Raw genomic sequence first — 72,089 nt, 5'->3', positions numbered from 1 at the left:
CCACCCTCATTTACGGAAGCTGGCCCTGGACACTAAAACACATTCTGTCCCTCACTTGAGCCCCGACTTCCAGTCAGCCACCCACATAGCTGGCGCCAGAGTCAGCACATCAGAGTGGCCATTCCCCAGGCACAAATCGTAACAATACGTTGGGTTTTCAGACATCAATACCCAGTCCGCTTCTCTCAAATCCCTCCACATGGGAGACCCCTGAGTCCCAAAATGGAATTCCTCTTGTCCCCCAGAAGCTTTCTGGAGATATGTATATCCCCAGAGTTGGGTGAAATCTGCATTGCCCTTGAGGACACACCCATTAATCCTGGCCGCCTGGGACACAAACACCCATTTGACCCCTAGCCTGAGCCCCATTTTCAACACAACCCCATGGGTAGCTCGGCCCAGAGCCAGAACCTAAGGCCTATGATGCCACTAGGACCTAATCCTAAGCCTAGTTTTGGTTTTCAGGCATCCATACCCAGAGCCCTACTCTCGAATCCCTCCATATGGGGCACCCCTGAGCCATAAAACAGGACAGTACCTATTCCCCAGAATAGACCAAGCTATTTTTTAACTATGCAAAATTTCCAGAGCCGGAGAAACCTGCATGTCCCCGTGATGCCACTCCCAGATTCGACGGATCTCAGGGACACAAACTCCAACCTGAGCGACCTCTTCACACTTGTCTTAACCTCAGATCTTGGGGAGCTTGCTCAGCGACTGCAGATTTGCCCTGTCATGCCCTAGCCCCTAACCATACCCCTATATTGGGTTTACAGACTTCCATCCTCACATCCTCACATCCACTCTGCCTGCCCTCGAGATGGAAAACATGTCTGATGGAGCTCCACGCCAACCCCAGATTAGGAGAAAGCTGCACGATACCACTAAACCACCCACAGTTGCAGAAGCCAACCCTTGACACTAATACACATTCAGTCCCTCAAGCTGAGCACCAGCCTCCAGTCAGCCACCCAAGTAGCTGGTGCCAGAGTCAGCCGATCAGGCTTCCCATGCCCCATGCCCCATGCCCTAAGCCGAACCCTAGGTTCAGTTTTCAGGCATCCATAACCAGAGCGCTGTTCTGGGATCCCTCCATTTGGAGGACCCTAGAGCCATACAACAGGACTCCATCTGTCCTCCAGACTGAAACCATAGTATTTGGAACTGTGCAAAGCCACCCCGAGCAGGAGAAACCTCCATGACCCAGCAGGACACCCACAACTTCAGCAGCCCTAGGACACCAATTCTAGTGTGAGTGAATGCCTGACACTCTCCTTAATTCAGAATCTGGTGACCTTGCCTCAGCATCTCCAGATCAGAATTCCATAGCCTAGACCATACACATAAACCTAGCTTGGGTTTTCAGATATTGGTCCCCAGATTCCTGGACACAAGTACTCCAGACTGGGGACACATGAGCCACACCCCTGGATGATCCCTGCACTCCAGATTGAAATATGCCCTATGGAGCTGCACAAAGCCCCTAGATTAGGACAAACATGCAGGGCCCCCGATACCAACGCTTTTTTGTATACCACCCTGGATCCTAATGCACAGGTGGTCAAAACCTGAGTCCCGACCACCGATCAGCCATCAAGGCACCTTGACCCAGAGGCAGCTGATCGGACCTTCCATGCCCCTAGGCTGAAATCCTAACCCTAGTTTGGGTTTTCAGGCATTCACACACAGAGCCCTTCTCTGGAATCCCTCCATATGGGGGGCCACTGATACATAAAAGAAATCTCCTGACCCCCAGAGGGAAACCTTGCTTTTCGGAGCTATACAAAATCCTCAGATGGAAGAAATGTGTTTTGTCCCTGAGGCCACATCCACATTTACACGCCGCCATGGACACAATCCCCCATTGTGACCCTTATCCTGATCCCCATTTTGAACATAGCCCCAAGGGTACCACGGTCCAGAGCCAGGGTATAAGGCCTGCGGTGACACTAGGACCTAATTGTAACCCTCAGTTGTGTTTTCAGGCATCAATACCCAGATTGCTGCTCTCAATTCCCTCGATATGGGGGACCTCTGAGCCATAAAACAAGACACCACCAACAGCCAGGAATAAACCAAACTATTTGGAACTGGGAAATCCCCAGAGTAGGAGGAAACTCCATGCCACCATGAGGCCACCTATGAGTTTGGCGGGACTCATGGACACAAACTGAGCCTGTGTGACATCCTAACACTCACCTTCACCTCAGAACCCGGGGAGTTTGCCTCAGTATCTATAGATTGGGCCTGCCATGCCCAAGGTCCTAACCCTAGGCCTAGTTTGGGTTCTCAGATTTCCATCCTCAAAGTCCTGCTCCACAAGCCCTCCAGAGAGGGAAAGATGAGCCACACCACTGGACTGTGCATGCCCTCCAGAAGGAAAATATGCCTTATTGAGCAGCATGCAACCCCCTTACTAATACTACGAGAGAGCTGCACGAATCCCCGAAGCTATCACATTGACAGCAGCTTGCCTTGAACAATAATACACATTCTACCCTCAACTGGAGCACTGACCTCCAGTCAGCCACCTAGTAGCTGGCGCCAGAGGGAATAATTCAGACTTTTCATGCACCCAGGCCCTACCACAAACCCCAGGTTCAGTTTTCAGATATACATACCAGGGACCTACTGTCCAATCGATCCATATGGAGGACCCTAGAGCCATACACAGCACTCCAACTACCCCCCAAAATGAAAACATATTATTTGGAGCTTCACTAAATCCACAGAGCAGGAGAAAACTCCATGACTGAAGGAGGCCAAGCACATATAGGAAGGTCCTAGTGGACCCAAATGCTAGTCTGAGTGAATCCCAAACACTCGACCTAACTTCAAATCCAGGACCTTGCCTCAGCATCTGCAGATCGGTGATCCATGCCCTAGACCTAACCATACACCTAGCTTGGGTCAGACTTCTGTCCCCAGAGTCCTGGAACACAAGCCCTCCAGACTGGGAATGTTGGAGTCACAATGTAGCATTCTGCCTGCACGAAAGAAGAAAAAAGTGCCCTATGGGGCTGCCCAGAAAATCCAAATGAGGATCAACCGGCACAGCCCTCGACCACACCCCAATTTCCTAGGTCGCTGTGTGCACTAATGCACTGTCTGACACAGTCTGAGCCCAGACCTCCCGTCAGACACCCAGACAACTGTTTGCATATGCAACACATCAGATCCGCCACGGCCTTTGGCCGTCATCTCTTCCCAACCTGGGTTTTCAGGCATCTGTCCCTAGAACTTATCTCAAATTCCTGCACCTCGTGGAACTGATGCACAAAACAGAACTCCTCCTTCCTCCTGGCAAGAAACCTTCTATTGGGATGGGTGTCAAAGTCAGACGTTCAGAGTAGGATTAATCTTCATGGCCCATGAGGAAATGCCCATGCTTGAGGGCCACCTTGGGCACCAACATGCATTGTGACCCTCAGCGTGAGCCCCATTTTCATATAAAGCCTCTCAGAAGCTGGACCAAGAGCCCACAAATCCAGCTTGCCATGCACCTAGACACAATCCTAAACAAAGTTTGGGGTTTTCCAGTCGTCCATACCCAGGGCTCTGCTCTGGAATCCCTCTTTGGGAGGGACACCTGAGGCAGAAAACAGGACTCCTACCTTCCCACAGAATGACCACAAACTTTTGGGAGCCGGGAAATATCCCCAGAGTGGGAGAATCGTCCATGACCAATGAGGCCACCCCTACATTCCATGGCCATCCTTGACACAAAATCCAGAGACAAAAGTCTGAGCAACCGCCTCACACTCGCCCTTATTTCATATCCAGAGGGGTTCCCCTCACGATCCGTATATCGGGCTTGCCATACCCTTGACCCGAAACATAACCCATGTTTGTGTTTTCAGACTTCTGTCCCCACAGCTCTGGCCCACACTACCTCCAGGCTGGGGCCTCTAGAGTCACACTGCAGGACTGTGTTTGCATTCTCTAAAGAAACTTTGCCCAGGAGGGAGACAAGATGGCGGGGAAGTAGGAGGAGGCGCCTTTTCAACCTGCACCCTAAAGTGAGCTGATTACCTACCAAAGAACTCCGATCACCCATGAAATCAGCCTGAGACCAGAATTATACACGTCTGGATCTCTACGGGGGCCAGAAGACGCCAGTGGTCAGGTAAAGTGGAGTGGGAACATCGGACCAATATCGGAAGATAAACAAAAGGGGGAGGGAGCCACCAGAGGCGACCGACTGGAAAATAATACCCCAATACGAGAGTGCCCGGCATCTGGGGACCAGCATTAACTTGGAGTCTTGTTGAAAGCACTCAAAAGAGCAAAGACTCGAGCGGGGAAATTGTGGGAATCGGGGCGGATAGGGATAGGGGCTTAAGTCCCCAGACCCAGGGCAGCCTCCCCTGGCGCTGAGCCAGAGAGTGCGGCGGAGAAACCTGGTCTTTGTCCCGGAGCCGCCAGTGCGCCCGAGAACAGGTGGAGTCCGGCTCCCGTGAGGGGCTGGGAGCCACACCAGACGGCAGAACGCACACCTTACTGGAGATGCGCGCGTGCCTCAACCTCCCCTGAGAGAGGTGCACGAACGCCCAGCCTGGTGTTCTCGGACCCACGCGGCGATAGACCCACGCGGCGATAGAGCCGATAGAGCTGGAAGCGCCGCGCCCCAAACCCTCCCCTGGGAGAGGTGCGCGCAAGCCCTGAGCTCTTAGCCCCAGCCAGCGGGAAAATCTCAGTGTGCGATCCCTGCTTGGAACCTCTCTGGCGGTCTGGAGCTGCCCAGACAGCCACAGCTGCCTTGGTTTTGCGTACAAGCAGGAGATCCTGCGTCCCCAGGGACCGTGACTCAGAACCTGCTCTGCCAGCGGCCCAGCGGCTGCAGCACCTGCAGGGGACCAGACTGAGGCTTCTCTCTGAGAGGGAGGTTGGGGTGCAGTTTTCTTTCCTCTAAACCTCCAAAAACCATCAAAAGCTGTCAAAGTGAGAGAAAAGAAGTGAACAAACATAAAAACCTCCAGAGTACAAAAACCTGAAAAAACCGTTTTTCTCAGAGCCCACCCCCTTGAGGGGGTCGGGAGGACTTAACTCAGGGAACATCATTGACTGAAAACCCACGTGGCAGCCCCCTCCCCCAGAAAACAAATCAGGAAAAAAAAAAAGACTACAAGAGAACAACCACCACTACTTCATAGATACAACTTTTATTTTTAATTCTTTCAAACTATTCTGGTTCATTTTTTTTCTTTTTTTATATAGAAAAATTTTTAACCTATTTACCATCACAGTGAGATGTCCAGTAAATCAAATTCCATGATAAACTTCTAACCTGAATTTTTTGATACATACACATGTGTTTTTCTTTTGCTTTTCTATTTTCTTAATTTTTTAAAAAAATTTTTAATTTAGTTTAGTCCAGTTTATTCCTTTTTTATTTTTATTTTCTAATATTCATATAGAGTTAAACTTCAAGGTAACCCCCTTTCTCCAAGCAATGCTACCCCTATAGGTGAACCAATTTTTAATCCCCCTTTTTCTTAGGAAAGTTGAGTCCTTTAACAAAGATATCAAGATACATCCAGGAAGAATCAAAATAACCTTCCTCGACCACACCGAGAATCTATAACCATGCTCCCATCTTTTTCTTCTGCCAGTGTCTCTGTGTATTTATGTTTGTCCGGATAGTATATAAATCTTATACTTGGGGTTCTTCTTGACGAGGCTCCTCCTTTTTTTTTTTTGCTTATATATATATATATTTTCTCTCGTCATATACTTTTATCAGTCTTTTTGTTTGTCTGTTTTTGTTTGTATACGTCATAAACCTTACCCTGGGGCCCATTTGGGCTGAACCTTCACTTTTATCTTCCCTTTTTTACCTGTCTCTCTCTCTCCCTCTTTTTTCTTTTTCTTTTCTTTTTTCTCTCATTTGGGTGGGGAATCCTGAGTGCTCAGAAGCGTTCCAGGGTGCACCTTGACTGCACCACGGTCAATACATCCAGCTACATCTGTCCAGTCATCTCTCACCAAAATGACTAGGAGGAGGAATCCCCAACAGAAGAAAAATACAGAGGATGGGCCTTCTGCAACAGAGCTAACGGCTATCAACATAGACAATATGTCAGAAAGAGAATTCAGGCTAACAATTATCCAGGCAATAGCTAGGTTGGAGAAAGCCATGGATGACCAAACAGAATTGATTAGGGCAGAATTGAAAGCGAGCAGAGAGGAGGTTCATAATGTTAGGGCAGAGCTGAAGGCCACCAGGGATGAGGTTCACAACGCTCTCAATGAGTTCCAATCTAATCTAAATTCTCTAAAAGCTAGGGTAACTGAGACAGAAGATAGAATTAGTGATCTGGAGGACAAACAGATAGAGAGAAAGGATCAGGAGGAAGCCTGGAACAAACAGCTTAGAAGCCACAAAAACAGAATCAGGGAAATAAATGATGCCATGAAACGTTCCAACGTCAGAATTATTGGAATCCCTGAAGGGAGGAGAAAGAAAGAAGTCTAGAAGATATAATGGAACAAGTTTTTCATGAAAATTTTCCCAATCTTGCGAATGGAACAAGTGTTCTTGTACTAGAAGTAGAAAGGTCCCCCCCCCCAAGATTATAAATTCAAAAAAAACATCCAGGCACCTCATAGTAAAATTGAGGAATCATAATTGTAGATACAATCTCTTGAAAGCCGCTAGGACAAAGAAGCTCCTTACATACAGAGGAAAGCCCATCAGAATAACGTCAGACCTGTCCACAGAGACCTGGCAAGCCAGAAAGGGCTGGCAAGATATATTCAGGGCACTAAATGAGAAGAACATGCAGCCAAGAATACTTTATCCAGCAAGACGGACATTCAAAATGGATGGAGAGATAAAGAGTTTCCAAGACCGGCAAGGCTTGAAAGACTATGCAACCACCAAGCCGACACTGCAGGAAATATTAAGGGGTGTTCTATAAAAGAGGAAAAATCCTAAGAAGAGCATTGAACAGAAATATAGAGACAATTGACAGAAAGAAAGACTTCAAAGATAACACAATGTCAATAAAAACGTATCTCTCAATAATCACTCTCAATGTGAATGGCCTAAATGCACCCATAAAACGACACAGGGTTGCAGATTGGATAAAACGACAGGACCCATCCATATGTTGTCTACAAGAGACCCATTTTGAACCTAAAGATACACCCAGACTGAAAGTGAAGGGATGGAGAAGCATCTTTCACGCCAATGGGCCTCAAAAGAAGGCCGGGGTAGCGATTCTCATATCAGATAAATTAGATTTTAAACTAAAGACGGTAGTCAGGGATACAGAAGGACACTACATCATTCTTAAAGGGACTATCCACCAAGATGATCTACCAATTGTAAATATCTATGCCCCCAATATGGGAGCAGCCAATTACATAAGAAAACTATTAATCAAGATAAAGAGTCATATTGATATGAATACATTAATAGTAGGAGATCTTAACACGACTCTCTCAGAAATAGACAGATCATCGAAGCAGAAAATCAATAAAGAAATAAGAGCATTGAATGACACATTGGACCAGATGGACCTCATAGATATATACAGAATATTCCACCCTAAAACAACAGAATACTCATTCTTCTCAAGTGCACATGGAACCTTCTCCAGAATAGACCACATACTGGGTAACAAATCAGGGCTCAACCGATACCAAAAGACTGAGATGATTCCCTGCATATTCTCAGATCACAATGCTTTGAAACTGGAGCTCAATCACAAGGAAAAGTTCAGAAGGAACTCAAATACCTGGAAGCTAAAGACCACCTTGCTTAAGAATGCTTGGATCAACCAGGAGATCAAAGAAGAACTTAAACAATTTATGGAAACCAATGAGAACGAAGACACTTCATTCCAAAACCTATGGGATACAGCAAAGGCGGTCCTAAGGGGGAAATTCATAGCCATCCAAGCCTCCCTCAAAAAAATTGAAAAATCCAGAATACACCAGCTGTCTCTACACCTTAAAGAACTGGAGAATCAACAACAAATCAAACCAACTCCACACGTAAGAAGGGAAATAATCAAGATTAGAGCAGAGATCAACGAGGTAGAAACCAGAGATACAGTAGAACGTATCAACGAAACTAGAAGCTGGTTTTTTGAAAGAATCAATAAGATCGATAAACCATTGGCCACACTAATCCAAAAGAAAAGAGAGAAAGCCCAAATTAATAAAATTATGAATGAAAAGGGAGAGATCACAACTAACCCCAAGGAAGTAGAAACAATCATCAGAAGCTATTATCAACAGTTATATGCCAATAAGCTAAGCAACCTAGATGAAATGGATGCATTCCTGGAAAACTAGAAACTCCCAAAATTGAACCAGGAAGAAATTGACAACCTGAATAGACCGATATCTAGTAACGAGATTGAAGCAGTGATCAAAAACCTCCCAAAAAACAAGAGCCCAGGACCTGACGGATTCCCTGGGGAATTCTATCAAACTTTCAAAGAAGAAATAACACCTATTCTCCTGAAGCTGTTTCAAAAAATTGAAGCAGAAGGAAAACTTCCAGACTCTTTTTATGAAGCCAGCATTACCCTGATCCCCAAACCAGGCAAAGACCCTACCAAAAAGGAGAATTTCAGACCGAGATCACTGATGAATATGGATGCTAAGATTCTCAACAAGATACTAGCAAACAGGATCCAACAGCACATTAAAAAGATTATCCACCATGACCAGGTAGGATTCATCCCTGGGTTACAAGGATGGTTCAACATTCGCAAATCAATCAATGTGATAGAACAAATCAATAAGAGAAGAGAAAAGAACCACATGATCCTCTCCATTGATGCAGAAAAAGCTTTTGACAAAATCCAGCATCCGTTCCTGATTAAAACGCTTCAAAGTATAGGGATAGAGGGAACATTCCTGAACTTCATCAAATCTATCTATGAAAAACCCACAGCAAATATCATCCTCAATGGGAAAAAGCTTGCAGCCTTCCCATTGAGATCAGGAACACGACAAGGATGCCCACTCTCACCACTCTTGTTCAACATAGTATTAGAAGTCCTAGCAACAGCAATCAGACAACAAAGAGAAATAAAAGGTATCCAAATTGGCAAGGAAGAAGTCAAACTCTCTCTCTTCGCAGATGACATGATTCTTCATATGGAAAACCCGAAAGACTCCACCTCCAAACTACTAGAACTCATACAGCAATTCAGTAATGTAGCAGGATACAAAGTCAATGTCCAGAAATCAGTGGCTTTCTTATACACTAACAATGAAAATACAGAAAGGCAAATTAGAGAATCGATTCCATTTACTATAGCACCAAAAACCATAAGATACCTCGGAATAAACCTAACCAAAGAGGTTAAAGATCTGTACTCGAGGAACTACAGAACACTCCTAAAAGAAATTGAAGAAGACACAAAAAGATGGAAGACCATTCCATGCTCTTGGATGGGAAGAATAAACATCGTTAAAATGTCTATACTGCCCAGAGCAATCTATACTTTTAATGCCATTCCAATCAAAATTCCACCAGTATTTTTCAAAGAGCTGGAGCAAATAATACTAAAATTTGTATGGAATCAGAAGAGACCCCGAATTGCTAAGGAAATGTTGAAAAACAAAAATAAAACTGGTGGCATCACGTTACCTGATTTCAAGCTTTACTCCAAAGCTGTGATCACCAAGACAGCATGGTACTGGCATAAAAACAGACACATGGACCAGTGGAACAGAGTAGAGAGCCCAGATATGGACCCTCAACTCTATGGTCAAATAATCTTGGACAAAACAGGAAAAAATATCCAGTGGAAAAAAGACAGTCTCTTCAATAAATGGTGCTGGGAAAACTGGACAGCTATATGTAGAAGAATGAAACTTGACCATTCTCTTACACCGTACACAAAGATAAACTCGAAATGGATAAAAGACCTCAACGTGAGACAGGAATCCATCAGAATCCTCGAGGAGAACATAGGCAGTAACCTCTTTGATATCAGCCACAGCAACTTCTTTCAAGATATGTCTCCAAAGGCGAAGGAAACAAAGGCAAAGATGAACTTCTGGGACTTCATCAAGATAAAAAGCTTCTGCACAGCAAAAGAAACAGTCATCAAAACAAAGAGGCAACCCACGGAATGGGAGAAGATATTTGCAAATGACAGTACAGATAAAAGGTTGATATCCAGGTTCTATAAAGAACTCCTCAAACTCAACACACACAAAACAGATAATCATATTAAAAAATGGGCAGAAGATATGAACAGACACTTCTCCAATGAAGACATACAAATGGCTACCAGACACATGAAAAAATGTTCATCATCACTAGCCATCAGGGAGATTCAAATCAAAACCACATTGAGATACCACCTTACACCAGTTAGAATGGCCAAAATTAGCAAGACAGGAAACAACGTGTGTTGGAGAGGATGTGGAGAAAGGGGAACCCTCTTACACTCTTGGTGGGAATGCAAACCGGTGCAGCCACTTTGGAGAACAGTGTGGAGATTCCTCAGGAAATTAAAAATAGATCTTCCCTATGACCCTGCAATTGCACTGCTGGGTATTTACCCCAAAGATACAGATGTAGTGAAAAGAAGGGCCATCTGTACCCCAATGTTTATAGCAGCCATGGCCACGGTCGCCAAACTGTGGAAAGAACCAAGATGCCCTTCAACGGATGAATGGATAAGGAAGATGTGGTCCATATACACTATGGAGTATTATGCCTCCATCAGAAAGGACGAATACCCAACTTTTGTAGCAACATGGACGGGACTGGAAGAGATTATGCTGAGTGAAATAAGTCAAACAGAGAAAGTCAAGTATCATATGGTTTCACTTATTGGTGGAGCATAACAAATAATATAGAGGACAAGGGTAGATGGAGAGGAGAAGGGAGTTGAGGGAAATTGGAAGGGGAGGTGAACCATGAGAGACTATGGACTCTGAAAAACAACCTGAGGGTTTTGAAGGGGCGGGGTGGGAGAGTGGGGGAACCAGGTGGTGGGTATTAGGGAGGGCACAGATTGCATGGAGCACTGGGTGTGGTGAAAAAACAATGAATACTGTTATGCTGAAAATAAATAAAAAATTTAATTAAAAAAAAAAAAAGAAAGAAACTTTGCCCATTCCACTGGCTGTGAAGGCCTGTATGAAGGCCTGGTTACCCAGAGGAACTTACTTGCAAACCCCGGATATAGGGGCTGGCCAGGCCGGATGGAGACATCCAATCAGTGGGGCATGCATATATTTACTGTGGTGAGTTGAAATCTCGTTGGCCACCTTTGTGTGGGCCGGGTTCAACCACCTCTATAAAGGTTAGTCTGTGAGGCTGTGGGGGGAGTAGTAGGAGGAGTTAGAATAGCCATTGGAATAGCCATTAGAATAGCCATTGGGAGAGCCATTAGGGTAGTCGTCGGAGTGATAGTCGTCGGGAGCCATTAGGGTAGTCGTCGGAGTATTAGTCGTTGGGGGATCATCCAGGATCAAATGATGAGAACTGAGCCAGCATCAGAATTTTTGGGAAAAGCCTCTGGAGGTATTGGGATCTTGGGTATTGGGATCATCTCTGTCTGTCTGGTTGGAGGTCCAGGATATGGCCCACCAGGGAGAAGCTGGATGCAGCCATGCTCCCCAGGACTGGAGTGGATGTGTGGACTCCCCATCCATCTGCTGGTAGATCGATGGGGGGTTCGAGTCCCCCTGGGTGGTCGGGTGGGGTTTGAGTCCCCCTAGATGGTAAGGGGGTTCAGGTCCCCCTGGGCTGTCTCTGGGGTTTTGAGTCCCCCTAGGCGGTCAGGGGATCACCAGTGGCTTTAAGTCCCCCTGGGCAGTCAGGGGCCTGCTAGGGGGTTTGAGGCCACCACGTCCCGTCAAGTGAGGGAGTTTCTTTGGATGGTGGGCTACTGTAGGCTGTGGATACTGCAGTATGCAGAGATTGCCCAAACTCTTTATGAACTGGCATAACGGTGGTCACTATGATAGATTGGACAGCTGTGGCCAAAGGAGCATTTCGGGAATTACAAACAGCCTTACTGAGTGCCTCAGCTTTGGCCATCCCAGATGTTACCAAGCCCTTCCACTTGTATGTGGATGAAAAAGCAGGGGTGGCCAAAGGAGTTTTGACTCAGACTCTGGGGCCTTGGCAAAGGCTAGTAGCCTATCTTAGCAAGAAACTAGATCCAGTAGCAGCTGAGTTACCCCCTTGCCTCTGCATAATTGCTGCCACGACCCTCCTGGTCAAGGATGCAAGTAAATTGACTTTGGGCCAAAATCTCATCTTGACCACCCCCACGCTATTGAGGGCCTTCTCCGGTCTCCACCCGACCGATGGATGATGAATGCCCGAGTGACAGGGTATCAGGCCCTCCTCCTCAACGAAGCAAGAGTGACCTTCTGGCCACCAGCGGTGCTAAATCCAGCCACACTGCTGCCAGAGACGCTGGCTGACCATCCACACGACTGCAGGGAGTTCCTAACCCAAGTCGCAGGAGTAAGGCCGGACCGCAGAGTCATTCCCCTCCCAGATGCGGAGATGACTCTGTTCACAGATGGGAGTAGGTATATGGTCAATGGAAAGAGGTATGCGGGGGCTGCAGTGGTTTCTCCTGAGCAGGAACTCTGGACAGCAGCCCTGCCACACAGAACTTCGGCACAAAAAGCGGAACTGATTGCACTCACTAAGGCACTGCATATGGCCAAAGGTAAAACCACCAACATCTATACGGACAGCAGGTATGCCTTTGCTACTCTCCATGTACATGGGGCTATTTATAAAGAAAGGGGCCTATTAACAGTAGAAGGAAAAGGAATTAAAAACAGAGGAGAAATATTGGCTCTCCTCCAGACTATTTGGGAACCAAAAGAGGTGGATGTTATGCATTGCCCGGGACTGCAAAAGGGGACTGATCTGATTTCAAAAGGAAACCAATTAGCAGATCAAGCCTCGAAGGAAGCAGCCCGAGAAACAGTACAAGAACTGGTTACACTCCCTGCTCCAGCGCTACCAGAAAAACCGATCTATTCAGAAGAATATTTAAAGTATTTACAGAAATACGTTAAACTGGACTATGAAGGGGACCGGGCTAAGACTAAAGCAGGAAAAATAATTCTTCATCCAAGACTAGGTAAGAAGTTAGTAGACCAGATACATCCATACTCATTTGGCGATATGCAAACTCAAGGAGCTTATAGGCACGCAGTTCCAGGTTTCTAAATTAGGGCATATGTTTCAGGATATGGTTGATAGATGTGCTCAATGCCAGGCAATTAATGTGGGAAGAACTAAAATGGGAAGAGGGAAAAGAGAAAGAGGTAAGGAACCAGGAATTTATTGGGAAATAGATTTTACAGAAATGAAACCCAGAAAATATGGGCACAAGTATATGTTAGTTTTTGTAGATACCTTTTCAGGCTGGGTAGAGGCTTTTTCCACCAAACATGAGACGGCAGGAGTGGTAGCCAAAAAGCTACTAGAAGAAATAGTTCCTAGGTTTGGGCTGCCTCTCGCGATTGGGTCAGAAAATGGCGCTGCATTTGTGAGTTCAGTCTCACAGGCATTGGCCAAGGCCGTGGGCACTAATTGGAAACTACATTGTGCCTACCCAGAGTTCCTGGCAAGTAGAGAGAATGAACCAGACTCTTAAAGTGACCTTGACAAAACTAATTCTGGAGACTGGCGGTGGAAGGGTGGATCTCCTTCCTTTGGCCCTCCTCAGGGCACGATGTATACCCTATTTAAACAAGGTGACCCCATTTGAAATAATGTTTGGTGGGAGACCACCTCCCACTCTGTCCTCAGCTACAAGAGGTTGGCCTATCAGAAATGACTGATCAGTCTGTACTCCAGTCACTGCAGGCATTACAGTCTGTCTTAAAAGTAGCCCACGCAGGGATCCGGACTGCCCACACTGGGACGGAGATGGAGGTGGAACCACATCCTTAACAACCCGGGGACCTGATTTGGATACGTCGCTGTCAAGTGGGAAACTTGGAGCCCTGCTTGAAGGGACCGTTTACTGTTATCCTGACCGCCCCCACCGCAGTAAAAGTAGAAGGCATTAGGGCCTAGATTCACGCGGGTCACGTCAAATGAGCCGAGGACAAGGACGCCTCCCAGAGATGGAAGCTGCAGCCGATGGACACCACTGACCGTGGAGTAATGCTAAGACTAAAAAAAACTGTGAGTTTATTGTTACTTCTATTGTTACCTGTTTATGTAAAGTATAGGGGGGAAATTAGATAAACGGAATTAGGAAAAATGGAAAAGGTTATACAAAGCTTTGAATGGCTAACTCATCAGCCGACTCTGCACTACTGTTATTTTTTGGCCCCTGCATTATAAACACCCTAATGTCATTTGTACCAAAGAAAATCAGAGGGATAAAAATGTTATTCTTACATGCTCAATATAACCCCTTACAACGGGAGAACATAGAACTGTCTGAAAAGTCAAGGATTTGACTAATTTCCAAAGAAAAGGAGGGAAGGTGAGGGCCTGTATGAGGGCCTGGTTAGCCAGAGGAACTTACTTGCAAACCCTGGATATAGGGGTAATAGTAATAGTAATAGTAATAGTCGTCAGGAGCAGCGCCACCATGAGTGGCCTCACTACCCCGAGACAGGGCACCATCGGGGTGCGGCCTTGGGGCAGCAAGCAGCCTCCCTAGAGCGGCATCATCTGGGGAGTGGCCTTGTCCGGGGAGTGGCCTCATCCTGGGAGCTGCCTCCTTGGGAGAAGCATCATGGGGAGCAGTCAGAGTTGTTGGGGTTGTCGTCCTCGTCATCATCACCTCTTCGTCGTTGGGAGCAGCCTCATCAGGGGAGCAGCCTCATCCGGGGAGCAGCCTCGTGGGGGTCGTCATCATGGCCTCTTTGTAAGAGACGGCCCCTACCAGTAGGTTTGATTTTTGATGCTTGGTGTGAAATAAAGCTTTGCTTGACTATCGCTTTGCATCAGTCTCATTCCTTTGATCACAGGCCCTAACACTGGCCACAACCCGACAGATTAGGAAAAACCTACAAGGCCCCCAATTCCATCCCAATAGCATAGACCGCCTTGGACTAAAATGCGCCTTCTGACACAACCTGATCATCTACCTCCACTCAGACACGCAGACAGATGTCCCCAGAGACAGAAGATTGAACTGGACATGCCCTTGGTTCTAATCTGAACCCTAACTTAGGTTTCCAGACATCTATCCTCTGAAGCCTGATTTCAAATACCAGCATATGGGGGCTTCCTGAAACACAACACAGAAGACCTCTCGTCTCCGCATGGGAAGCTTGCTATTTGGAGCTGTGTCAAAGCTTCCGCATTGGAGAATCCAGGGAGGAGAATCCTGCAGGGCCCATGAAACACCGCCACATTGCAAGGTCTCCATGGACACAAACCCACATTATGACCCATCGTCATGAGAGTCCATTCCAACTCAGCCCCCTGGGGAGCTCACCCCAGAGCCAGCAGATTGAACCTCCCTTTTCCCTAGGAACCAAAGGGAATGGGAGATGGCCTTTGCAGGCATCCATTCTTAGAGCCCTTCTCCCAAATGGGTCATCCTTGAGCCATCCAACAGGACTCACCTGTCCCACGAAGGAAACATCACCATTTGGAACAGCTCACAACCCCGAGAGAGGGAATAACTCCATGGCCTCATGAGGCCCCCCCTTCATTGAGGGGCCATGATGGACACAAACGGCAGCCTGAGCCAATGTCTGATACTCGCCCTTATGTCAGAAGCAGGAAATCTCAATTCATCCACTGCAGAATGGGCCTGCTGTGCCCTCGGCCCGAAACTTATCCCTAGCTTGTGTTCTCAGACTTCTGTCCTCACAGTCCTGGCCCACAAGCCCTCCAGTTTGGGAATTCGGGAGCCACAATGCACTACTCTGACTGTGCAGCAGAGAAAAAAATTACCCTATGGTGCTGGCGAGAAAACCCAAAGGAGGATCAACCTGCACTCCACTCGACTGCACCCCAATTATATAGGCTGCCCTGGGCACTTATGCTTTGTCTGACACAGCCTGATCCCACACCTCCAAACTGACAACCAAACAGCTGGATGCACACCCAGAACATCGGACCCACCATGACCTTAGCCTGTCATCTCTTCCCAAACTGGGTTTTCAGGCTTCAGATCCTAGACCTGATCTCCAATCACTGCACAGTGGTGAACCTGATGCAGAAACCAGAACTCCTCCAGCCTCATGGCAAGAAACCTTGCTGTTGCCATGGTGTCCAACCTTCAGGGTAGGAGAAACCAGCATGGCCCATGAGGCCACGCCTATGCCTGAGGGCCGCCTTGGACACAAACACGCATTGGGACCTTCAGCGTGAGCCCCATACTCAAGTGAGGCCTCTCAGTGGCTGGAAGAAGAGCCCGCCTATGGGGCTGGCCATGCCCCTAGGCCCCCAATCCTAACCAGACCTCGGGATATCCAGTCGCCCGAACCCAGGGCTCTGCTCTGGAACCCCTCTTTAGGAGGGACACCGGAGGCAGTAAACAGGACTCCTCCCTTCCCACAGAATGACCACATACTCTTGGGAGCCAGGCCAAATCCCCAGAGATGGCGATTTGGCCATCACCTATGAAGCCATTCCTCCATTACACAGTCCTCCTTGACACAAAATCAAGAGAAAAAAGCCTGATCAACCGCCTCACACTCGCCCTTCATTCATATCCTGAGGAGCTCCCCGCACAGTCTTTAGATCAGGCTTGCCATACCCTTGGACCCAAACCTAAGCCGAGTTTGTGTTTTCAGACTTCTGTCCCCATAGCCTTGGCCCACACACTCTCCAGGCTGGGGCCCCTGGAGCCACACCACAGGACTGTGCCTGCCCTCTCCAAGGAAACTCTACCCATTCCATTGGCCACAACCCTACAGATTAGGAGAAACCTCCAAGGTCCCTGAGGCCATCCCAATAGTGTAGGCCATCCTGGACAAACAGGAGTGATCGGACACAAGCTGAGCAAAGACCTCCACTCAGACAAACAGAAGGATGCACCCAGAGAAAGAAGATTGAACCAGACAGCCCCCCTAGGCCCTAATCTGAACCCTTGCTTTGGTTTCCAGGCATCTCTCCTCAGAGGCCTGGTTTCCAATACCAGCCTATGGGGGTTTCCTGATTCACCAATCAGAACACCTCTCATCTCCACATGGGAAACTTGCTCTTTGGAGCTGTGTCCAACCCTCTGGTTGGAGAATCCTTCCAGTTCACCGAGCCACCGCCACATTCCAAGGTCTCCATGGACAAGAACCCACATTATGACCCATCCTCAGGAGAGTCCATTTCAACTCAGCCCCCTGGGTAGCACGCCCCAGAGCCAGCAGATCGAACCTGCCTTGTCACAAGCAGCCAATGGGGATGCGAAGTGGGGTGCCCAGGCATCCATCCTTAGAACTATGCTCTCGATTCTTGCTGTATGGGACATCCTGGAGCCATCCAACAGGACTCGACTGTCCCACAGAAGGTATGCTTGCGGTTTGGAGCATCTCACAACTGCAAGCATGGGAAAACGTCCATGACCTCATGAGCACTACCCCCTTCCTGAAGGGGCCATCAAGGACAAAAACTCCAACCTGATCCTATATCAGATACTCGCCCTGACTTCAGATGCAGGAGATCTCGGATTCAGACTCTGCAGAGTGGGCCTGATGTGCCCACGCCCCATAACCTAAGCCTAGCTTGTGTTCTCAGACTTCAGACCTTACACTCCTGGCCCACAAGCCATCCAGATTGGGAATTCCAGAGCCACAGTGCAGCACTCTGCCTGCCCACCAGAAGAAAAACGTTGCCCTATGGGGCTGCCCAGAAACCCAAAATGAGACTCAACCTGCACGCCACTCGACTGCACCCCAATTATAGAGGCTGCCCTGGGCACTAATGCTCTGTCTGACACAGCCTGAGCCCAGACCTCCCAACCGACACCCAGACAGCTAGCCGCACACCTGGCACATTGGATCTGCCATTGCCTTAGGCTGTCCTCTCGTCCCAAACTGGGTTTTCAGGCTTCAGAACCTAGATTTTATCTCCAATCACTGCACGGGGGGAACCTGATACAGTAATCAGAACTCGTCCATCCCCATGGCAAGAAACCTTGCTGTTTGCATGGTGTCCAACCTTCAGGGTAGGAGAAACCAGCATGGCCTTTGAGGACACACCCATTCTTGAGGGCCAACTTTGGCACAAACACGCATTGTGACCCTCAGAGTGAGCCACGTGCTCAAGTAAGGTCTCTCAGTGGCTGGACCAAGAGGCCGCTTATGGGGCTGGCATTGCCCGTAGGCCCCCAATCCTAACCAGAGCTCGGGTTTTCCAGTAGCCCGTACCCAGGGCTCTGCTCTGGAATCCCTCTTTTGGAGGGACACTGGAGGGAGTAAACAGGACTCCTCCCTTCCCAGAGAATGACACCAAACTCTTTGCATCCGGGCCAAATCCCCAGAGAGGGAGACTCGTCCATTGCCAATGAGGCCTCCCCGACATTCCACGGCCATCCTTGACACAACATCCAGAGACAAAATCCTGAGCAATTGCCTCACACTCTCCCTTCGTTCATATCCCAAGGAGCTCCTCTCATGGTCTTTAGATCGGGCCTATCATACCCTCGGCCCCAAACCTAAGTTGATTTTGGGTTTCAGACTTCTATCCCCACAGGCCTGGCCCACACACCCTCCAGGCTGGGACCCCTGGAGCCACACTGCAGGACTGTGCCTGCCCTCTCCAAAGAAACCCTGCCCATTCCATTGGCCACAAACCTACAGAAAAGGAGAAACCTCCAAGGTCCCTGAGGCCATCCCAATAGTGTAGGCTGCCCTGGACAAACAGGGGTGATCGGACACAAGCTGAGCAACTACCTCCACTCAGACAAGCATGCGGATGTCCACAGAGACAGAAGATTGACCTGGACAGGCGCCTAGGCCCTCATCTGAATCCTTGCTTTGGATTCCAGGAGTCTCTCCTCAGAGGCCTGGTTTCCAATACCAGCCTATGGGGGTTTCCAGAGGCACCAATCAGAACACCTCTCGTCTCCACATGGGAAACTTGCTCTTTGGAGCTGTGTCCAACCCCTGGGTTAGGAGAATCCTTCTGGACTGCCGGTCCACTGCCACATTCCAAGGTCTCCATGGACGAGAACCCACATTATGACGCATCCTCAGGAGAGTCCATTTCAACTCAGCCCCCTGGGTAGCTCCGCCAGAGCCATCAGATAGATCCTGCCTTGTCACTAGGAGACAATGGGAATGCGAATTGGGGTGCCCAGACATCGATCCTTAGAACCCTGCTCTCCAGGCTTTCTGTATGGGGCATCCTGGAGCCATCCATGAGGACTCGACTCTCCCGCAGAAGGAATCCTAGCGGTTTGGAGAATCTCAAAACTCCCAGTGTGGGAAAACCTCCATGGCCTCATGAGCCCCCCACCACTTCCTGAAGGGGCCATCATGGACACGAGCTCCAACCTGAGCCAAGGTCTGATCCTCGTCCTGATTTCAGATGCAGGAGATCTCGATTCAGCCAATGCAGAGTGGGCCTGCTGTGCCCTCACCCTGAAACCTAACCCTAGCTTGTGTTCACAACTACAGTCTTCACACTTCTGGCCCACAAGCCCTCCAGATTGGAAATTCCGGAGCCACAACACAACACTCTGCCTGCCCACTAGAATAAAAACGTTGCCCTAAGGGGCTGCCCACAAACTCCAAATGAGGATCAACTTGCATGGTTGTGTTTTCAGACTTCTGTCACTACAGCCTAAACCTAGCCCTCATCCTAACCCTAGCCCTAGCCCTAGTCCTAGCCCTAAACCTAACCCTAACCATAAACCTAGTCCTCACCCTAACCCTAACCCTAAGCCTCTGGAGGCTTTTCCGAGAAATTCTGATGCTGGCTCAGTTCTCATCATTTCATCCCAGATGAACCCCCAGTATTAAGGTCCGTGGATAAAGGAGCGAGACTGATACAAAGTGAAGGTCAAGCAAAGCTTTATTTCGCGCCAAGCATCGAGAAACAAACTCTCCGGTCAGGGCCATCTCTTGTAAAAGGGCGACCCCTCCCAGTCTCACAGACTAAGTTTTAGAGAGCCAGTTTAGCCGGGAAATACACAGGTGGCCAATGAGATTGCAAAACACAGAGAAAACTGCACAGTCATGTTAGGTCACACACCGACGTCCAATTGAATCCCAATTCACCCTAGTAGATATATGTGTGCCCCACTATTTGGATGTCTCTACGTGGAGTGACCCGCCCTTATATCTGGGCTTTTCAAGTAAGTTCCTGGGCGGTTGGGGCTGGCTGGGTGGGGACGATCTAAGTTTATTGCATAGGGTCAATCTAAGATTACTGCATGCAGTCAATCTAAGTTTACTTCATCAACAACAAAATGACTCCCTATGATTAAGTAGGCCCTTACATTGACACAAAATCCAGCCTGAGCCCAGGTCTGATACTTGCCCTGACTTCAGATGCCGGAGATCTCAATTCTGCCTCTACAGAGTGGGCCTGCCTGGTCCTTGCCCTGAAACCTAACCCTAGCTTGTGTTCTCCAACATCCGTCCTCACACTCCTGGCTCACAAGCCCTCCAGATTGGGAATTCCGGAGCCACAACGCAGCACTCTGCCTGCCCACCAGAAGAAAATCATTGCCCTATGGGGCTGCCTAGAAACCCCCAATGAGGATCAACCTGCATGGCCCTCGACTGCACCACAATTTCATAGTTTGCCCTGGGCACTCATGCTCTGACTGACACAGCCTGAGCCCAGGCCTCCCAACAGACACCCAGACAGATGGCCGCACACCCAGCAAACAGGACCTGCCATGGCCTTAGACTGTCATATCTTCCCAACCTGGGTTCTCAGGCATCTGAACCTAGACCTCATCTCCAATCCCTGCACAGGGGGGAACCTGAGGCACAAATAAGAACTCCTTCCCCATAGCAGGAAACCTTGCTGTTGGCATGGTGTCAAACCTTCAGGGTAGGAGAACCCTGCATGGCTCATGTAGCAACGCACATGGTTGAGGGCTGCCTTGGGCTCAAACATGCATTGTGACCCTCAGCGTGAGCACCATGTTCAAGGAAGGCTTCTCAGGGGCTGGAACAAGAGGCCTCATATGGGGCTTGCCATGCCCTTAGGCCCCCAATCCTAACAAGAGTTCTGGTTTTCCACTCGCCCAGTCCCAGGGTTTTCCTCTGGAATCCTGCTTTGGAGGGACACCAGAAAGAAAAAACAGGAACCCTCCCTTCCCACGGAATGACGCCAAACTCTTGGGAGCCCGGCCCAATCCCCAGAGAGGGAGACTCGTCCATGGCCCATGAGGGACCCCTACATTCCACGTCCATCCTTGACACAAAATCCAGAGACAAAAGACTGAGCAACCGCCTCTCACATACCCTTCTATCATACCCTGAAGTGCTCCCCTGATGGTCTGTAGATCGGGCCTGCCATACCCTTGGCCCCAAACCGAAGAGGAATTTGAGTTTTCAGTCTTCTGTCCCTACAGCCCTGGACCACACACCCTCCAGGCTGGGAACCCTGGAGCCATACTGCAGGACTGTGCCTGCCCTCTCAGAGGAAACTGTGCCCATGCCATTGGCCACAACCCTACAGATTAGGAGAAACCTCCAAGGCCCCCGAGCCATCCCAATCGTGTAGGCCGCCCTGGACAAACAGGGGGAATCTGACACAAGCTGAGCAACTACCTCCACTCAGACACACAGACAGATGTCCCCAGAGACAGAAGATTAAACCGGACAGGCCCCAAGGCCCGAATCTGAACCCTAGGTTTAGTTCCAGTAGTCTCTCCTCAGACGCCTAGTTTCGAATAACAGCATATGGGGGTTTCTGAGGGACCAAGCAGAATACCTCTCATCTCCACATGGGAAGCTTGCTCTTTGGAGCTGTGCCCAACCCTTTGGGTAGGAGACAGCTGCAGGGCTACAGAGGCACGGCCACATTCCAAGGTCTCCATGGACACAAACCCACATGATGACCCATCCTCAGGAGAGTCCATTTCCACTTAACCCCCTGGGTAGCTCGCCCCAGAGCCAGCAGATTGAACCTGCTTTGTCGCTTGAAGCAAATGGGAAGGCGAGGTGTGGTGTCCAGTCATCCACCCTAGAGCCCTGTTCTCGAGTCTTTCCTTATGGGGCATCCTGGGGCAATTCCGAGGATTCGACTGTGTCGCAGAAGGAAACGTCCTGTATTGGAGCAGCTCACAACCCCCAGTGTGGGAAAACCTCCATGGCCTCAGGAGGCCCCCCTTCATGAAGGGGCCATCATGGACACAACCTCCAGCCTGAGATGTCATCTGATACTCGCCCTGATTCAGATATCAGGAGATCTCGATTCAGTCTCTGCAGCATACCTGTCGTGCCCATGGCCTGAAACCTAATCCTAGCATCAGTTTTCAGACTTCCATCCTCACACTTCCTACCCACAAGCCCTCCAGATTGGCAATTCTGGAGCCACAATGCAGCACTCTACCTGCACAGATGTGTTTTCAGACTTTTGTCCCCACAGACTAAACCTAGCCCTAGGCCTTACCCTAGCCCTAGCCCTAACCCTAAACCTAACCCTAACCCTAAACCTAGCCCTAGCCCAAATCCTAACCCTAACCCAAACCCTCCGGAGGCTTTTCCCAGAAATTCTGATGCTGGCTCAGTTCTCATCATTTCATCCCAGACGAGCACCCAATATTAGGGTCCATGATCAAAGGAGCGAGACTCATGCAAAGCAAAGGTCCAGCAAAACTTTATTTCATGCCAAGCATCGAGAATCAAACTCTTCATTCAGGGTCGACTCTTGTAAAGGGGCGACCCCTCCCAGACTCACAGACTAACTTTGAGAAAAATAGTTTAGCCGGGCTATACACACGTGGCCAATGAGATTACAAAACACAGAGAAAACTGCACAGTCATGTTAGGTCACACACGGGAGGTGAATTGAATCACAATTCACCCTAGTCAATATCTGTGTGCACCACTGATTGGATGTCTCTATGTGACCTGACCCGCCTTTGTATCTGGGCTTTTCAAGGAAGTTCCTCTGGGGGGGGGGCGGGGTCAATCTAAGTTTACTGCATATGGACAATCTAAGTTTACTGCATAAAAAAAAATGGCTGCCTCTGAATAAGTAGGCCCTTACATTGACACAAAATCCAGCCTGAGCCCACGTCTGATACTTGCCCTGACTTCAGATGCAAGAGATCTGGACTCAGCCTCTGCAGAGTGGGCCAGCCATGCACTCGCCCCGAAATTTCACCCTAGCTTGTGTTCTCAGATTTCCGTCCTCACAGTCCTGTCCCACAAGCCCTCCAGACTGGAAATTCTGGAGCCACAATGCAGCAGTCTGCCTGCCCACCAGAAGAAAAACATTGCCCTATGGAGCTGCCCAGAAACACCAAATGAGGATCAACCTGCACGCCACTCGACTGCACCCCAATTATAGAGGCTGCCCTGGGCACTAATGCTCTGAATGACACAGCCTGAGCCCGGAACTCCCAAACAACACCCAGACAGCTGGCTGCACACCCAGCACATCAGACCCGCCATGACCTTAGGCTGTCATCTCTTCCCAACCTGGGTTTTCAGGCATCTGAGCCTAGACTTTATCTCCAATCACTGCACAGGGCTGAACCTGATGCAGAAATCAGAACTCCTCCCTCCCGATGGCAAGAAACCTTGCGGTTGGAATGGTGTCCAACATTCAGGGTAGGAGAAACCAGCATGGCCCATGAGGACACGCACGTGCTTGAGGGCCACCTTGGGCACAAACACGCATTGTGACCCTCAGAGTGAGCCTCGTGCTCAAGTAAGGCCTCTCAGTGGCTGGACCAAGAGACAGCATATGGGGCTGGCCATGCCCGTAGGCCCCCAATCCTAACCAGAGCTCGGGTTTTCCAGTCTCCCGTACCCAGGGCTCTGCTCTGGATTCGCTCTTTTGGAGGGACACCGGAGGCTGAAAACAGGACTCCTACCTTCCCTCAGAATGACATCAAACTCTTGGGAGCTGGGCCAAATCCCCAGAGAGGGAGCCTGGTCCATGGCCGCTGAGGCCACCCCGACATTCCACGTCCATCCTTGACACAACATCCAGAGACAAAAGCCTGAGCAACTGCCTCTCACTTACCCTTCTATCATACCCCGAAGTGCTCCCCTGACGGTCTGTAGATCGGGCCTGCCATACCCTTGGCCCCAAACTGAAGAGGAATTTGTGTTTTCAGTCTTCTGTCCCTACAGCCCTGGCCCACACACCCTCCAGGCTGGGAACCCTGGAGCCATACTGCAGGACTGTGCCTGCCCTCTCAGAGGAAACTGCCCATGCCATTGGCCACAACCCTACAGATTAGGAGAAACCTCCAAGGTCCCCGAGGCCATCCCAATAGTGTAGGTCGCCCTGGACAAACAGGGGCGATCTGACACAAGCTGAGCAGTTACCTCCACTCAGACAAGCAGACGGATGTCCCCAGAGACAGAAGATTGATCCGGACAGGCACCAGTTCCTAATCTGATACGTTGCTTTTGTTTCTGGGTGCCTCTCCTCCGAGGCCTGGTTTCTTAAAGCATAAGAGACTTTTTTTAAGATATTATTTATTTATTTGACAGAGAGAAAGAGATCACAAGTAGACAGAGAGGCAGACAGAGGGAGAGAGGAAGCAGGCTCCCCGCCGAGCAGACAGCCCGATGCGGGGCTCGATCCCAGGACCCTGAGATCATGACCTGAACCGAAGGCAGAGGCTTAACCCACTGAGCCACCCAGATGCCCCAAGGCCTGGTTTCTAAAAGCAGCATATGGGGGTTTCCTGAGGCACCAAAAGGAACACCTCTCTTCTCAACATGGGATGCTTCCTCTTTGGAGCTGTGGCAAACCCTCCATGTAGGATAATCCTGCAGGTCCCATGAGCCACCCCCACATTCCAAGGTCTCCATGGACACAAACCCCCATGATGACCCATCCTCAAGAGAGTCAATTTCAACTCAGCCCCCTGGGTAGCTCGCCCCAGAGCCAGCAGATCGAATCTGCCTTGTCACTAGGAGGTGACAAGGTGGGGTGTCCAGGCATCCATCCTTAGAAGCCTACTCTCGGTTCTTTCAGAAAATGCGTCCTTGAGCCATCCACCAGAACTCGACTGTCCCGCAGAAGGAAACCTTGCAGTTTGGAGCAGCTAACAACCCCCAGCGTGGGAAAGACTCCATGGCCTCATGAGGCCCCCCCATCATGAAGGGGACATTATGGACCCATCCTCCAGCCTGAGCCAATGTCTGACACTCCCCTGACTTCAGATGCAGGAGATCCCAATTTAGTGTCTGCAGAGTAGGCCAGCCGTGCCCTCAGCCCCAAAACTAACACTAGCTTGGGTTTTCAGACTTCCGTCCTCACACTTCTGGCCCACAAGCCCTCAAGATTGGGAATTCTGGAGCCACAACACAGCACGCTGCCTGCCCACCAGAAGGAAAACATTGCCCTATAGGGCTGCCCAGAAACCCCAAACGAGGTTCAATATGCATGGCCCTAGAATGCACCCCAATTTCCTAGGCTGCCCTGGGCACTAATGCTCTGTCTGACACAGCCTGAGCCCAGACCTCCTGACAGACACCCAGATATCTGGCCCCAAAGCCAGCACATCAGACCCTCCATGGCCTTAGGCTGTCATCTCTTCCCAAGCTGGGTGTTCAGGCATCTGAATCTAGACCTTATCTCCAATCCCTGCACAGGGAGAACCTGGTCCACACATCAGAACTCCTCCTTCCCCATGGCAGGAAACCTTGCTGTTGGCATGGTGTCAAGCCTTCAGGGAAGGAGAAACCTGCATGGCCCATGAGAACACGCCCATGCTTGAGGGCCACCATGGGCACAAACACGGATTGTGACCCTCAGCATGAGCCAAGGGTTCAAGTACGGCCTCTCTGTGGCTGGACCAGGAGCCCACTCATGGGGATTGCCATGGCCCTAGGCCCCCAATCCTAACCAGAGGTCGAGTTTTCCAGTCGCCCGTACCCAGGACTCTGCTCTGGAATCCTCTTTTGGAGGGAAACCTGAGGCAGAAAACACGACTTCACCCTTCCCACAGAATGATCCCAAAATCTTGGGAACTGGGCCAAATCCGCAGATAGGGAGACTCGACCAAGGCCCTTGTGGCCACCCCGACATTCCATAGCCATCCTTGACACAAAATCCAGAGACAAAAGTCTGAGCTACTGCCTCACACTTGCCCTTCTTTCATATACTGAGGAGGTCCCCTCACAGTCTGTAGATCGGGCCTGCCATACCCTCAGCCCCAATCCTAAATAGAGCTTGTGTTTTCAAACTTCTGACCCCACAGCCCTGGCCCACACACCCTCCAGGTTGGGGCCTCTGGAGCCACACTGGAGGACTGTGCCTGCCCTCTCCAAGGAAACTCTGCCCATTCCATTGGCCACGACCCTACAGATTAGGAGAAATCTCCAAGGTCCCCGAGGCCATCCCTATAGTGTAGGCGGCCCTGGACACACAGGGGCGATCTGACACAACCTGAGCATCTACCTGCACTCACACACAGAGACAGATGTCCCCAGAGACAGAAGATTGAAATGGACAGGCCCCTAGGCCCTAATCAGAACCCTGCTTTCGTTTCCAGGCGTCTCTCCTCAGAAGCCTTGTTTCAAGTACCAACTAATGGAGGTTTCCAGAGGCACCAATCAGAACACCTCTCGTCTCCAGATGGGAAACTTGCTGTTTCAAACCCTCAGGTTAGGAGAATCCTTCCGGGCCCCCGAGCCACCGCCACATTCCAAGGTCTCCATGGACACAAACCCACATTATGACCCATCCTCAGGAGAGTCCATTTCAACTCAGCCCCCTAGTTAGCTCTGCCAGAGCCATCAGACCGGAACCGGCCTTGTCGCTAGGAGACAATGGGAATGAGAGGTGGGGTGCTCAGGCATCCATCCTTTGAATCCTGCTCTCGAGTCTTTCGGAATGGGGCATCCTGGATCCATCCAACAGGACTCAACTCTCCCGCAGAAGGAATTCTTGCAGTTTGGATCATCTCACACTCCAAGCCTGGGAAAACCTCCATGGTCTCATGAGGTCCCCCGTTTCCTGAAGGGGCCATCAAGAACCCAAACTCCAACCTGAGCCAAAGTCGGATCCTCGCCTTGACATCGAGATCACCCTGGTCTCGATTCAGCCTCTGCAGAGTGGGCCTGCCGTGCCCTCACCCCGAGACGTAACCCTAACTTGTGTTCTCAGACTTCTGTCTTCACACTCCTGGCCCACAAGACCTCCAGAATGGGAATTCTGGAGCCACAACGCAGCACTCTGCCTGCCCACCAGAAGAAAAACTTTGCCCTAAAGGGCTGCGCAGAAACCCCAAATGAGACTCAACCTGCACGACACTCGACCGCACCCCAATTATAGAGGCTGCGCTGGGCACTTATGCTCTGTCTGACACAGCCTGAGCCTTGACATTCCGACCGACACCCAGACACCAGGCAGCACACCCAGCATATCAGACCCACCATGACCTTATGCTGTCATCTCTTCCCAAGCTGGGTGTTCAGGATTCAGAACCTAGACCTTATCTCCAATCACCAAACAGTAGTGAACCTGATGCAGAAATCAGAACTCCTCCATTCCCATCCAAGAAACCTTGCTGTTGGCATGGTGTCCACCCTTCAGGGTAGGAGAAACCTGCATGGCCCATGAGGCCACGCCCAAGCTTGAGGGCCGCCTTCGGCAGAAACATGCATTGTGAACCTCATCATGAGCCCCGTGCTCAAGTAAGGCCTCTCTGTGGCTGGACCAAGAACCCGCATATGGGGCTTTCCATGCACCTAGGCCCTCAATCCTAACCCGAGTTTGGGTTTTCCAGTCCCCGGTACCCAGCGCTCTGCTCTGGAATCCCTCTTTTGGAGGGACACCTGAGGCAGAATACAGGACTCCTCCATTCCTGCAGAATGACCTGAAACTCTTGGAAGCCAGGCCAAATCCCCAGAGAGGGAGGCTCATCCAGGGCCCATGAGACCACCCCTCCATTCCACAGCCCTCCTTGACACAAAATCCAGAGACAGAAGCCTGAGAAAATGACTCACACTCGCCCTTCATTCAAATCCTGAGTAGCTCCCATCACGGTCGTTGATCAGGCCTGCCATACCCTCGGCCCAAAACCTAAGCCGAGTTTGTGTTTTCAGACTTCAGGCCCCACAGCCCTGTCCCACACACTCTCAACTCTGGGGCCCCTGGAGCCACACCGCAGGACTGTGCCTGCCCTCTCCAAGGAAACTCTGCCCATTCCACTGCCCACAAACCTACAGATTAGGAGAATGCTCCAAGATCCCTGAGGCCATCCCAATAGTGTAGGCTGCCCTGGACAAACAGGGGTGATCTGACACAAGCTGAGCAACTACCTCAACTCAGACAAGCAGGCGGATGTCCCCAGAGACAGAAGATTGAACCGGACAGTCCGTTAGGCCTTAATCTGAACCCTTTGGTTGGTTTCCAGGTGTCTCTCCTCAGAGGCCTGGATTCCAATACCAGCAAATGGGGGTTTCCTGAGGCACCAATCAGAACACCTCTCATCTCCACAAAGGAAACTTACTCTTTGGAGCTGTGTCCAATCCTCCAGTTCGCAGAATCCTTGTGGGCCCCCAAGCCACTGCCACATTCCTAGGTCTCCATAGACACAAACCCACTTGATGACCCATCCTCAGGAGAGTCCATTTCAACTCAGCCCCCTGGGTAGCTCCCCCAGAGCCAGTAATCAAACCTGCCTTGTCGCTAGGAGACAATGGGAATGTGAGGTGTGATGCCCAGGCATCCATCCTTAGAACCCTGCCCTCGAGTCTTTCTGTATGGGGCGTCCTGGAGCCATCTCACAGGACTCGACTGTCCAGCAGTAGGAATCCTTGCGGTTTGGAGCATCTCACAACTCCCAGCATGGGAAAACCTCCATGGCTTCGCGAAGGCCCCCGCTTCCTGATGGGGCCATAATGGACACAATCTCCAACCTGAGCCAATGTCGGATCCTCGCCCTGACTCCAGATGCAGGAGATCTCAATTCAGCCTCTGCAGAGTGGGCCTGCCGTGCCCTCACCCAAAATCTCACCCTAGCTTGTGTTCTCAGACTTCCGTCCTCACACTCCTGGCCCCCAAGCCCTCCAGATTGGGAATTCTGGAGCCACAATGCAGCAGTCTGCCTTCCGGCCAGATGAAAAACGTTGCCCTATGCGGCTACCCAGAAACACCAAATGAGGATCAACCTGCACGCCACTTGACTGCACCCGAATTATATCGGCTGCCCTAGGCACTAATGCTCTGTCTGACACAGCCTGAGCCCCTGACATCCCGACTGATACCCAGACACCAGGCAGCACACCCAGCACATCAGACCCGCCATGACCTTAGGCTGTCATCTCTTCCTAAGCTGGGTGTTCAGGATTGAGAACCTAGACCTTATCTCCAATCACCGAACAGGAGGGAACCTGATGCAGAAATCAGAACTCCTCCAACCCCATCCAAGAAACCTTGCTGTTGGCATGGTGTCCAACCTTCAGGGTAGGAGAAACTTGCATGGCCCATGAGGCCACGCCCATGCTTGAGGGTCGCCTTGGGCACAAAGACGCATTGTGAACCTCATCATAAGCCTCGTGCTCAAATAAGGTCTCTCATTGGCTGGACCAATAGCCCGCATATGGGGCTTCCCATGCCCCTTGGACCCCCATCCTAACCCGAGTTTTGGTTTTCCAGTCACCCGTACCCAGGGCTCTACTCTGGAATCCCTCTTTTGGAGGGACACATGAGTCAAAAAACAGGACTCCTCCCTTCCCACTGAATGACCCCAAACTCTTGGGAGCCGGGCCAAATCCCCAGAGAGGGATACTCGTCCATGGCCCATGAGGTCACCCCTCCATTCCATGGCCCTCTTGACACAAAATCCAGAGACAAAAGCCTGAGCGACCTCCTCACAATCGCCCTTCATTCCTATCCCAAGTAACTTCCCTCATGGTCTGTACATCGGACCTGCCATACCCTTGGCTCCAAACCTAAGCTGAGTTTTTGTTTTCAGACTTCTGTCCCCACAGCCCTGGCCCACACACTCTCCAGGTTGGGGTCCCCAGAGCCACACCGCAGGACTGTGCCTGCCCTCTCCAAGGAAACTCTGCCCATTCCATTGGCCACAACCCTACAGATTAGGAGAAACCTCCAAGGTCTCCGAGGCCATCCCAATAGTGTAGGCCGCCCTAGACAAACAGGGGCGAACTGACACAAGCTGAGCAACTACCTCCACTCAGACATGCAGACGGATATCCTCAAAAACAGAAGATTGAACCTGACAATCACCTAAGCCCTCATCTGAACCCTTGCTTTGGTTCCAGGCATCTCTCCTCAGAAGCCTGGTTTCAAATACCAGCCTATGTGGGTTTCCTAAGGCACCAATCAGAACACCTCTCATCTCCACATGGGACACTTGCTCTTTGGAGCTGTGTCCAATCCTCCAGTTAGGAGAATATTTCCGGGCCCCTGAGCCACCGCCACATTCCAAGGTCTCCATGGACCCAAATCCACATGATGACCCATCCTCAGGAGAGTCCATTTCAACTCGCCCTCAGGGAAGCTTGCCCCATAGCCAGCAGATCGAACCTGCCTAGTCACTAAGAGACAATGGGAATGCGAGGTGGGTTGCCCAGGCATCCATCCTTAGAACCCTTCTCTCGAGTCTTTCTGTATGGGGCGTCCTGGAGCTATTCAACTGGACTCGACTGTCCCGCAGGTGGTATCCTTGCACTTTGGAGCATTTCACATAACCCAACGTGGGAAAACCGCCATGGCCTCATGAGGCACCCCCCCCCTTCATGAAGGGGCCATTATGGACAAAAACTTCAACCTGATCCAACATCGGATCCTGGCCCTGACTTCAGTTGCAGGAGATCTCGATTCAGCCTCTGCAGAGTGGGCCTGTCGTGCCCTCGCCCCATAAACTAACCCTTGCTGTATTCTCAGACTTCCGTCTTCACACTCCTGGCCCACAAGCCCTCTAGATTGGGAATTCCGGAGCCACAACACAGCACTCTGCCTGCCCACCAGAAGAAAAACATTGCCTAATGGGGCTGCCCAGAAACCCCAAATGAGGGTCAACCTGCACGCCACTCCACTGCACCCCAATTATAGAGGCTGCCCTGGGCACTTATGCTCTGTCTGACACAGCCTGAGCCCAGACCTCCCGACCAATTCCCAGACAGCTGGCCGAACACTGAGCACATTGGTCCCGCCATGGCCTTAGGCCATTTCCCAACCTCGGTGTTCAGGCTTCAGAACCTAGACCGATTCTCCATTCACAGCACAGAGGTGAACCTGATGCAGAAATCAGAACTCCTCCCTCCCCATGGTAAGAAACCTTGCTGTTGGAATGGTGTCCAACCTTCAGGGTGGGAGAAACCAGCATGGCCCATGATGCCACACCCATGTGTGAGAGCCGCCTTGGCCACAAACAGGCATTGTGACCCTCATCATGAGCCCCGTGCTCAAGTAAGTTCTCTCAGTGGCTGGACCAAGAGCCCGCATATGGGGCTTGCCATACATAAGCCCTTTATGCCTACATAAAGATACAGATGTAGTGAAAAGAAGGGCCATCTGTACCCTAGTGTTCATAGTAGCAATGTCCACAGTCGCCAAACTGTGGAAAGAACCAAGATGTCCTTCAACAGATGAATGGATAAGAAAGACGGTGTCCACATATACTATGGAGTATTATGCTTCCATCAGAAAGGATGAATACCCAAATTTTGTATTAACATGGACGGGACTGGGAGAGATTATGCTGAGTAAAATAAGTCAAACTGAGAGAGTGAATTATCATATGGTTTTGCTTATTTGTGGAGCATAAGAAATAACACGGAGGACATGGGGATATGGAGAGGAGAAGGGAGTTGAGGGAAATTGGAAGGGGAGACGAACCATGAGAGACTGTGGACTCTGAGAAAACAATGTGAGGGTTTTGAAGGGCAGGGGCTGGGAGGTTGGGTAAGGCTAGTGGTGGGTATTATGGAGGGCATGTATTACATGGAGCACAGGGTGAGGTGCATAAACAACGAATTATGGAACACTGAAAAGAAATTAAAAAGATAAATAAAATTTTAAAAAACATAAAAATAAAATAAAATAAAAAACACTATGGAGCACAGAGGTGTCAGAATAGATGCATCCGGAGCATCTGGGTAGCTCAGTGGATTAAGCTAAAAACCCAGTGGTGCTTTGAGACACATGCAGAAATTCACTACCTGGCAATTTAGAAGCAGCAAACACTGTATTTCCCACTAATACCTAAAAGACCTGTACTCTTCCTTGCCGTGGAACATTTGCTTCAGACAGAAAAAGAAAAAAAAAGAGGAGGAGGCTGCAGCTTCCTGATTGTGGAAGTCTGTCCTTTCTAAGCCCTGGAGCTTTGAGTCTTTGCCAGACTCTGCACCTCTGTTGAGAACTGAGAGGCTCCATCCCAGTTTGCTGAGATGCCCACTGTCAATCTCTGATTTCATCTCTCATGGACCTTTCTCATTGATATCCCTTCTTGAATATCTTTACTGAGGCCCAGGGACCTTCGTCTAAACGTCTGTATACGGGAAAATAAAGCCATTTAATTACCGACAAAATAAGCAAACAAACAACAACAACAAAAACAAAACAATGACAACAACAAAAAACCTTGCAAGCTACAGTCATCTACCACAACCAAAATACCATGTGGCTGGGCTAAAATATTTCAATTTAGTCAATCATAGAATTTAAAAACACGTATGAACCTAATGCTACCTCTACAAATCACCACAGTCAGAGCACCAAGGCCCAAATTACTCATCCTTAAACCACCAAGGCTTTCCCCGTGCATACTTTGGTCTCCCAAATTCCATTCTTTTGGTTTTATTTTCAGTATTTCCGGCTGATACATTTGATGTTGGGGTTTTTTTTTTTTTTAAGATTTTATTTATTTATTTGACAGACAGAGATCACAAGTAGGCAGAGAGGCAGGCAGAGTGAGAGGAGAAAGCAGGCTCTCCACGGAGCAGAGAGCCCGATGCGGAGCTCGATCCCAGGACCCTGGGATCATGACTGAGCTGAAGACAGAGGCTTTAACCCACTGAGCCACCCAGGCGCCCCTCAAAATGTATTCTTAATTGGAAAGTCAAAAAAATGGAAAGTAGGAAATGGTTCACATTACAAATGGCTTACAGTAAGGAGTCTATAACACATAGAAACAATGACAAGTCCTCCTACGCATATTCCCAGTGGAGACACACATCCCTCTAAAATTCTATTGGCTCCATCCCACAGTCACTGGTGTGGAGTCTGGGGAAGCCGCACATCCTCTGTGAATAGGACACCCTGGAAGCCTACAGTGTAACAGCCCAAACACAAACCTCCCAAGGAGAGTCAGCTTCTCAGGGCTGCAGGATCAGCAGCGGTGACCAGAGGCCAAGCAAAGCCCAAATTCAGTATAAATGGCTGTGGAGTCTTTGAGGAAGAGGCCATGGAGCTTTTCATCACAGCCCCTGGATCCTCTTCTGTGTAAACAGGTTCAGGACATCAGCAGGACAGCCTCCCAGAGCCTCTTTCTCCCTCCCCACTGGGGGCGCTGACACCCCGCAGACCCTATCAGCTTTCTTTTTTTTTTTTTTTCTCCAATTTTTTATTTATTTTCAGCGTAACAGTATTCATTGATTTTTCACCACACCCAGTGCTCCATGCAATCTGTGCCCTCCCTAATACCCACCACCTGGTTCCCCCACCCTCCCACCCCGCCCCTTCAAAACCCTCAGGTTGTTTTTCAGAGTCCATAGTCTCTCATGGTTCACCTCCCCTTCCAATTTCCCTCAACTCCCTTCTCCTCTCCATCTACCCTTGTCCTCTATATTATTTGTTATGCTCCACCAATAAGTGAAACCATATGATACTTGACTTTCTCTGTTTGACTTATTTCACTCAGCATAATCTCTTCCAGTCCCGTCCATGTTGCTACAAAAGTTGGGTATTCGTCCTTTCTGAAAAAGGCATAATACTCCATAATGTATATGGACCACATCTTCCTTATCCATTCATCCGTTGAAGGGCATCTTGGTTCTTTCAAAAGCTTGGCGACCGTGGCCATTGCTGCTATAAACATTGGGGTACAGATGGCCCTTCTTTTCACTACATCTGTATCTTTGGGGTAAATACCCAGCAGTGCAATTGCAGGGTCATAGGGAAGATCTATTTTTAATTTCCTGAGGAATCTCCACACTGTTCTCCAAAGTGGCTGCACCGGTTTGCATTCCCACCAAGAGTGTAAGAGGGTTCCCCTTTCTCCACATCCTCTCCAACACACGTTGTTTCCTGTCTTGCTAGTTTTGGCCATTCTAACTGGTGTAAGGTGGTATCTCAATGTGGTTTTGATTTGAATCTCCCTGATGGCTAGTGATGATGAACATTTTTTCATGTGTCTGGTAGCCATTTGTATGTCTTCCTTGGAGAAGTGTCTGTTCATATCTTCTGCCCATTTTTTAATATGATTATCTGTTTTGTGTGTGTTGAGTTTGAGGAGTTCTTTATAGATCCTGGATATCAACCTTTTATCTGTACTGTCATTTGCAAATATCTTCTCCCATTCCGTGGGTTGCCTCTTTGTTTTGATGACTGTTTCTTTTGCTGTGCAGAAGCTTTTTATCTTGATGAAGTCCCAGAAGTTCATCTTTGCCTTTGTTTCCTTCGCCTTTGGAGACATATCTTGAAAGAAGTTGCTGTGGCTGATATCAAAGAGGTTACTGCCTATGTTCTCCTCGAGGATTCTGATGGATTCCTGTCTCACGTTGAGGTCTTTTATCCATTTCGAGTTTATCTTTGTGTACGGTGTAAGAGAATGGTCAAGTTTCATTCTTCTACATATAGCTGTCCAGTTTTCCCAGCACCATTTATTGAAGAGACTGTCTTTTTTCTACTGGATATTTTTTCCTGTTTTGTCCAAGATTATTTGACCATAGAGTTGAGGGTCCATATCTGGGCTCTCTAATCTGTTCCACTGGTCCATGTGTCTGTTTTTATGCCAGTACCATGCTGTCTTGGTGATCACAGCTTTGGAGTAAAGCTTGAAATCAGGTAACGTGATGCCACCAGTTTTATTTTTGTTTTTCAACATTTCCTTAGCAATTCGGGGTCTCTTCTGATTCCATACAAATTTTAGTATTATTTGCTCCAGCTCTTTGAAAAATACTGGTGGAATTTTGATTGGAATGGCATTAAAAGTATAGATTGCTCTGGGCAGTATAGACATTTTAACGATGTTTATTCTTCCCATCCAAGAGCATGGAATGGTCTTCCATCTTTTTGTGTCTTCTTCAATTTCTTTTAGGAGTGTTCTGTAGTTCCTCGAGTACAGATCTTTAACCTCTTTGGTTAGGTTTATTCCGAGGTATCTTATGGTTTTTGGTGCTATAGTAAATGGAATCGATTCTCTAATTTGCCTTTCTGTATTTTCATTGTTAGTGTATAAGAAAGCCACTGATTTCTGGACATTGACTTTGTATCCTGCTACATTACTGAATTGCTGTATGAGTTCTAGTAGTTTGGGGGTGGAGTCTTTCGGGTTTTCCATATGAAGAATCATGTCATCTGCGAAGAGAGAGAGTTTGACTTCTTCCTTGCCAATTTGGATACCTTTTATTTCTCTTTGTTGTCTGATTGCTGTTGCTAGGACTTCTAATACTATGTTGAACAAGAGTGGTGAGAGTGGGCATCCTTGTCGTGTTCCTGATCTCAATGGGAAGGCTGCAAGCTTTTTCCCATTGAGGATGATATTTGCTGTGGGTTTTTCATAGATAGATTTGATGAAGTTCAGGAATGTTCCCTCTATCCCTATACTTTGAAGCGTTTTAATCAGGAACGGATGCTGGATTTTGTCAAAAGCTTTTTCTGCATCAATGGAGAGGATCATGTGGTTCTTTTCTCTTCTCTTATTGATTTGTTCTATCACATTGATTGATTTGCGAATGTTGAACCATCCTTGTAACCCAGGGATGAATCCTACCTGGTCATGGTGGATAATCTTTTTAATGTGCTGTTGGATCCTGTTTGCTAGGATCTTGTTGAGAATCTTAGCATCCATATTCATCAGTGATCTCGGTCTGAAATTCTCCTTTTTGGTAGGGTCTTTGCCTGGTTTGGGGATCAGGGTAATGCTGGCTTCATAAAAAGAGTCTGGAAGTTTTCCTTCTGCTTCAATTTTTTGAAACAGCTTCAGGAGAATAGGTGTTATTTCTTCTTTGAAAGTTTGATAGAATTCCCCAGGGAATCCGTCAGGTCCTGGGCTCTTGTTTTTTGGGAGGTTTTTGATCACTGCTTCAATCTCGTTACTAGATATCGGTCTATTCAGGTTGTCAATTTCTTCCTGGTTCAATTTTGGGAGTTTCTAGTTTTCCAGGAATGCATCCATTTCATCTAGGTTGCTTAGCTTATTGGCATATAACTGTTGATAATAGCTTCTGATGATTGTTTCTACTTCCTTGGGGTTAGTTGTGATCTCTCCCTTTTCATTCATAATTTTATTAATTTGGGCTTTCTCTCTTTTCTTTTGGATTAGTGTGGCCAATGGTTTATCGATCTTATTGATTCTTTCAAAAAACCAGCTTCTAGTTTCGTTGATACGTTCTACTGTATCTCTGGTTTCTACCTCGTTGATCTCTGCTCTAATCTTGATTATTTCCCTTCTTACGTGTGGAGTTGGTTTGATTTGTTGTTGATTCTCCAGTTCTTTAAGGTGTAGAGACAGCTGGTGTATTCTGGATTTTTCAATTTTTTTGAGGGAGGCTTGGATGGCTATGAATTTCCCCCTTAGGACCTCCTTTGCTGTATCCCATAGGTTTTGGAGTGAAGTGTCTTCATTCTCATTGGTTTCCATGAATTGTTTAAGTTCTTCTTTGATCTCCTGGTTGATCCAAGCATTCTTAAGCAAGGTGGTCTTTAGCTTCCAGGTATTTGAGTTCCTTCTGAACTTTTCCTTGGGATTGAGCTCCAGTTTCAAAGCATTGTGATCTGAGAATATGCAGGGAATAATCTCAGTCTTTTGATATTGGTTGAGCCCTGATTTGTGACCCAGTATGTGGTCTATTCTGGAGAAGGTTCCATGTGCACTTGAGAAGAATGAGTATTCTGTTGTTTTAGGGTGGAATGTTCTGTATATATCTATGAGGTCCATCTGGTCCAATGTGTCATTCAATGCTCTTATTTCTTTATTGATTTTCTGCTTCGATGATCTGTCTATTTCTGAGTGAGGCGTGTTAAGATCTCCTACTATTAATGTATTCATATCAATATGACTCTTTATCTTGATTAATAGTTTTCTTATGTAATTGGCTGCTCCCATATTGGGGGCATAGATATTTACAATTGTTAGATCATCTTGGTGGATAGTCCCTTTAAGAATGATGTAGTGTCCTTCTGTATCCCTGACTACCGTCTTTAGTTTAAAATCTAATTTATCTGATATGAGAATTGCTACCCCGGCCTTCTTTTGAGGCCCATTGGCGTGAAAGATGCTTCTCCAGCCCTTCACTTTCAGTCTGGGTGTATCTTTAGGTTCAAAATGGGTCTCTTGTAGACAACATATGGATGGGTCCTGTCGTTTTATCCAATCTGCAACCCTGTGTCGTTTTATGGGTGCATTTAGGCCATTCACATTGAGAGTGATTATTGAGAGATACGTTTTTATTGACATTGTGTTATCTTTGAAGTCTTTCTTTCTGTCGATTGTCTCTATATTTCTGTTCAATGCTCTTCTTAGGATTTTTCCTCTTTTATAGAACACCCCTTAATATTTCCTGCAGTGTCGGCTTGGTGGTTGCATAGTCTTTCAAGCCTTGCCGGTCTTGGAAACTCTTTATCTCTCCATCCATTTTGAATGTCCGTCTTGCTGGATAAAGTATTCTTGGCTGCATGTTCTTCTCATTTAGTGCCCTGAATATATCTTGCCAGCCCTTTCTGGCTTGCCAGGTCTCTGTGGACAGGTCTGACGTTATTCTGATGGGCTTTCCTCTGTATGTAAGGAGCTTCTTTGTCCTAGCGGCTTTCAAGAGATTGTATCTACAATTATGATTCCTCAATTTTACTATGAGGTGCCTGGATGTTTTTTTGAATTTATAATCTTGGGGGGGGGGGACCTTTCTACTTCTAGTACAAGAACACTTGTTCCATTCGCAAGATTGGGAAAATTTTCATGAAAAACTTGTTCCACTATATCTTCTAGACTTCTTTCTTTCTCCTCCCCTTCAGGGATTCCAATAATTCTGACGTTGGAACGTTTCATGGCATCATTTATTTCCCTGATTCTGTTTTCGTGGCTTCTAAGCTGTTTGTTCCAGGCTTCCTCCTGATCCTTTCTCTCTATCTGTTTGTCCTCCAGATCACTAATTCTATCTTCTGTCTCAGTTACCCTAGCTTTTAGAGAATTTAGATTAGATTGGAACTCATTGAGAGCGTTGTGAACCTCATCCCTGGTGGCCTTCAGCTCTGCCCTAACATTATGAACCTCCTCTCTGGTCGCTTTCAATTCTGCCCTAATCAATTCTGTTTGGTCATCCATGGCTTTCTCCAACCTAGCTATTGCCTGGATAATTGTTAGCCTGAATTCTCTTTCTGACATATTGTCTATGTTGATAGCCGTTAGCTCTGTTGCAGAAGGCCCATCCTCTGTATTTTTCTTCTGTTGGGGATTCCTCCTCCTAGTCATTTTGGTGAGAGATGACTGGACAGATGTAGCTGGATGTATTGACCGTGGTGCAGTCAAGGTGCACCCTGGAACGCTTCTGAGCACTCAGGATTCCTCACCCAAATGAGAGAAAAAAGAAAAGAAAAAGAAAAAAGAGGGAGAGAGAGAGACAGGTAAAAAAGGGAAGATAAAAGTAAAGGTTCAGCCCAAATGGGCCCCAGGGTAAGGTTTATGACCTATACAAACAAAAACAGACAAACAAAAAGACTGATAAAAGTATATGACGAGAGAAAATATATATATATATAAGCAAAAATAAAAGGAGGAGCCTCGTCAAGAAGAACCCCAAGTATAAGATTTATATACTATCCGGACAAACATAAATACACAGAGACACTGGCAGAAGAAAAAGATGGGAGCATGGTTATAGATTCTCGGTGTGGTCGAGGAAGGTTATTTTGATTCTTCCTGGATGTATCTTGATATCTTTGTTAAAGGACTCAACTTTCCTAAGAAAAAGGGGGATTAAAAATTGGTTCACCTATAGGGGTAGCATTGCTTGGAGAAAGGGGGTTACCTTGAAGTTTAACTCTATATGAATATTAGAAAATAAAAATAAAAAAAGGAATAAACTGGACTAAACTAAATTAAAAATTTTTTTAAAAAATTAAGAAAATAGAAAAGCAAAAGAAAAACACATGTGTATGTATCAAAAAATTCAGGTTAGAAGTTTATCATGGAATTTGATGTACTGGACATCTCACTGTGATAGTAAATAGGTTAAAAATTATCTATATAAAAAAAGAAAAAAAATGAACCAGAATAGTTTGAAAGAATTAAAAATAAAAGTTGTATCTATGAAGTAGTGGTGGTTGTTCTCTTGTAGTCTTTTTTTTTTTTCCTGATTTGTTTTCTGGGGGAGGGGGCTGCCACGTGGGTTTTCAGTCAATGATGTTCCCTGAGTTAAGTCCTCCCGACCCCCTCAAGGGGGTGGGCTCTGAGAAAAACGGTTTTTTTTTTCAGGTTTTTGTTCTCTGGAGGTTTTTATGTTTGTTCACTTCTTTTCTCTCGCCTTGACAGCTTTTGATCGTTTTTGGAGGTTTAGAGGAAAGAAAACTGCACCCCAACCTCCCTCTCAGAGAGAAGCCTCAGTCTGCTCCCCTGCAGGTGCTGCAGCCGCTGGGCCGCTGGCAGAGCAGGTTCTGAGTCACGGTCCCTGGGGACGCAGGATCTCCTGCTTGTACGCAAAACCAAGGCAGCTGTGGCTGTCTGGGCAGCTCCAGACCGCCAGAGAGGTTCCAAGCAGCAATCGCACACTGAGATTTTCCCGCTGGCTGGGGCTAAGAGCTCAGGGCTTGGGCGCACCTCTCCCAGGGGATGGTTTGGGGCGAGGCGCCTCCAGCTCTATCGGCTCTATCGCCGCATGGGTCTATCGCCAGGTGGTCCCAGAACACCAGGCTGGGCGTTCGTGCACCTCTCTCGGGGGAGGTTGAGGCACGCGCGCATCTCCAGTAAGGTGTGCGTTCTGCCGTCTGGTGTGGCTCCCAGCCCCTCACGGGAGCCGGACTCCACCCGTTCTCGGGCGCACTGGCGGCTCCGGGACAAAGACCAGGTTTCTCCGCCGCACTCTCTGGCTCAGCGCCAGGGGAGGCTGCCCTGGGTCTGGGGACTTAAGCCCCTATCCCTATCCGCCCCGATTCCCACAATTTCCCCGCTCGAGTCTTTGCTCTTTTGAGTGCTTTCAACAAGACTCCAAGTTAATGCTGGTCCCCAGATGCCGGGCACTCTCGTATTGGGGTATTATTTTCCAGTCGGTCGCCTCTGGTGGCTCCCTCCCCCTTTTGTTTATCTTCCGATATTGGTCCGATGTTCCCACTCCACTTTACCTGACCACTGGCGTCTTCTGGCCCCCGTAGAGATCCAGACGTGTATAATTCTGGTCTCAGGCTGATTTCATGGGTGATCGGAGTTCTTTGGTAGGTAATCAGCTCACTTTAGGGTGCAGGTTGAAAAGGCGCCTCCTCCTACTTCCCCGACATCTTGTCTCCTGATGTTGGGGTTTTAACGAAGCCATCACAAAATTACTATTGTCCCTCCCCTACCCTGGTGTAATCTGAAGACGCTGAGGGGAAAAAATAGTCCAGACCTCAGAATAGGGGTTAAAATAATAATAGTACCTAGTTGACAAGAATGGCTCTCCGTAGGTGAGTCAAATACTCCTGCTAATCCTGAACCTCAGACCTAAGCAGATTTACCCTCCCGATTATGGGCAATACAGAGGATTGGAGGAAAACGTGTGCTTTTTAAAGACAAGATTAGTAGCAAAAGAGAAAGGAGTGAAATTAGTTCAAGTATGTAGTTATTTTTCCCGAAGTAATCAATTAGTTATGTCAACTTCACTTTAACCAGGGTGGAATGAATGAAGAAGTAGAGGAAGGCCAGAATATGCAAAGGGAAGATATCCTCCTCTTTGAAGCCTGGAGTGGGAAATGGCATTCCCTTCCAGACATAAAGGTCAATAACATGCCTGATGTTAAATAACTCACGTATGGAAACCACGAATGTCTGGTTCTAAGACTCCTGCTGTTTTCCCAGTGATGTGCTATCTTTGTAACTTCACAACTCAGTCTGGTAGACTTATTAGAAATATTAGTTTTCATTACTGTGGTAATGAGATTACATATCAAGTATAAATTCAAGGTGTCTATTTATATTTCAAGAAAAGCCTTGCTAAGGTTACATCATTTCCTGTAATAGAGTGCTCTGAGGCCACTGGCATATTTTTATCTGAGAGGCAGAGTTATCCATGTAATTATTTTATCATGTGTTTTGGTTCATCTCATTGACTGATAATTAAAATCACTTTACTGGGTTGGGGCAACATACTCAAACTTTTTAAAACGATGGAAATGATCTGCAATTACAGCATTCATTATTCAAAAGTATTTTTTAAGGAGTCACCAATTCTAAAAAATTTGAAATATATCAGGTTTAATTTTTAAAAAAATATGATTAATGTATTGATCTTATAATAACAACACCTAAAACTTTTTAAAAGTATTGTCCGTACACATCAATTTCACTTAAGCTTCTCATCATTCTAGAACATAAGTATTATCGTTCTCTTTCTCAGGGATGGAAACTAAAGTTAAAGTTGATGAGTGGCTCTCCAGGGTCATAGACTTACGAGACAACATAAGGCTTGAACCTAGACTGTTATGGCTTCTAGGTTAGTATTTATTTCATGACATGGGCTTCCTCTAGGTCAGAGGCAAAAAGGAACTCACATTATGGTTATTGCAGAAAACTATAATGTCCACTCATTATCTCAAGGATCATTGAAAACAAGATGAAGGGATGATGTGGGCTTTCAATTCTTCATGTGAAAAGAAGAAGTTCCAGATATGGAAATCTGTATTCCCTATAGCACTATACACTAGTAGCAAGAGAGACAGGAAGATTGCATCCCTTCGTCTGAGAGGAAGGCCTTCTTGAAAAGGACTTATCATCCCTGATGATATTGATTCTGCTTCTCTTGCTGTCTTTGAGGCTTGACCTCTACAGACGTTTTGTTTATTTATGTAAAAGGATAGTAATGACATTTTTCTTGGGTTATGATTGGTAGTTTCTTCTTTGATCAAACTTTTCTGAAAGTCTTCTGCAGAAAGCATGAAGCTATGAAAATTTCTAGAGCCCAGAAGCAAGGGTTTAGAGGAAGATTTATCTTTCTTTCCCTCCTTCTTTCTCCTGGATCTATTCCCTTTGTCTCTCAATGAGATCTTCTCTCACTTCTCTCACTATATATATATGGCTGGTGATATTATTTTTCATGGGAGCTTTCAGTACTTTGCATTGATCTATCTGATTATATATATATATATATATATATATATATACACATATACATATATATAACATGAAATGGTATGCTTGCCCACATATATATATATATATGTATATATATATATATATATATATATAAAATCTCCAGAAAAACAACTAGAAATGACAATGTAGGCAAGCACACCATTTCATGTTTATATTGCCATGCCAATGACTTCAATCAACACCTTACTTAGGCTAAACGCTTAGCCTTCACATCATTGTTAAACACAAAAAGTGAAGAGAAGGGTGATTATTTCCTCTCTAGTGTTGGCTATTCTCACTCAATCTTACTCAGCATATAGTTTTCTTCTCAGGAGACAGTTTATACACTTGACCTGCATTTAAAAAGTTAGCAAATGAAATGAGATTTCTTCTAAACCCCTATCAGTGTTATTTGGAGTATATTTGAAAGTGTATCCTTTAATATAGTAATATTCCATTCTCTATACTTTTATTACTTTGCATTTGAATCCAGTCTCTGTAGTCGAGACAGAGGCACACAATGGAACAGTATCTTACTATATATGTGAGAAACTTATTAGTGTATAGATACACACACACACACACGTACACATTTTCTATACACTGTCAAGGCATTCATACAGAAAACATGGAGGGTAGTAATGAGATCAAGACCCAGATTCAGGTGGAATTAGACCTCAGCTACATATGCACTACTATTTTTAGTGGAGCTCCACTTATAATACATTTATGCACCCATCGTTAACCACAGATTACCTTCCTATAGAACAACCTACCCAATCTTTTTCACTTTCTAAATTCTATCTTCATAATCTAACAATGGTTATTGATAATCCATGAGACTGTTCTAGACTAATCCAGAGACATGTCTTTCTTTTCTAAACTTATGGCACTTCTAGTTACTATCGGGATCAATCATTTGCAAATGATACAGGCACCAGGCACATTCTTGTGATACTGTGGATCTTTCTTTCAAATATTGTTCTATTTCATTTATTTTGTATAAATTGAAGCTTATTGATTTCTTCCTATGTATATTAATCTCTGCATACGATCCATGGTTAAAAGCCAACTGTCATGTCATGAGTAATAGTTCTAGAAAGGTGTTTTCTAAAGTTTCATGTGGTAATGAACTTTACATTTCATACTAGGGTTGCAAAAGGGAAAAGGAAAGGAAAAACATTAATAACGCAGAAAAAGATACTGAGGCAAGAGAATAAAGGTATGTGGTAGATAAGATCCAAATGTCATGTAAAGGCAGCACTCAGGAAAGTACGGCATTGAGCTAAGAATGTATGAAGGGGACGGAGGCAATAATGGGTCCCAGAGAGGCAAGTATTGAGCCTCAGTGAGAATATTCTTAGCAAAGTAATAGGGACACAGAGTGCCAACAGTTCAAGAAGGAAAGCTGGGTTGAATGAATCTCTGCCCCTCAGAAACTGTAAGTGATAAAAACATTTAGCTAAACTTTCAATTTGCACATACCATTCCATGATTGATTTCTGATATTTTTTCCTCCTCACCTTTTCTCTACTTTGTGTAAGACCATTTGCAAAAAGGGATTATTTTCTACTCAATATAGCATATTTCCTAGACACACTGAGTACTACAGGCTCAGACGTATACAGTAGGATTTTCCTCAAGCAACTTGAAGCTTACAGTTCCAGAGCTATGCCTTAATGATCTATAACTCTAAAGTGAAGTTCTTGAGATAACTAATTTTCATCACCTGTTATGGACTGAATATTTGTACCTCTCAAAAATTCATATGTTAAAATCCTAATTCCAGTAAGATGGTATTTGGAGTTGGGGCCTTTGGAGATAATTAGGTCACAAGGGTGAACCCTCATGTATACGATTGGTGTCCTTATAGGAAGAGGTCAGAGGGCTAGCTAGCTCTCCAATGAGCAGTTAGCAACCTGCTGTGTGGAAGACGACTCTCACCAGAACCTGACCGTGCTGGCACTCTGATATCTGACCTAAAACCTCCAGGATGATACTCATTTCTATTGTTGAGAAGCTACTCAGTTCATGGTATTTTGTTATAGCAGCCCAAGCTGTCTAAGACATTTTCCTTATATTCCCATAAAACCTATCACAATAAATTTCCTATGGTAGATTTTCCACTAATGCTGATTAACATATCCTTTCTAATTCCACATGCTTATCATTTATCTGTGATGAATATTCAAAGATCTTTCTCTAAAAGATGCAACCCTGGCCAATCAATAAAAAATCATTAAACATTCAATCGCATCATTAAGGTATCTTGAGTGCAATGAAAAGTCAGGTGGGTGGAACAGATAATACCAAAGGATTTGTTTTTGTCATTACTTCACAGTTCTGAGCTGTGATGGGAGTTGCCTTTGAAAACAGTTGTACTTCTCATTTAGATGAGCTCCGTGTCATGCAGAGAAAGATGAAAAGCAATCTCTGTGTGAATCAGGTGTGACGGGTTAGTTCTATATTTACCAGCCACTAATTCCTTTGAGTGATCATATTTGTTCTCTGATTACACATGGCCTGATGGATGTCAAAGCAAAAGAGCAGCAGAAGTTGAAAATGCTTGAATCACTCAATAGTCTCAAGTGTCGCCATTGGCAATGAGGAGACAACATTCCACTTCCAAGTCTTACAATATATGAGACATAACTAGACTTTGGGCAAATCTGATGCAGTAGCGATAGCCCATACTACACAAGGCTAAATACCAAGCAGAAGACAGTTTGTTTACTGTGTATAGAAGCCCATGCAGCCCAGACAAGGAGCGTGAAGGGATGAACTAGGAACTCCATGACTTATGGTTGGTTTCCTGGGGAAAGTTTAATGGTGTTACATAGGAAGTACCCTAGTGGCAATGCCCCTAACACATGGGAAAGGTCTTTGCCAAGCAAGAAGAGATTCTTTTTCAGAAGGAGGGTTAAAACTCTTGCTTAGTTTTGATTGAACAAAATAGTATATTCTCATCGAGTGGGTTGGTGATGACCTAGAGCAATCTGGTAAAAGAAAGAAAATCACAGAATGTACTATAAAATATAAAGTCTCCCTTAGGAATAAAATGCCTTCTGGCATTGATAAGTGGGAGAGAAAACCACACTTAATATGTACATAACTAAATTAGTAAGTACTTATCATTGTGGTAAGGACAATTAAAGAAACAAACATGATGCAGGAATGACTAGTATTATTGGTTCAAGTTCAAGAACACAGTCGAGGATCACCTCCAAGACCTTTGGCATTGCAGTGTGGTTGAGGAGAATTCCTGGCAGAAGTCCTAAGACATTTGAGAAAGTACATTATATAACATCTTTTCTTTAAATATTAAAGATACAATTGAAACAATTTTTTCAAGTATTTTTTCAAGTATGTAGAATAAAAATAAAACACATTTGGTCATACCGCAAAGATACTACTAATACAGTTCTTTCTTTCTTTCTAGTTTTGTCTCATGTCACACTTTAGTAAAATTCATATTACTCCTTGACTACTCTTCCTCTGCTCTTGTCGTTCTTGTTTCTCTTCCTTCTCCTACTCTTCCTTTTTATTCTTACGTATTTAGGATTGATATAATTTGAATTTCTTCTCATTTGAAGCTCTCTTGCAGGGGAGCCTAGGTGGCTCAGTTGTTGAGTTTCAGCTCAGGTATTTTTCTTTTGGACCCTGGGATCCTGCCCAGAGTTGGACTCTATGCTCAGTAGGGAGTCTGCTTGAAGATTCTCTGCCTCTGCCCAACACCTCCCCCACGCTCTCCCTCTAATACAAATTATTTAAAAAGAGATTAAAAATAAGAAAAACCTGAAAAAATAAATAAAAGGCTACAAGATTAAAATTCAAAGAATGTTACTTAGTGTTTTCCCTAAGCTCTGAAGCTTTCCAGCCCTATTATCAGTACACTTGAGAGGAGTGAGTTGTTTGTGATGGTCTTCTGGGGGAGGGATCTCTTGCCCTGATCCTCAAGTGGACTCCACCTGGTGCAGCTCCCCTAAGCAGCAGAGACAGGCCTCCGGGTAAGCAGCTCTGGATTCCAGTATGAGGCGGCACTGTTTTACTCCCTGAAGTCTTGCAGCACTAATGGATGAGATGACTATCACTGCACCCTGCTCTCTACATAGGAGCTGAAAATTCGCACCCCAGCTCTGCAGTGCGCCATCAGAGGAAAAAAAATCCACCAGTCTTAACTCCTCAGCTTCTGTCAGAACTCTGTCTTCATGCTCCCAGTGACAAAGCATTTTTAACTCAGGCATGGAACTGAGTTCTAACTTCAGTTTTTTTTTTGTTATTAAAGATTTTATTTATTTATTTGAGAGAGAGAGAGTGAGAGAGAGAATGAGATGGGAGAAGGTCAGAGAGAGAAGCAGACTCTTCATGGAGCTGGGCACCTGATGTGGGACCTGATCCAGGTCCCACCATACCTCCAGGGTGTTGGAAGTCTTGTCACGCTTCTGTTTTTTGCTGGACCCCTCTCAGGAAAGTGGACACCCAATCATGCTGTGATTCAGAGTATAGGGCAACACAGAGCAGAAAGCCATGACCTAGCTTTATGGTTTTCAGCCATTTTTCTCTAAGTGATATCTGGGAATTCTGAAGTATTCTGTCCCCACCTGTTCATCTTCTGACCCCTGGGATCATGAGGTCATGCTGTCACATCTGGGATTCCACCCCACTTCACCACTTGAAAAGTTTAAAGCCATCAATGTCCCCCATAGTAGTCAACTCCTATGTGTTTCAATCAAGCACTTCATTGTCAATAAAAACGTTGCAGTAGGCTCCTTCAGTAAGGTGCCGCCCCTCTGCTGTATCCACAGTCATATCACAAGCACAACTTATTCCCACCCATGCCAATTGAGCTCTGAAGCTGCCGCAGGCACCACAGTGAGAGCTAGAGGTTGCTCTTGAGGGTGTTCAGGATCTTCTTCTCGGGCTGGTGCTGCAGGTCCAAGAAGAGAAATTATCATCACCAATATTGAATTTTCATGTCCCTCCTAAATAAAGGAAAAATTTCCCAACTCTCAATGTTCTCTGACTCCATGAAGCAATCCCTGGAAGGTCTCCCCTGATGGCAGGTGAATGGCACTGGGATCTGAGAGTCCTCATTACTCCTGGACTCCCAGTTGATGGAGACTCGCTCTGTGTAGCCTAAGCTGTCTCCTCCACCAGTCTATATCAGCCACACCCTGTCCTCCTCACCTCAGCATTGTGCTGGTTCTCCTCCTTCTGCCCCTCCCCACCTGCTTGTGCTCTTTACCCTCTAATAAAGAAAACCCTGAAAAAATAAATAAAAGATTGAGCACAAAAGTGTACACTTAGGCCTTCAAGACCTGGCTGGAAACACCCTCCTTTGTGTATTTCTTTGTCATCTTTTCTCTTGTGCTGATGGCGTCAGAGGTGCATGACAACCCAGGGAGTAAGAAGGCCCATGGTGGGGGGAATCTGCATTCCTGAAAGACCACATAAAGGATTTCAGTCTCCTAATCTGAAGAGCCGCTCAGCACTGTCATTGGGGAAAATCTGTGGTGACATGCTACCAAAATGTAGGGAGTTACCTGGTAATTTAGCATAATGTAGTATACCTAAAACATGTTGAAATCACCAAGTGAACTTCAAGAGTTATCAGCTAAAAACCTTTAAAAACGACCAAAGAGGTACCTGGCTTCCTCAGTCAGTAGGATACTTGATCTCTGGATCATGAGATTGAGCACCACATCAGGCAGAGTTAACTAAAAAACCAAAACCAAACTAAAGAACTTACAGATTACCAAAATCGATGAGGCTCAAGCGATGGGGCTGGTCAGTGTTGGGATGGATCCTGTCTCCCGTTCATTCAGTCACTTGGCACTGCACACTCAGATGGTACCAGTGCTTATCAGTCAAGCAGGTTCTCCTTCTATGAGCTCAGGGTCTAGAGGAGAAGATGGGCAAACAAGAAACAAAAATGAGATTGAAAAGAGCAATTGCTCCACAGGAAAAGAGCAAAGGACTACATCTAAGTCCTGAGCTCCACCAGGTGAGGGGTATGCCAAGGCTATCCTGAGATGACACTGAGAATTCCTGTGGCAGGAAAAGAAGGAGACAACCCTGCACAAATCTGAGTGTATTCAGCCTGGCAGAGGACACCATGGAGCAGACGATTGGAGGCAGATTTCGATGTTCCCAGAGTGGAGGTTAGAAAGGAGGCCAGGGTGTCTAGAGGAGGCTGAGGAAGAGAGCAGAGAGGGATCGTAGGAGGGCCCAGGCCAGGGGCAGTTCGACAGTATCAGTGCCCTTCTCCCAGTGCTGTGTGACTGCATTTCCACACACTCAGTGGCCGAAACCACAAACACTGTCTCCCGGCCTCAGGGGATCAGGAATCCAGCAGTGCTTAGCCGGGGTCTCCTTCCAGCGTCTCTCATTAGGTTGTGGCTGTTGACAACAAAAAGGTAGAACCTGCTTCAGTGAGAACGTGAGATCACTTAGGGCCATTGGCCAGATACAGCCCATCTCAAAAACCCGAGTTCTTCTGTCTGTTGTTGACCCACAGTGCTAGGCCACAAGCATATATATGTCTGTGTCATGGTTCAACCTAGGGGCTTGCACTCCAGTCTGAGGATCTCAGAGAGAACATGGGTCAGATTCAAAATGGGGCTGGGCAATGAGCTTTTATATCCAAATCTCAGCAAGGTCTTTGGGTCATGTTCCCATGTTCTGTCGAACAGAATTGAATCACTATATCCAGACCACATTCAGAGGAGGGGGTTACACAAGGATGTACACAGAGGAGTTGGGGCACCAATGGAGCCCCTGAGGGGAGAAGGTGATGATCCCTACAGGGTCAGTGCCTTGCCCAGAATCAGACAGGTAGGAAGGCTTACCAGGCATGAGATCAGCTCTTTGTGTATCCTCAAAGGTGAAGTTCTGGTGCACCTAGCCATTCGCTGAGGGCTCTGGAAAAGGTTGTCTAGAAGGGAGTGGCTATAGACATGGAAATGGTATTAGGCTGAGGGTGAACATTGATATCCTAGAAAAGGGACATCTCCCCATGTTCTTGTCTGAGAGGGACCCTAGGTTATGGCAACAACTGAATGGACCCCTATGTACATCACACCTTTTGGAAAGGAGGTAATGGCTTGCATCTCAGGACAGGCAGTCTCTAAGGGTAAGGGTGCGTTCTGACCATAAATGGCCAAGGCTCCAGTCCCTTCTTTAGGGTTTCCATTGAAAATTAGAAGTCTAAGATCTTGTGAAGCTATTACCCACCTGTTGTAGGTGTGGCTGTCATCTTCTGGGACTCTAGAAGGTCAGCACTGATGAACACATTTGTGCACACAGAAGCAAGTGTGCATGTGCACACAAAAACACACAAACCAGTAGGGACTATGGGTGGAATCTGACTAGTAGCAGATTCAAAGACGTTGATAGGAGGAAGGAAATTTGGCTGGACGTATTTCCTACATGTGACACTACTCCTCTAACATCATAGATATTATCCAACCTATGGCTGTGGATACCTGGTAGAAGGACATGCTAAACTCATCCATATTTTACAGAAAAGACCATCCCTGTCAGGCACAATAGCTTATCTAGGGTCAAAAACAGGTAAGTATAGAGAGTTATGTCTGAAACCAGATGTGTTTCGAAGCTGGGGCCCTGGCTGCACCCAGATCTTCCCTGGGGCCCTGTGGAGAGGGGTGTCTTGGTGTCACTGTGTACAGATGTGGCCTTGCATGCAGAAAAGGGATGAGGAGATGGCAAACCAGAGCACTGTTTGCTTAGGTGTCAAACCAGGAATGGCCTGCGGTAGGGGATCCCAGGCAGTGATGTCACTTCCTTGACCACAGACCACAACAGAACTTGGAACCCCTGCAACCAGGCACCCACATTCTAGTGTAGTCCATATCAGGGTTACTTGGCTAGACAAATCTGACATGGCAAGATATTCTCTTGCTGCTTGCCTACTTTCCAGGGGTCTGTCTTCCAGAAACCCCAGGGAATTGGTCTTTTCACATGCTGCAGACATTGGCCCAAAATCTCGCCCCCATTACCTTAGGGCATTTGGCAGGAGGTGCCATAAGGTACTTAATACTGAGCAGACTAGGCAATGTACACCTTTATGAACCATCCAAGGGCAGCTCCATCCCTTCCTCTTGAGTTTTAGGGAAAGAGGAATGTAAGGGCCTACTTAATCAGAGGGAGCCATATTGTTGCAGTGAACTTAGATTGACCCTGCCCCTCCCAGAACTTCCTTGCAAAGCCTAGATACAAGGGCAGGTCAGGCCAAGTGAAGACATACAATCAGAGGGGCACGCATATATCTACTAGGGTAAATTGAAATTCAATTGGCCGCCCGTGTGTAACCTAGCAGTTTTCTCTGTGTATTGCAATCTCATTGGCTACCTGTGTATAGCCCGGCTAAAAGTGCCTCTATAAAAGTTGGTTTGCGAGGCTAGTAGGAGTAGTAAGACCGCCAGAGCAGTAAGAACTGTTAGAGTCATTGGGAGCGGCCTCGTCTGGGGAGTGGCCTTGCCAGAGCAGCCTCCTTCTGGGGAGTGGCCTTGTCTGGGGAGTGGATTTGCCAGAGCAGCCTCGTCTGGAGAGCGGCCTCGTTGGAGTGGCCTCGCCAGAGCAGCGGCCCCATCTGGGGAGCGGCCTCGCCAGAGCAGCCTCATTCCGGGTAGTGGCCCTGTCTGGGGAGTGGCCTCGTCGGCAGTGGCCTCATCGGGAGCAGCATCATGGGGAGCAGAGACTGCATCATTGGGGCTGTCGTCCTCGTAGTCATCATCCCCTCTTCCTCGTCGGGAGTGGCCTTGTCCGGGGAGCAGCCTGTCCAGGGAGCAGCCTTGTCCAGAGTGGCCTCGTCTGGGGAGTGGCCTTGTCTGGGGAGCAGCCTTGTTGGAGCGGCCTCATCCAGACTGGCCTTGTCTGGAGCGGCCTTCTTGGAACTGGCCTTGTCGGGGTCATCATCATCGTCTCTTCGTAAGAGATGGCCCCTAACAATCAGTTTGATTCTCAATGCTTGGTGTGAAATAAAGCTTTGCTTGACCTACACTTTGTATCAGTCTCGCTCCTTTGATCACGGAACCTAACAAGGAATATGTGGGGTTTCCTGACCATGAGCTATAGTACGTTGAGCACAGTGGATAGCCTGGTGATCCCCTCTTGTTCACACCAATGTCACTGTGGGCAGGGTGGAGAGAGGATCCCTGAGGTGCATCTTACATGTGCCAGAGCCTGTACAAGATCCTGAAGCTGTGTCACATTTATCTCCTTGATGGAGGTGTGTGCATACTGGGGTGTGGTGTGTCTGTAATGGAGTGCCCTTGGTCTGAAGACCACCAAAGGCATCCAGACAGGGCTCTGAGGCCTCATGCCTGGCTGCTGGGTGCTGTCTTTACAGAGATCTACAAAGGAGAGGGGCAGGAGCTGAATGATGAGCTCCCCTGCTCTACCTCCTTGAAGGCCAAGAAGCTGCCCCACACTGCCAACAGAATCCATCACTGGCTCGAGGTGAGTGCAGGTGTTGGGAGATCCCACTCCCAGGATGCCAATGCACCACAAAGGGCCTCATTTCCTAGAAGCCAGCCTGGGCTCCTAGAGTCCAGTAATCACATGCATCTCCCTCCCATCTCTTTCCCAAACTAGCCCTCATGGTCCTGCCCACGCTTTGGACAGAAGCAGAGTCATTGTCCACATATTTATAAGAATATCATTAAAGCAACTTTAAACCATGTCTCATCTCATTTATCTAGAGTCATTTTGCACTGGACTATGCATTTTCCTATCTCGTGCTCTCAGGTGTCCCCATTGGCCCAACAGTTCTTCCCCAAGTTCTGCAAGTCTTGCAAATGATCATGGTGAGTTGGGAGTTTTATCCACAGGGACCTTTAGCCCATGGTACTATGTCTCTTGCTCTGCCCTTTTGTTTTGAAGGAACACATTATTGGGGTCCCTCCAGGGCCAGGATAAGGGGTCTCATTGCGTTACACACCATCCCAGAAGGCCAGTCATTTATCACCGCCAGTGAGCCTTTACTGATGCAGGACTTTGATGTGATCCCCTTCTGTTGCCAATGCACAGTGCTTCATCCTATATCCTTCACACCCTAATATCCTAGGACCCCTCACCTGAAATACCTCTATGTTCCAGTCTCAAGAATGGGATATGTTATCAGAAATCACAGGATTGGCAAGATGGTGGAGGACTAGGAGGAGGCGCCATTTCAACCTGTACCCTAGTGAGCAGATTACCTACTAAAGAACTCCGATCACCCATGAAATCAGCCTGAGATTTGAATTATACATGTCTGGATCTCTACGGGGGCAGAAGAGACCAGTGGGCAGGTAAAGCAGAATAGGAACCTTGGACTGATGTTGGAAAATAAACAAAAGTGGGAGGGAACCACCAGAAGCGACCTTTGGAAGGTAATACCCCAATAGGAGAGTGGCCTGCGACTGGGGACAAGCATTAACTTGGAGTCTGGTTGAAAGCACTCAAAAAGAGCAAAGGATCGTGGGGGAAAATTGTGAGAATCGGGGCAGTTAGGGACAGGGGCTTAAGTCCCCAGACCAAGGACAGCCACCCCTGGCGCTGAGCCAGAAAGAGTGCGGAGGGGACACCAGGTCTTGGTCCCTGATCCGCCAGCACGCCTGAGAGCATGTGGGGTTCTGGTCCCATGAGGGGCTGGGAGCCTCGACAGCCAGTAGGACCACAGCCTTTTTGCATTCTGCACGCAGTGCTATGAGTCTGAGTCCCGCCCCACAGTGCAGGCCCCAACCCGGTGCTTTCAGACCTGGAAAGTCTGAGCACCACTAGCCCAGGCCAGTGGGCAAATCTCAGTGTGCTATCACTGCTTGGGACCTCTCTGATGGTCTGGAGCTACCCAGACAGACGCTGCTGTCTGGTTTTGGGTACAAGCAGGAGTTCCTGCGTCCACAGGGACCGCGACTGGGAACGTGCTCTGCCAGCGGCCAAGGTGGAATTTCTGTGCTCTGTAGCACCCAGAGGGGAACAGACTGAGGATTCTCTCTCTGAGAGGGAGGTCTGGGTGCAGTTTGCTTTCCTCTGAACCTCTAAAAACCATCAAAAGCTGTCAAGGCGAGAGAAAACAAATGAACAAACAAACCAAAAACCTCCAGAGAACAAAAGCCTGAAAAACCGGTTTCCTCAGAGTCCACACCCTTGAGGGGGGCTGGAGGACTTAACTCAGGAAACACTGCCTGAAAACCAACACGGCAGGCCCTTGCCCAGAAAGCCTACCGGAAAAAAAAAAAAAAAGGGCAAGAGAACAACCACCACTACTTCATAGATACAACTTTTATTTTTAATTTGTACCCACTATTCTGGTTCATTTTTTTATACATAATTTTTAACCTATTTACCATCACAGTGAGAGGTCCAGTACATCAAAATCCATAATAACCTTTAAACTTGAACTTTTTGATACATATACCCATGTTTTTCTTTTCCTTTTCTATTTTTTAAATTTCTTTAAATTTTATTTTATTTTAGTTTTTTTTAATTTTTATTTTTTAATATTCACATAGAGTTAAACTTCAAGGTAATCCCCTTTCCCGAATCAATGCTACCCCTATAGGTAAACCAATTTTTAATCCCCCTTTATCTTAGGAAAGTTCAATCCTTTAACAAGGATATTAAGATACATCCAGGAAGAATGAAAATAAACTTCCTTACCCACACTCAGAATTTATAGCCACTCTCCCATCTTTTTCTTCTGCCAGTGTTTCTGTGCATTTGTGTTTGTCCTGGTAGTATATAAATATTATACTTCAAATTCTTTTTGATGAGGTTCTTTTTTGCTTTGTTTTGCATATAATATATATATTTCTCTTGTCATCAACTTTTATTAGCCTATTTGCTTGTCTGTTTTTGTTTGTATACTTCATAAATATTACCTTGGGGCCCATTTGAGCTGAGACTTCTCTTTTATTTTATCTTTCTTCCCCCCCTCTCTTTTTTTTCTTTTTTCTTTATTTCTTTTTTCTTTCATATGGGTGGGGACTCTTGATTGCTCAGAAGCATTCCAGGGTGCACCTCGACGGCACTACGGTTGATTTATCCAGCTACATCCATTCAACCATCTCTCACCAAAATGACTAGGAGGAGGAATGCCAACAGAAGAAAAATTCAGAGGCTGGGCCTTCTGCAACAGAGCTAATGGCTATCGACATAGACAATATGTCAGAAAGGGAATTCAGGCTAACAATTATCCAGGCAGTAGCTAGTTTAGAGAAAGCCATGGATGACAAAATGGAATTGATAAGGGCAGAACTGAAAGCCACCAGGGAAGACGTTCACAATGTTAGTGCAGAACTGAAAGCCATCAGTGATGATGTTCACAAAGTTCTCAATCAGTTCCAATCTAATCTAAATTCTCTCAAAGCTGGGGTAACTGAGACAGAAGAGAGAATTAGTGATCTGGAGGACAAACAGATAGAGAGAAAGGATCAGGAGGAAGCCTGGAACAAACAGCTTAGAAGCCACAAAAAAACAGAATCAGGGAAATAAATGATGCCATGAGACGTTCCAACGTCAGAATTATTGGAATCCCTGAAGGGGAGGAGAAAGAAAGAAGTCTAGAAGATATAATGGAACAAATTCTCCATGAAAATTTTCCCAATCTCGTGAATGGAACCAGCGTTCATGTACTAGAGGCAAAACGGTCTCCACCCGAGATTATAGAATCTCAAAAGTCCTCAAGACACCTGATAGTAAGAATGAGGAATCATAGTTGTAGACAGGCTCTCCTGAAAGCAGCTAGGACAGAGAAGATCCTTACGTACAGAGGAAAGCCCATCAGAATAATGTCAGATCTGTCCACAGAAACCTGGCAAGCCAGAAAGGGCTGGCAAGATATATTCAGGGCACTAAATGAGAAGAACATGCGGCCAAGAATACTTTATCCAGCAAGACATTCAAAATGGATGGAGAGAGAAAGAATTTCCAAGAACAGCAAGGCTTAAAAGAGTATGCGACCACCAAGCTGACACTACAAGAAATATTAAGGGGGGTTCTATAAAAGAAGAAAAATCCTAAGAATATCATTGAACAGAAATATATGGAGACAATCTATAGAAACAATGACTTCAAAGGTAACACGATGTCAATAAAAACGTATCTCTCAATAATCACTCTCAACGTGAATGGCCTAAATGTGCCCATAAAATGACAGAGGGTTGCCGATTGGATAAAACGACAGGACCATCCATATGTTATCTAAAAGAGACTCATTCCGAACCTAAAGATACATCCAGACTGAAAGTGAAGGGATGGAGAAACATCTTTCATGCCAATGGGCCTCAGAAGAAGGCTGGGGTAGTGATTCTCATGTCAGATAAATTAGATTTTATACTAAAGACTATAGTCAGTGATACAGAAAGACACTATGTAATTTTTAAAGGGACTATCCACCAAGATGATCTAACAATTGTAAAAAACTATGCCCCCAATATGGGAACAGCCAATTACATAAGAAAACTATTAACCAAGATAAAGAGTCATATTGATATGAATACATTAATAGTAGGAGATCTTAACACACCTCTTTCAGTAATAGATCATCCAAGCAGAAAATCAATAAAGAAACAAGAGCATTGAATGACACAATGGAAAAGATGAAATATATCACACACACACACACACACACACACACACACACACACACACACAGAACATTCCACCCTAAAACAACAGAATGCTCATGCTCTCAAGTGCACATGGAACCTCCAGAATAGACCACATACTGGGTCACAAATCAGGGCTCAACCGATAATAGAATACTGAAATTATTCTCTGCATATTCTCAGATCACAATGCTTTGAAACTGGAACTCAATCCCAAGGAAAAGTTCAGAAGGAACTCAAACACCTGGAAGCTAAAGATCACATTACTTAAGAATGCTTGGATCAACCAGGAGATCAAAGAAGAACTTAAACAATTCATGGAAACCAATGAGAATAGAGACACTTCACTCCAAAATCTATGGGATACAGCAAAGGCGGTACTATGGGGGAAATACATAGCCATCCAAGCCTCCCTCAAAAAGAATTGAAAAATCCAGAATACACCAGCTGTCTCTACGACTTAAAGAACTGGTGAATCAAAACCAAAAACACACAAGAAGGGAAATAATCAAGATTAGAGCAGAGATCAATGAGGTAGAAACCAGAGATACAGTAGAACGTATCAATGAAACTAGAAGCTGGTTTTCTGAAAGAATCAATAAGATAGATAAACCACTGGCCACACTAATCCAAAAGAACAGAGAGAAAGCCCAAATCAATAAAATTATGAATGAAAAGGGAGAGATCACAACTAACACCAGGGAAATAGAAACAATCATCAGAAGTTATTATCAACAGTTATATGCCAATAAGTTAAGCAACCTAGATGAAATGGATGCATTCCTGGAAAACTATAAACTCCCAAAATTGAACCAGGAAGAAATTGACACCCTGAATAGACCAATATCTAGTAACGAGATTGAAGCAGTGATCAAAAGCCGCCCAAAAAACAAGAGCCCAGGACCTGACAGATTCTCTGTGGAATTCTACCAAACTTTCAAAGGAGAAATAACACCTATTCTCCTGAAGCTGTTTCAAAAAATTGAAGCAGAAGGAAGACTTCCAGACTCCTTTTATGAAGCCAGCCTTACCTTGATCCCCAAACCAGGCAAAGACACCACCAAAAAGGAGAATTTCAGACCAATATCACTGATGAATATGGATGCTAAGATTCTCAACAAGATCCTAGCAAACAGGATCCAACAGCACATTAAAAAGATTATCCATCATGACCAGGTGGGATTCATCCCTGGGTGCAATGGTGGTTCAACATTCCAAATCAATCATTGTGATAGAACAAATCAAGAAAAGAGAAGAGAGAAGAACCACATGGTCCTCTCAATTGATGCAGAAAAAGCATTTAACAAAATCCAGCATCCGTTCCTAATTTAAACACTTCAAAGTATAGGGATAGAAGGCACATTCCTGAACTCCATCAAATCTCTCTATGAAAGACCCACAGCCAATAACATCCTCAATGGGAAAAAGCTGACAGCCTTCCCGTTGAGATCAGGAACATGACAAGGATGCCAACTCTCACCACTTTTCTTCAACATACTATTAGAAGTCCTAGCAACAGCAATCAGACAGCAAAGAGAAATAAAAGGTATCCAAATTGGTAATAAAGAAGTCAAATTCTCTCTCTTCGCAGATGATATGATACTTTATATGGAAAACCCAAAAAACTCCATCCCCAAACTACTAGAACTCATATAGCAATTCAGTAATGTGGCAGGGTACAAAGTCAATGTACAGAAATCAGTTGCTTTCCTATAAAATGACAATGAAAATGCACAAAGGGAAATTAGAGAATCGATTCCATTTATTATAGCACCAAGAACCATAAGATTCCTGGGAATAAACCTAACCAAAGAGGTAAATGATCTGTACTCGAGGAACTACAGAACACTCACGAAAGGAATTGAAGAAGACACAAAAAGATGGAAGACCGTTCCATGCTATTGGATCAGAAGAATAAACATTTTTAAAATGTCTATACTGCCTAGAGCAATCTATACTTTTAATGCAATTCTGATCAAAATTCCACCAATATTTTTCAAACAGCTGGAGCAAATAATCCTACACTTGATCTTAGCCAAAAGGCCGAGAAGCGATGGAGCAAATAATCCTAAAATTTGTATAGAATCAGAAGAGACCCTGAATTGCTAAGGAAATGGTGAAAAAGAAAAACAAAACTGGTGGCATCGTGTTACCTGATTACAAGCTTTACTACAAAGCTGTGATTACCAAGATACCAAGACAGCATGGTACTGGCATAAAAACAGACACATAGACCAGTGGAACACAGTAGTGAGCCCATTTAGGGACCCTGAGCTCTATTGTCAAATAACCTTCGACAAAGCAGGAAAAAATATCCAGTGGAAAAAAGACAGTCTCTTCAATAAATGGTGCTGGGAAAATTGGACAGCTATATGTAGAAGAATGACACTCGTCTATTCTCTTACACTATCCACAAAGATAATCTCAAAATGGATAAAAGACCTCAACGTGAGGCAGGAAGCCATCAGAATCATAGAGGAAATCATAGGAAGTAACCTCTTTGATAACAGTCACAGCAACTTCTTTCAAGATATGTCTCCAAATGCAAAGTGGAAATGAACTTTTGGGACTTCAACAAGATCAAAAGCTTCTGCACAGCAAAGGAAGCAGTCAATAAAACAAAAAAGCAACCCACGGAATGGGAGAAGATATTTGTAAAAAAGCAGTACAGACAAAAGGCTGATATCCAGAATCTATAAAGAACTTCTCAAACTCAACACACACACAAAACAGATAATCATGTCAAAAAATGGGCAGAAGACATGAACAGACACTTCTCCAATGAAGACATACAAATGGCTATCAGACACATGAAAAAATGTTCATCATCACTAGCCATTAGGGAGATTCAAATTCAAACCACATTGAGATACCATCTTACACCAGTTAGAATGGCCAAAATTAGCAAGACAGGAAACAACGTGTGTTGGAGAGGATGTGGAGAAAGGGGAACCCTCTTACACTGTTGGTGGGAATGCAAGTTGGTGCAGCCACTTTGGAGAACAGTGTGGAGATTTCTCAAGAAATTAAAAATAGAGCTTCCCTATGACGCTGCAATTGCACTACTGGGTATTTACCCCAAAGATACAGATGTAGTGAAAAGAAGGGCCATCTGTACCCCAGTGTTTATAGCAGCAATGGCCACGGTCGCCAAGCTGTGGAAAGAACCAAGATGCCCTTCAACGGACGAATGGATAAGGAAGATGTGGCCCATATATACTATGGAGTATTATGCCTCCATCAGAAAGGATGAATAGCCAACTTTTGTAGCAACATGGACGGGACTGGAAGAGATTATGTTGAGTGAAATAAGTCAAGCAGAGAGAGTCTATGATCATATGGTTTCACTTATTTGTGGAGCATAACAAATAACATGGAGGACATAGGGAGATGGAGAAGAGAAGAAAGTTGAGGGAAACTGGAAGAGGAGATGAACCATGAGAGACTATGGACTCTGAAAAACAACCTGAGGGTTTTGAAGGGGCAGGGGGTGGGAGTTTGGGGGAGCCAGGTAGTGGGTATTATAGAGGGCACGTATTGCATGGAGAACTGGGTGTTGTGCATAAACAATGAATTCTGTTACACTGAAAAGAAATAAATAAAAAAAAATCACAGGATTCCTGCCATTCATGCAGGGTGGTCCTATCAGTACTCAGCTCACAAAGTGGCCTGAGATACTATCATTTCAGACATCATTTACTTCAATTCTTTATATGGATGCCAAGAAACTTTTTTCTTTTTCCTTAAAGGTCTATTAATTGATTGGTTGATTGACAGATTTGAGAGAGAGGCATGGAGAGAGTGGGGAGAAGCAGAGGGAGAGACAGAATCCTCAAGCAGACACCACCCTACGTGCTCAGTCCTATGAGGAGCTCAGTCTCAGGATAAAGAACACGAACTGATCCAAAACCAAGAGCCTTATGATTAACCCAATGAAACACCGACTCACCCTTTTCTTTTTAGAGCTGTGGACTCTCTTGTGCCACCTCTTGCCATAAGTCACTGAGATCTGGGGGTTCAGTCTGCCCTCCAACACCCAATTCTCCTGGTGGCTATAGCACTGACTCATGTCTCCTCTGATTCAGCTCAGGGTAAAAATAGCTCAACCAGAAATAGAAATGAGACCTCTGTGCTATTTACCGACCAGGCCAACACGCTGGAAACAGAAATAGAACACCTGGCACCTGCCTTCCTAAGAAGAGATCTAAACTCTTTCTACCTGTTCCTGGTTCCATACCGAGCCTTTGCCACCACCCAAGGGATGCTGGACCTCCTATTTGCAAGGTGAGCACCCTGCCCCTAACTGCCAAGTGTGATTTGGCCAATGCCTGGTTGTGAGACTTTGGCATGTCTCCAAACTTCCCCAAGCCTCAGTTTGTCCTAACTGGGGCAGAGTTATTATAGGGAACCAGTGGGGACATGTAGGGAAAGTATACCAGGGTGCCTGCTCCTTTGGAGGAGTCTGCTAAAGGGCCTGTGGTCACACTATTGGAGCATTCTCCCACTCCTCATGACGAAGCCTCTGCCTCATCCCTAACCAATACTATGGTCTTGAGCTGGGCTGTTTTGCCATTGAAAGGGAGATCTGAGACTCCATCTCGGGTCTGTGTCTGGGTGAATACAGAGCAGGGATATTTGGGTGTGAGCAGGGAGACAGGCCCACTCAGATATCTGTGATGGGCTCGGTGCCATTTCTATCATCAAGCATTCAGGAATCCCACTCAGTGAATACGTTTATATAGGAGCTTCATATGATCCCTACACAGAACAGACAGCACCCCAGGGGTGCAGACGAGCCGGGGCTCAGAAGATGAGTGGTAGCATCCACAAGACATTTCATGTGATGCCCCCTGGCCTCCTCTAGATATGGGTGCATTTTCTTCAGCTATAATGAGGTCAGCAGAGCTCAGGAGAAGTGGAATGTGTGAGTGAGCTTCAGTTGATAAAGGAGGGCCTTCCCTCTCCACCAGGGTCATGAGGTACTGTGAATTAGAGGGCCTGGTGGACCTTCATGCACACATCTGTTATTCCTGCTTTAGTGTAAATGTCTGAGACCTTTTTCTGGAAAATGAGAAGGTGTCCTGGGGAGATGTGGTTGGTGTCTGAGCACTGTGGAAAAGCATAGTGGGATGGAGGACAGCTTCAACCCCTAAGAGGGTCATTCTCCATCCCTGCCCCCTCCCAGCCCTATCTCTACCCCAATTCTAGGACTCTGAACTAAGGATTTAGGAACCATCACACAGATGCCTGTTAGAACTTGGACACTGGGTGTTCAGAGGGTGCTCAGGAGACCAAGTGAGAGGACAGGGACCACACAACCTACAACCTGTGGGAGATTAGTGTCAGTGGAAGGAGACCCACTCATAGCACCTAGTGAATAAGGCAGCACATGGGCAGAGGATGCAAAGTTTGAGGTATTGGGAGGGTGCTGGGAAGGCCTGGATAGAGGCAGAGTACTTTTGTTCCGTCCTTATTTGGATATTTACAGAGCAGTGGTGTGTGCAGTTAGGGTAAATGGTGTGTGCAGAGTAAGTGGTGTATGCAGTGAGGCCAGACACCACCACTCCCTGGGCACATGCGGTTGAATTCAAGTGGCAAGTGAGCAAGGAGACAGACCGAGGAGTGTGTCCAGTTACCCTCAAAAGGACAGAAATTCTCACACCATTGATCAAGGACTCCTACTCATAATGCCTTTTTGCCAGCCTGCCATCTGTGACCAGGCCTGTCCTGGGCAGCGCTGACAGATAACAGGTGGAGAAGGATTAGGACTGGTCTCTGACAGGAGCTGGAAATCCAGGGGCTCAGGTTCCCACAGGGGTTCCCTGGGATATTGGTTTCCAGAATTTCTCAGCCTGAATATGCTGCTGGCATTTATGGGGCTCAATATGCCAGGCTCAGACCTGGAGCATCGTGCCCACCTTCTGCTCTCACAGCTGCAACACCTTGAGCTCACGAAGCCAGAGGCTGGGGGTGAGGAGGACTGGGGGTGACTGATGTGGGCCTGAGGAGGAGAGAGCGTGGGCCACACTGAGTAAGCCTCCGTAGATAATTATTGGTCTGAGAGGAGTGAGTAGTCTCAGATCCCTGTCCCCATGGGCTTCAGTTGGGGAGACTTTCCAAGGATTAGGTCTTGAATGCAGACCATATTGAGTGGGGGGAAAGGTTTCTTTTATTTATAAGACAAAAGGGAAGTCAATCATGCTGATGGTACTTTCTCTTCTTGGAGCTACAGCACCAGCACCAGAGCAAGATCCTGATCCACCTCAGGAACCTGTCCCAACAACCATTCTGTCACCCGCTGCATCTTTGGAGCCTGAGCTGGCCCACCCAGTCCCTGCTGCTGTTGCTCAACAGTCAAGAAGAGCAGTGACTTCACCTGTGCTGTTGGGGCCAGTGGAGGTGGTAGTCAGAGCTCTAATTCACGCTCCTGAGATGGAAGAGCCAGCAGCGTCTTTGCCTGAACTGGAGGTCCAGCAGTGTCCTGCCCCTGCTCCTGGAGTTCCTGAATGGCCTGAATCACCAGCTGCCTCAGCGGAGCAACCAGCCTCATCCCCTGAGCAGCAGCTGGTACAGGCTGCAGCCCCAAACAATGCCTTCCCCTCCCCTGTCATTGCCTTCTTTGTAATATTTCTGATTTATATACACCTGTATAATGACTTAATAGATTTTTTTCATTAAAAAAAGTAGAATTTGGGGCGCCTGGGTGGCTCAGCTCATTAAAGCCTCTGCCTTCAGCTGCCTTCAGTCATGTTCTCAGGGTCCTGGGGTCGGGCCCCACATCGGGCTCTCTGCTCAGTGGGGAGCCTGCTTCACCCTCTCTCTCTGCCTGCCTCTCTGCCTACTTGTGAATTCTCTCTGTCAAAATAAATAAATGAAATTTAAAAACAAATAAATAAATAAAGTAGAATTTGAGTTTACATAAAATCTTACTCAGAGCCTTTTCAATGTTATATCGACATCTCATGGGTATATTCAGAGTTTGGCACAACCATTTACTTCTACATCATTTCCATCACAGAGACACCTGTGCTACTAATCACTCATTGCTCATTCCCTCACCACAGTCCCTGCAACCACTGCTCTTCTCTCTGTCTCCGGTACGTACTTTACCTTGTCATGGATTTTCCTGTGCCTGGAATCCTACAATATGTCCTTCTCTGTCTGTCTGCAGAACATAAGAGTGTTTCACATTTTAAAAAAATATATACAAATAACATTTTATTACATGGGAATGTTCCTGAATGAACAAAGATTACGGGAATTCCCACAATGAACTATTTTCATTATCTGTTATAGGGTTCCCTTTCGTAAGGATGCCTTGAAAAGCAGAAACTACAGGAGAAATGTCTGGGTCCATGAGCCACTTTCAATTCTTTCACTTTCCTGGATAGACTATGTTTAAACTATTCTAATGGGCATATTATAAAATATTAAAATCATATCTTAAATATTATCATTTATTGCTAACATGTAGGTAATGAAGTAAGTAGTTCCTTAGGTTTTGTCTAGACTATGTTTATGTAGTAAATGATGATTTAAATATGAAAAGAGAAGGCATGTTCCTTCTACCAAGAAATAATCGCCCATAACACACGGTGTCCGTCTTCCCTGCCTTTCCCTGTAAGTGTAGTGTGTGTGTTTGTGCGCATGTGCATGCACATGTGTGTGACAGAGTGGGGCAGGGAATGGTCCAGGGCTGCAGTCTTGTTCTCCCTGATGCCTCCAAAAGTGGACAGGCACTGTCGCTGCTGTCCCCTTGGGCATTCACCGTGACAGCACTCAGCAGCCCCATCTGTTGAACAACTAAGCCATTTCCAATCATTTGACTCTCATAATGTAAGTGATAAGCATGTCGGTGCCATAAATCTCTGTTTCCTTAGGAATGATTCCTATAAACACCAATACTAGAACACACGTTAACCACATTTTGGGGGGACTGGCTGCTGGCTCCTCTATGCTCTATTTATTAAGGTGAAGCCTTGCTTTGGAAAGGAGGGATCCCAGATTCTATAGATGAGACCTGAAATCATGAGGTGGACAAGCCACCAGTGATGCCATCGGGGTATTGGGAGTGACCATAGAGAAGGGAAGACTCTGCCCACAACCCCCTCTCATATGTCCTCTCCTACAAGCTTCCTGCCTTGTGTCCTGGAACACACCTCACTCATGCCCTGTCTTGTGACACTCTCCAGTCACCCCAGCCCCTCGTGGTCCTTAACTCAGATGCTAACTAGAACAACCAGACCATGCTCCAGGCCATCAGACGGGTGCAGGCCAGGCCACTCCTCTCAGCTTGCTCCCTGTACTTCCTGCCTGAACACCATCCTCTCTGGGAGGAACCTCTAAAGACAGTGCAGGTCAGTTGGTTACAGACAAGTGTTCATCCAGATGTAGTTTTAGTGGCAACAGCAAGAACCACTTGAACTTGTGTGAGCAAGACAGGCCTTTACAAAGCACATTGGCTGCTCATGGAAGCTTCAGGATGGACAGAGCCTCAACCAGGGGCTTTGACACTGGACATACCTCATCCACTCATCCACACCCCTCAGGATGCTCTAGCTGTGACCCCCTGACCCTGCCAACATCAACCTTGGTATCCCTCGTTAAGCTTGTCTTAGAGAGGGGAATGTGCTCCCTGCTGAGACCCCTCTCCTCCTCCAAGTCAGGTAAGTGGGAGTCCACTTGATCTGACACTCTATTAGAGACCATCGTCATAAATTCCTGTCTTCTCTGCCATAACCTGGAGATAACCAGGCACAGAAGATATCCTTAGAGAGAGAACATTTGGGGCTCTCCCTGCAGGAAGAGAGAGAAACACTAGCGAGTGGGACTCAGTGAGAAAGGAGAGCTCTGTGCACTAGGGGAAGGGCTGCCATAGGCCGGGTGCTGCCATATTGGTCCGTGGTGCAGGCTTTGTGTTGGCTTATAGGGAGTGGCCAGGCTTCCTCCTACCAATAAGTCCATCAAAAACAAAAATGGCACCCATAAAATACTTTCAACTCCAACCACAAAAAGGTTCTGGGACCCAGGGAGCCAAGGAGGCCAAGATGCTATGTACCAATGATTACATGGTGGGGGAAAAGTGGGACAGTCATGATGGAACTGAGGGTAGCTAATTTCCCTGCTTGGGGGACAAAGAACCCCATCACAAGGTACCCCCATATTTGTTCCAAAAACAGGTGACAGTTCCAGGGGCTCCAGTCTGCCAGTCTCCACACTGACGATTGTCCATGTCCAGGACACAAGCTCCAGGTGACATCCTCTCCCAGGGCTGGCCTGGGTCTGATGGATGAGCACCAGTGTTATGGGATCCCATACTGGAGGGGATGAAGTCTTTCTGGAAGGACAACTGAGTCAGGGGAGCCTGGATTGTCAGGCTGAAGGGACACAGTAAGGCAGAGACCCAGAGCCCATGTTAGCAATGTGCTTCCTGTGGGCTAATTTTAGAAGGTAAAGCTAAGGATTACTGAGTATCTTTTGAGAGCATCCATCACGTCAGTCAATCCCACTAACAATTCCATTTGGAAGGTAGAAATGCTGTCTCGGTTTGATGAAAAAGGAAACCAAGGCTTTAAGAAACTGCCCCTTTCCATGGTCCACATTGAGTTACAGGCAGGATTTGATCCCAGGGCCTTGCCAGCATTGTGGGACCAGCCTCACAAGAAGGTTGCATCCAGATGTTTCAGAAGAGACTTCTCAACTCTGAGGTTATGTGAGCCTTCGTACCGAGGGAGAAATCTCCTCCTACCCAGAAAAAGGCTGGCTGGTACTGGGAGAGTTCTCAGTGCCAAGGCACAGCATTGTCAGACAACAGACCCAGGACAAGCCCCAGTCAGAGGTGGCACCACTGCCCCTTGAATTCAGTGAGGTCTCCAGGCCTGGGGGTTGGATGTGGAGCTTTGTGCACCTCTGAGTTCCAGGGGCGAGCCGTGTGCATGGAACACAGAGTCCAATGGCAGAGAGACAGCATTTCAGGCCCCCACTCAGCCTCTTTGTAGCTGGGTGACCCCAAGCAGGGCTCTGAAGCTACAGACCCCATCCTTAAATAGGAGAATGTAATGGGTACTGTTAAGTGAGATGTAGAAAGAAATGAGTGGTACAGCTCCTGCCTGGTGCCTGGGAGCACGTGTGGAGTCCCGAGGAAAGGCAATTGTGTCAGTGACCAATTTACCCATGTACCTGCTCTTCCACTTGTTGATTCTGTGTCGTCCTTAAGAAACAGATGCCAAAGCTAAGGTCAGGAAGATTTCTTCTTAGGCTTTCTTCTCTGGAGTTTGTCGTTTTGGCTCTTGAATTTAGATCTGTGACCCATTTGAGGTTCTTCTTCTGTCTTTCTGAGGGAAGGGTCCACGGGCCTTCATTCAATCATTTATAAATTTATGTATTGGTAGTTGTAAGAATGGATGCAGTTAAGTCACTGTAGTACCTTAGGTTGTCACTTGTAGGGAGTTGTCAATAGGTCTGCAAGAATCTGTAGAATAATATGTATTCTCTCCTTGAAGAAATTCGCTGAGATTGTGAAGGAAGCCCAAAAGGAGGTTAACTTGTATCTTCTGTGGAGGTGAAGCAGTGTCCGTGTTCTTGTTAAGAGCACAAACACCCCTCGGGTGGCCACAGGAATCATTGCAGGAGTTCCCTTATCTGTCTGCAAAACAAGACACAATCAGTGTAGGGCATCTTCAAGGATTCACAGAGAGATCAAAACAGTTCCATAAAATTCAACGTTTTGGAGTGTGTCTTCTAGGACATCTGTGGAAAATGGGCTTTTTCCCAAATGCACTATTTCAAGAAATATTTTCTGAGTAGCTGAGTCAGGCTCTGGGTTCCAGGATAGAATTCTCTAGGGAGAATGGTGGATGCTTCCCAAGAGGCACAGGGTGTACGGTGGGATAGTGTGGGAAATAACTGGTCCACAACACAGCTCTGTATACCTGGTTGCAAGAAAGCAGTAAAAGATAACAAGCCATGTTTATGGATTCCTTTGCTTACACTAAACATAAAACATTTTAGACAATTTGAAAACTATCACTCAGTGTATCTGTATCCTCTTTTCCCAGTTAGAAGACATCAACTTATATTCCCAGCTTATTTTTTACTTATTAGGAGAAGATGGTGTCATATCTTGATCCCTTATTGACTCTACAAAAATCCTTGTAGAACTAACAGCTGGATTATGTCCTAAACATAAGGACATAGATTCTATATATAAAAATGATTTTCATCTCTATACACAAATAACATGCTATCAAGGACAGAAATTAAGAAAATAATTTTAATTGATAATCACTCAAAAAGAATAAAATACACAGGAATTATTTTCACCTGGAGGTGAAATAGTACATACTGAAAACTTAAATCATTAATGAAAGAATTTGAAGAAGACAGAACGAAGTCTGGAGACATCCCATGCTAATGGAGCACTAGAATATATGTAATGCAAAGGTCCACACTGCATAAAGCAATCTAAATATTCAGTGCAAACCCCATCAAGATCTAATGGCATTTTTAGAAATAAAACCAATAATCCTACAAAGTGAATAATATCACAGAAGTCCCTGAATAGCCAAAGCCATCTGGAGAAAAAACAAACTTGGAAGCATCATGATTTCTGAATCCAAAGTGTATTACAAAGTTGTAGAAATGAAAATAGTATGGTATCGGCCTATAGACAGACATAGATCAATGGAACAGAGTAGAAAACCCAGGGGAAAAGCCACACATATGTAGTCAATTGATTTACAACAAAAGCTCCAAGAATGTAAAATAGGGAAGCAAAAGTCTCCACTATAAGTGACTTTGGAAACATTGGCAACCTCAAGTAAGGCAATGTAAGTGAATGTCTCTCCCACCCGATCCACAATAAAGAAGTCACAATGTGGCAAGGACTTCAACAAAAGAGCAACACCCATAAAATACCTAGCTGGAAATTAGGTAGAATGTAATTAACACCCTTGCCTTTTTATAATAAGCATCATGACCAAAATTTGAACTCCAGATTCTGAGATCTAGAGTCAGATGCTGTGCCGACTGAGCCAGTCAAGAACCTATTAAAACAATGGGGCACAGAGGCTTCAGAATAGATCTATTCATTCATCCCCTTAACACATTTTTTTGGAAGATTGTTTCTTGAGATCTTTCTTGACACTGATTTTTGGATTTGACATCAGAAGCAAAGGCTACAATGAAAAATAAGCAACTGGGACTGCATCAAACTAAAAGCCATCGGTACAGCAAAGGAAATCTTCAGTCATCAACACATTGAACAGATAACATACTGAAGAGGAAAAAAAATTTGCAAACTACCTAACTGATAAATGTCTCAAATCCACAATATTGAAGGACTCATACAACTCAATAACACAAAAACAGATAGCAGTTACAAGATGAGCAGAGTTCAGACTAGATATTGTTCCAAAGAAAACACACAGAGGGCCAACAAATACATGAAGAGATGTTCACCACCACTTATCACCAGGGAAATGCAAATCAAAGCCCAAAATGATGTCACCTGTCTCCTGTTAGAATGACTAATATTCAGCAGTCCAAAGAAGAATTTTGGCCAAAATGTGAAGGAAAGGGAACTGTGCTCTATTGGTGGGACTGTAAATGGGCTCTCTTTGTGGACTGTAAATGGGTGCAGCCACTATGGAAAACAGTGTCAAGTTTTCTCAAGAAATTAAACATAGGGGCACCCAGCGGACACAATCAGAAATGTGAGTGACTCTTGATCTTGGGGTCATGAGGTTGAGCCCCACATTGGGAGTAAAAATACTTTAAAAAATGGATATAGAACAACCATATTATCCAACAATTTTCCTCTTATGTATTAAAATGAAGCCAAGTCTTCTCTTTTCTACAAAGAAGGTGTATAGAGGTACCTGGGTAGCTCAGTCATCAAGCATTTGACTTCGGCTCAGGTCATGATCCCAGGGTCCTGGGATGGAGCCCCACATTGGGTTCCCTGCTCAGTGGAGAGTCTGCTTATCCCTCTCCCACTCTCGTGCTTGTGCTCTCTCTCTGTGTGTCCTCTCTGTCAAATAAATAAATACAATCTAAATAAATAAATAAATAAATAAATAAATAAATAAATAAAATGAAGGCGTATAGTTTGATGTGCCCTGATGTTTCATTCCAGCACTGAGAGTCTCTGCTCCTTTGAAGTAGACTGTGAATGGTCCAGGCCACCAAGCTAAGGTTTCAAGTCTCAGGTCAACTGCCCTCCAGAGCTCTACTCAAATCCTGAGAGGTTAGCTCTCAGTCTATTTCCCTTGTACCCACAGCTCTGTCTTCCACAATCTGTCAAGACCCAGCCCATCACCCCCGAGGAACTTGACATATCTTGTGGTTTGGCTGACGCAGGACTTGCTGAGTCAGCACTGGGCCCAATACTACATCCTGAGCTACCCTCTACAAACATGCCTGGGCCAGAGGACTTAGTAACTACTTAGCAGAATGCTCTCACAAGCATAGGCCCCCAACCTGTATACTTCCTGATCAGGGAGTATCTCCCAGCCATTGCAGTCCCATTGCATCCGATGAGCCATACAGGTGTTCTGTGCAAATTCCTTCCACACTTGTCCCTCAAGCAGCCGAGTCAGATGCACATGATCACCAAAATATTGCTGGCTTTTAGTCTTCTGTTACTCATGCAGATATTTCCTTCCCAGCTCAGCAAGATCAGGAAGTGAGGACACTCTACCTAGTCTTCTGATCTTGAAACCTTTGATCCTTCATCTACCCCATGGCCTGATGTGCCTAGTGTCTTCCTTATGCCCTCAGGAATCTTTTTCTTCATGAGGCCCAACCCTCGGCTCTGAGGGCTGCATTCACTCATGGAATCCACCAGGTAACTCTCTTGATCCTTAGAGCCTCCCTGTTGATGGCATGGGAATGATAATCTGGAGTTTATGGATTTCTAGGAGTTTCTGGAGTCTAGCTGTCTCAGACTTTGTTTTGTGGAGGGAAACATTGACACTGACAGGGCAAACAAAGTCCATTCAGATACAACATATTTCATATATATATATACATACACACACACACACACACACATATATAAGGAAACAAACTTAGGTCATCATTTTGGATAAATATAAATATAAAATGAGACAAATTATGTATTGAAGTTAATACATAATTTGTCTCATTTTATATTTATATTTATCCAAAATGATGACCTAAGTTTGTTTCCTTCAAAAGGTCCACATAACACAGCAAAAGACAATTTTAAGTGGTCACTTTGAGAGAAACCTAAGTGGTGCTTTTCCTTTCCCATTGCTGAGTTTTTATTCCTCCAACTTGCAACACATAGCCTATTCTTTCTTCCTCTTCAGAAGGAAGCCAGGTGCCCACCTTAATGCTCAATCCCTGAAGAGAACATCTTTTGTTTGTTTGTTTCTTTCTCTCTTCCTTTTTTTTTTTTTTTGATAGTGTCTTCTGGTAATCACACAGAAACCATGGCTGGCCCAGGTGAAGAAGACAGATTATCTACAAGGGAACTGCATTTCCACTTTTGTCAACATTATCTAAGTTGAAATGTTGATCCCAACTGGGGTAATTTGGAGTGAATTTTATTCAACTTTTCCAGTGGACAGTGTGGGATGTGACTGCCCTGGGGCCTGACTGCCACAGCAAAAAGCACTGCTCCAGAACTCCAGACTTTGAAGACTGTGGGAGGATTCTCTCTGAAACTGCCTGTAATCAAAATAGTTTTGGAGTGAGGGAAGGAGGAACAGCGAAGCATCAGTGTGGGTAATACCCATTGGGTGCTAAAAGTACTTGAATGCTGAGCAAGGACTGGGACTGATGTCTTTCATCTAACATGTGCTCCCCACAGGAGGCTCCAGAGCAAGGACTAAAGCCACAGTTGTTGCCAAACTCAGAGTAGAAATTTACAGCCCCTTTCAGGCAGTGGAGATGTGAGAGAAAGTGTGTGGTGTTTGGAATCAAGGCACCAAAACTTTAGTGCCCAGTTTCTCATATGCTGACTGTGTCTACATAGTCCCCAAGTCTCTGTTCCCTCACATAACACACAAAGACCATGATGGTACCTTTTCTTTTCTCATGCTTGATCAAATGCCATGAGGGAAATCTAAAGCCTGCTCAGAGGTGAGGTTTATTGTAAGATGAAGTTATTACTGACTCAGTAACAGAGATTCTGAAGTATTATTTTTGTTCATTTACAACCCTGTGAACCGGTTTTTCAGTGGTGATGACATATCTCCCCAGGTTTATTGAGGTACCACTTTGTGTACAATAAACTCTGGAAGCCCAAGCAGCATCAGGCTTCTCTCAAGATAAGGCACGGTGTCCAAGTGGATGTTTATTACTCACAATCCTTGTCTTCATCTCTGGGCATTACCAGCAGGACAGGCATTTGGAGAAGTACAGTCAAGATGAGTTAAAAATTTGCCATACTAGCATTTGTAGGAACTTTCACAATGATGACCCCATGCCTTTGCTTAAGGGGTTCTTTAGATAAACAGAAAATAGAAGGAAAATGAATAGAAAAATAGAAAGAGAATGAAAACTTTCTATCTCAGTCTATGAAGCCAGCAGTACCCTGGTACTCAAACCAGGCAAAGAGCCCATCAAAAAGAAGAATCTCAGACCAATATCCCTGATGAATATGGACACCAATATTATCAACAAGATCCTCACTAATAGGATCCAATAGTACATTAAAAAGATTATCCACCAGAGGAGAGACAAGATGACGGGGAAGTAGGAGGAGGCGCCGTTTCAACCTGTACCCTAAAGTGAGCTGATTACCTACTAAAGAACTCCAATCACCCATGAAATCAGCATGAGAACAGAATTATACACGTCTGGATCTCTACAGGGGCAGAAGACGCCAGTGGGCAGGTAAAGCAGAGTGAGAACATTGGACTGATATCGGAAGAGAAACAAAAGGGGGAGGGAGCCACCAGAGGTGACTGATTGG

General features: G+C 46.2%; 1 long non-coding RNA gene across 1 annotated transcript; it reads right to left on the bottom strand.

Moving 5' to 3' along the window:
- Positions 1 to 46,814: 46,814 nt before the first annotated feature.
- Positions 46,815 to 60,219, bottom strand: LOC308337987. Its single transcript, XR_013966353.1, has 3 exons — positions 60,096 to 60,219; positions 48,283 to 48,432; positions 46,815 to 47,460 (listed from the first exon to the last, which is right to left on the bottom strand). It is a non-coding gene; the product is annotated as an uncharacterized lncRNA (long non-coding RNA).
- Positions 60,220 to 72,089: the final 11,870 nt, after the last annotated feature.

This window comes from Martes martes (genome assembly GCF_963455335.1).
Source record: "Martes martes genome assembly, contig: scaffold_156, whole genome shotgun sequence".
NCBI lineage: Eukaryota > Metazoa > Chordata > Mammalia > Carnivora > Mustelidae > Martes > Martes martes.
Note: the sequence above shows the minus strand (reverse complement) of the source record. Positions and strands in the feature narration are given on the sequence as shown.